Raw genomic sequence first — 62,367 nt, 5'->3', positions numbered from 1 at the left:
ATGACCCGGCAGTCATGTGATCCACTGGGGATCAGAGACTGTTAAAGCTGCTGGGTCTTAGAAGACCCAGATCAGCTCTGTAGTTATAGACGGGAGGCTACATTCCTCTTGTAACTGGAGCTAAATCTATCGGACCCGGTTTCATGGGAAATCAGCCCACACCAAAAAATAAATGCTAATAAAATGTCCCCCAGAAGTCTATTACGAACATATTGGGACACAATGTAAAATTAAATTAAAATAATCATAAAATAATATCACCCCCACATCACAGGTTCCACCTCCACTCCCGGTGACACAATACCAAATAAAAATTACCGTAACATAGAGGGAAAACTATTTAACCCCTTAGAGACACAGCCCAAAAGTGCGTTAAGGGCCAGGCCTCTTTTTTAAAAACTGACATGTGTCACTTTAAATGGCAATAACTTTGAGACGCTTTAACTTACACAAGTGATTCTGAGATTGTTTTTTTGTAACACATTGTACTTCATGTCAGTAGTAAATTTTCGTCGATATGTTTTGTCTTTGATTATGAAAAAATAGGAAATTTGACGAAAATTTGGAAAAAAAATGCAGTTTTCAAACTTTGAAATTGCAAGCCTTTCAAATGGAAAGCCATACTGCCCAATTTTTTTCATAAATATAATTAACCATGTCTCTGATTTATGTAGAAGTCAAATTTTAATCACCTTTTCATTTTTTTCAGATATTATAAGGCAAGTCAAGCAGTACCGTATATACTCGAGTATAAGCCAAATTTTTCAGCACAGTTTTTGTGCTGAAAAAGCCCCCTCGGCTTATACTCGATTCAGCAAAGTGTGTGTGGGGGTCTATGACAAGCCGCAATATTAATGTATAAAATCTCCCATAAAATAATGGGCAAAAAAAAAGGAAGCTTTAAAAAAAAAAATAAAAGTTGTAAATCCCTCCTTTCCCTAGAAAACATACAAAAGTAGGAAATGACTGTGAAACACAAACATATTAGGTATCCCTGTGTCTGACAGTGCCCGGTCTACTGAATATAGGAGATCTGCAGTGCTCCTGTTCGGTCGGGAAGGGGTTAATAGGAGCACTGCAGATACCCTATATTCAGCCCGGCTGAATTTCAAGTGGGGGAAAAAAACCCAGTCCTCAAGCTCAGGGAAGGGGCAGACAGACAACCAAAACACCCCCTCCCCTTCCCCAGCACCCAAAAACTCCGACCAATTTTTGAAATTTTCCAGTAGCTGCTGCATTTCCCCCCCTCAGCCTATACTCGAGTCAATAAGTTTTCCCAGTTTTTTGAGGTAAAATTAGGGGCCTCAGCTTATATTCGGGTCGGCTTATACTCGAATACATACGGTAATTTTCCAGATTTTCAAGAAAATTTCCAAAACACGTTTTTCAAGGGACCAGTTCAGTTCTGAAGGGAACTTGAAAGGCTTCTCTAATAAAAAAAACCCTCATACGTCACCCCATTCTAAAAACTGCACTCCTGAAAGAATACAAAACAGCAGTTAGAAAGTTTCTTAACCCTTATACAGCATTTCATAGCAATTAAAACAAAATGGAGGTCAAATTTCCTTTTTTTAAATTTTTGTCACTAATATATTCATTTAGCCCTAGAATTTACACATTTACTAATGGTTAAAGGAGAAAATGCACCCCACAATTTGTTACGCATTTTCTCCCAACTAAAGAAATGCCCCACTTGTGGCTATAAAGTGATCTATGGGCACGCTATAAGGTCCAGAGCGGAAGGAGCGCTATTGGGATTTTGGAGGGCAAATTTAGCTGGAATCTGTTCCAGGCACCATGTTGCATTTGGAGGGCCCCTGAAGTGCCAGAACAGTAGAAACCCCCCAAAATGACCCCATTTTGGAAACTAGACCCCTCAAGGAATTTATCAAGGGGTATAGTGAGCACTTTTACCCTACAGGTGTTTCACAGATTTTTTTTTTTTACCATTGCGATGTGAAAATGAAAAATTACTTTTTTTTTTTTCCAATAAAACGTCCATTTATCACCAAATTTTTAATTTTTGCAAGTAGAGAATTAAAAACACACCCCAATTTGTTACACAATTTCTCCTGAACACGGCAATACCCCATATGTGGCCATAATCTGCTGTATGGGTACATGGTGGGCTCAGAGCGCTATTTTGGAGGGCTGGTAAAGTTTTCAGGTGCCATGTCACATTTGCCGAGCCCCTAAAGTATCAATACAATGGAAACCCCTCAAAAGTGACCCCATTGTAGAAACTACACCCGTCAAGGAATGTATGAAGGGGTATTATCATTTTGGAGACTAAAAAGCTTCCCAAAAATTAATGTACAAAAAGAAAATTTACATTTTTAAAGAAATATGCCATGCCGCGCCGACGTTAATCTACAGGGGCCGGTCGGGAAGCGGTTAACATCTCTTTACGATCTATAAACCTTATGTTTAAAAATGTTTTTGTTTTGTTTTTTTTAAGACAACTCCTACATTCCTAAGAATCTAGTTTTTTCTTTGTGTGAATTCTCTGATGAGTTTCATAATTTCCTTTCCTTGCAAAGCACTTCCCACATTCTACACATGAATACGGCTTCTCTCCTGTGTGAAGTCTCTCATGTTTAAGAAGTTCCGCGTTCTCCGTAAAACATCTTCCACATTGTGAACACGAAAATGGCTTCTCCCTTGTGTGGGTTCTCTCATGGATAACAAGTTTTGATCTGTGCATAAAAGTTTTTCCACATTCTAAACAGGGAAACGGCTTATCTCCTGTGTGCGTTTTCTGATGTTTATAAAGATTTGATTTATCTAGAAATCTTCTCCCACATTCTAAACACGAAAACGGTTTCTCCCCGGTGTGAATTCTCTCATGTACAGCAAGTCTTGATTTATCGATAAAAGATTTGCCACATTGTGAACATGAGAATGGCTTCTCTCCTGTGTGATTTCTCTGATGATGGTTAAGTTTGTCTTTAGTGACGAAAGATTTCTCACATTCTGGACATTGAAATGGCTTCTCTCCTGTGTGAGTTCTCTCATGTTTAATAAGCATACATTTTATTGAAAAACATTTCCCACATTCTAAACATGTAAATGGCTTCTCTCCTGTGTGAGTTCTCTCGTGTGTGGAAAGATTTGCCTTCGTTGTAAAACATTTCCCGCATTCCGAACACATAAATGGCTTCTCTCCTGTGTGAATTCTCTCATGTATATCTAGAATACATTTTCTTGTAAAAGATTTTCCACATTCTGAACATGAAAACCGATTCTCTTCTGTGTGAATTTTCTCATGTTCAACAAGCTTATATTTCGATGTAAAACCTTTCCCACATTCTGAACAAATAAATGGCTTCTCTCCTGTGTGAATTCTCTCATGTATAACTAGAATACTTTTTCTTGTAACAGATTTTCCACATTCTGAACATGAAAACCGCTTCTTTTCTGTGTGAATTTTCTCATGTGCAAGAAGCTTAGATTTCGATGTAAAACATTTCCCACATTCAGGACAGGAGTTTGGGTTTTTCCTTGTGTGAATTCTTCTGTGTATAGAAAGATGTGAACTTTTTGTAAACTCTTCTCCGCAATCACTACATTGAAACCTATTAACCCCTTTGTGACCTGAGGTTGTGGCAACAATCTCAGATTGGTCAGGAGAAGGTTCCTTGTGATTCGGGGGATTACATGGTAACAGGGGAAAACTAAGGGTCATGAGGTTTTCTATTGAGTGCTCTATGATGTCTTCATCCTCCACTTTTAGTGATAACATCCCATTTTCCTCAAAGTTCTTATTGGAATTTTCTGTTAGGAATAAAATGGATTACAAGATTTTATTTTAAACAAATTAGCCATGAGTGTCAGTGTATAGCATAGCTCTCCTAAATAGGCATAGCAAGGAATGATGGGAAACACTTGACAGTGAAAAGTGTGCAAGTCCTAAAAACACTTACCCATATTGGATGTCACAACTAAGAGGCCAAGAGGTGTAGGTGCACAGCGCCGCAATCATAGTAACCATGATATATAGTGTTACACTTTATGGTTAATTCCATTATAGTAATTATGACATGTAGAGATGAGCGAACACTATTCGAAACAGCCGTTTCGAATAGCACACTCAATTTAATTATTTTACTTTAGATTCTCAATATTCTTGTAGTGTACCCAAAAATTTTTTTTCATGTAAACTCAGAGTAGGGGAGTATAACCTACCCAAAATGGGACATATTAAAATATAGCCTTTATTGGTTCAATTAAAATACCCAAAGGAACAAACAAACAAAAATTTCCCCATTAAAAAAGAAAGGAAAGGAGAATAGACAGAGTAGTGTGTCTCTGAAATTGCTATGTCAATTGGACAGCATTCACAACTAGCAGCTACTAGAGAACCACAGTGAGCAATCTGATTTACTTGTATGGAATCTCACAACACTCCTGCACTTGTGTCCGTATCATTAACACTTGGCTGTTCACTGGTATCCGTGTACTGCTAGGCTAATCCTTGCTTTCTGATAGCCAATTCCTCCTTCTTAACCACTATTGTATTAACCCTTTTCTCATGCTAATAGTGCACTGCTGATAACTTGTTTGTATAGCTGAGTAGGGAGAAGTTTACTTACTCACACCTATCAGGGAATCATTGAACTAACAATAGGGCAAGCTAGACACCTCTTATCTTGTCCATTCTACCACCTCAATCAGTCACCTGACCGGTTTCAATGTCCCTTTACTATTGGACACATCATCAGAGGTGTAATTTCTATTGTTTCTTTCTAACACTGGAGTATGCTTCATATATATTCAGTATAGCCCCCAGCCCTCCAAGGCTTCTCTCATGTATCTCCTGTTCTAGAAGTCTCTACCACAAACTGAATGGACGAACTCGCCTCTTGAAACCAATAAGAGCAATCGGAAAACAACAAATAAAAATAAAAATTATACCAACATATAACAGATCAATGGATGCCACAAACAACACTCATGTGAATGAAGTCCTACAGATACAGTATGTTTGATATATAAGGTAAACATAGGGCTCCAACAGAAGGGAATAAAGCCTACACTGAGGAGCCCCTACATTACATGTCATGGGTATGCAGCGTATATGATGGTATATGTGCTTCAACATGGCCACCAGTGTCCGTAGTATCGCTGGGTGATTAAGACCCAAAATTATGATTATTTGAACATTTTACCTTGATTACAATTACTGAATAATTATTTTTGGACACTCCTGTTTTCACATGCCTCGCCCCCTATTTATATACCATGCCTCTGAATTTTGGTTTCGGTTACTCACTTATCAGCAGTCCTGATGGGATAGTGTCCAGTGAGTGACATATACTTTAGCCCATGTGAAACAGATTGGCATTGATGTAAAATAATTCAGATAATGAATGTGAATAAGTTGATATCCATTAATTAAGTTGACTTTTATTTCAGTTATTATGCCTGTGCAACAAAAAATATATTTCTTCTCACCTCCAGATATAAGCGGCTGGTAGTTTTCCATCATGGCCTCCTTGTACAGATCCTTGTGTCCTTCTAAATACTCCCACTCCTCCATGGAGAAATAGACAGTGACATCCTGACACCTTATAGGAACCTGACAACACAATGATATACAGTCATCCCCCAGACCCCTCCATAGTGTTGCTGTATAACGTCCCAGCATTCCCAGCAGCGCTCACCTCTCCAGTCAGCAGCTCAGTGATCTTGTTGGTCCGTTCTAGGATCTTCTGCTCCTGTATCGGTGAGTGTGGGGGAGGGTCTGTGATGGGGCTGTGGCTCCTGCTCCGTCCTCCTGACTCATGGATATGGCTGCTGGGAGTCACACACTCACCCGATGTCTTCTTCACTATTGTGTAATCCTGTGTATGGTGAGAGACACTTACCACCTACCACTTGCTGGAATCACGTTATTGTTACTCTCTGGCCTATGAAGCGCTGCTAGCCTTTTCCCTATGGTCGTTATAGCGAGAGACTTCTAGAACTTTATAGAAATATAGAAAGTTTACCTCTCCGGTCAGCAGGTAGATGATCTCCAAAGTGAAGTTTAATATTCTTTGGGTAATCTCATTCCAGTCCTTGTCCATCCCTGGAAGGTCATTCAGGATATCAGTGTCAGAAAACTGGATCCAATAGAGACTTCTAAAACTACTGACACCATTATAAGAACTTCTAAGTCATAGAGGACAACTCACACAGGATATGTGAGAAATGGGTTATAAGTGAGAGCCCCACCTCTAGAACCCATAACTATGTGGAGAATGTGATGGGGCCCTGCTGCCACCTACAGGCTGATTCTGAACAGAGTGGTGGCCATGAATGTGCACGTTACTTCGATATGACTAAGGTGTATGGAATAGCAGTGGAGGTGACAATGTAGTCCTGACTCATGATAAACTGACACATGGCTGATAATGGGGATGTATCAGTGCACTTTACCACCTGCATTAGACATGGTACACACCATATAACCAGTGTTTTATACTGACAGTATAAGTGCTTCAACATGGCCACCAGTACCAACCTGTGCCCATAGTAATGTACAACAAGTTATATATCTCTTCTTACCATGTGATGTAAGCGGCTGGTAGTTTTCCATCATGGCCTCCTTGTACAGATCCTTGTGTCCTTCTAAATACTCCCACTCCTCCAAGGAGAAATAGACAGTGACATCCTGACACCTTATAGGAACCTGACAACACAATGATACGGTCATCCCCCGACCCCTCCATGGTGTTACTGTATAACATCCCAGCATTCCCAGCAGCGCTCACCTCTCCAGTCAGCAGCTCAGTGATCTTGTTGGTCAGTTCTAGGATCTTCTTGTGGCTCCTGCTCCGTCCTCCTGACTCATGGACATGGCTGCTCGGAGTCCTACAATCACCCGATGTCTTCTTCACCGCTGTGTATTCCTGTGTATGGAGAGAGGGAGAGACAAATTTAGGGAAACCAATATCGTGATCCTGTTGTATAGAGCTCTAGTGAGACAACATTTGGAATCATGGGGTCATTTCTGTAGACATCACCTAAAGTGTCTTTGACAAGTCATTGTGACAAGTACCAGGAGAAGATCCCTCTAGGAGTCATTTACTTTCGATTGATATTGATACTGGAAGGTGTCCACTGTTCAGGATCTTTGGCAGCGTCCGCCATTTACTTAGACTCCATCCTCTTGTAGATATTGTGTCTGTCACTATTTGATGAGTCCATTAAGATAAAATAATCCTTTAATAGTCTCACAGTGGGGAAATTTCAGCATGTTACAGCAGCCTAGTAATACAGATACAGGATAATACACAGTAATATATTACAGACGTAGACACACATGTGCTGAGAAGAGAAGATATACTAGGAGTCCATAGCAGCTAAGGATCAGAATAATAATAAATAATAATACATTTTATTTATATAGTGCCAACATATTCCGCAGCACTGTACAATTTATAGGGTTCAGATACAGACATACATAACAAAGAACGTCATTTCACACAATGGGACTGAGGGCCCTGCTCAAAAGAGCTTACAATCTATGAGGTAGAGGGGGTGACACAAGAGGTAGCAGGGGCGGCATTGCTTATACAGTGTTCAGACAATTTTGTGCATTAGGAATTGTGATAGGCTTGTCTGATAAGATGCGTCTTTAGTTTGCGTTTGAAACTGTAGAAGTTGGGAGTTAATCTTATTGTCCGGGGTAGAGCATTCCAGAGAAGTGGTGCAGCTCGGGAGAAGTCTTGTATACGAGCGTGGGAGGTTCTGATAATAGAGGATGTAAGTGTTAGATCATTGAGTGAGCGGAGAACACGGGTTGGGCGGTAGACAAGAGATGAGGGAAGAAATGTAGGGAGGTGCGGCTTTATGGATCAGAAGAGAAAGAAGGAAGACTTCATAGTCATAATCATTAGTTCTCTGTGCGGAGTGATCTTCACTTGGTCTGATGTAGATTATGCAGCCTGGTCGCGGTTGGAAGGAAGGACTTGCGATAGCTCCTTCTCACACTTGGGGTGAAGCAGACGGTCACTTACAGTGCTGCCAAGTCCCATCAGGGTCCCATACATGGTGTGGGATTTGTTCTCCCGCATGGAGGTCACCACGGACAGTGTCCTTCTGTCACCCACCACCTGTACTGGGTCCATGGGGCTCCCCAGGACAGAGCTGGCCCTTCTGATCAGCCTGTCAAGTCTATTTCTGTCCCTGGTTGATATACTGCTCCCCCAGCAGGCCACACCGAAAAAGATGACTGAAGCAACCACAGAGTTGAAGAAGGCCCTAAGAAGTGTCCCCTGGACTCTGAAGGCCCTCAGCCTCCTGAGCAGGTAGAGTCTGCTGTGGCCCTTTCTGTGCAGCGCCTCCAGGTGATCAGCCCAGTCTAGTTTATTATTGAGGAGTACGCCCAGATACTTATAGGTCCTGACTATCTCAATATATGTTCCTTGGATCTCCACCGGGGTCGGAGCACTTCTCCGTTTACTAAAGTCCACCACCATCTCCTTGGTCTTCCCAGCATTAATCCTGAGCTGGTTCTGCTGGCACCATTCAACAAAATCCCGGTTTAAGTCTCTGTATTCCCTATCGTCGCCATCAGTGATAAGGCTGACTATAGCAGAGTCATCGGAGTACTTCTGTAAATAACAGCTGGATGAGTTGTGCCTAAAGTCAGCAGTGTACAGTGTGAAGAGAAATGGGGCAAGAGCTGGACCTTGTGGTGCCCCCGTACTACAGATCACAGTGTCAGAAACACCGTCCTGGGCTCTCACATACTGAGGGCGGTTTGTCAGGCAGTCTAGGATCCAGTAGGACAGGTGATGGTCCACTCCACCAAGGTTCAGCTTCTCCCTCAGTAGCCCTGGCTGAATGGTGTTGAACGCACTGGAGAAATCAAAGAACATTATTCTCACAGTGTTCCCGGGTTTCTCCAGGTGAGAGAGAGCTCTATGAAGATGGCGTCATCTACCCCAATGCCTGGCCTGGCAAACTGGAGGGGGTCCAGAGCGGAGCTCACTAGGGGGCGTAGGTGTGTCAACACCAGTCTCTCTAGGACCTTCATCAGGTGGGATGTCAGTGCTACAGGTCGGTAGTCATTGTAGCCCATCGGGTTGGGTTTCTTTGAGACTAGTACCACGCAAGATGTTTTCCACAGTTGTACCACCTACAACTTGGTAGAATCAGGTTGATGCTGCTCTCCTGCCTATTCTACTTACAAAATTTATCTCTATACAGCCAATAGCACAAGTAACCAAAATCTTGTGTAGTGCAATCACTTCTCTTTATTCCATATATATATTACAGACACAACTATCACAGACATCTAAAAACCATTAAAAACCTGTATTTATTTTCATAGTAATCAATCACTTTTATGTGAATTAGAGGCGCTTTACTGCTTCTGTCTGACCATGACGGACATTTAGTATGGAGTCGCAAACACTGGTTTGACCTACACCTCCAGGCCACACTCCGCCCACCTGACTCTTCTTCCTGGATGGCCCTTTCCTTCTCATTACAACGCTCCTACTTGTCTATTCTGGATTTTCCCTTCGTTGTGTTTCTTGGTAAATATTACAGAGAATATATATACAGAAATATAGAAAGTTTACCTCTCCGGTCAGCAGGTAGATGATCTCCAAGGTGAAGTTTAATATTCTTTTGTTAATTTTCCTCCAGTCCTTGTCCATCCTGGAGAATGTGAGAAAACTGGATCCACTTGAGGCTTCTAGTATGGCCGGTAACTGTACAAGAGGCTGTAAATCCTAGAAAGGACAACATATACAGGATATGCCATAAATGTCTTATAAAAGGGGGTCCCACCTCTTGAACCCATATCGGTCTGAAGAAGGGGGGGTCCTCTGCTGCCCCGACCAGGCAGATTATGAATAGAGAGGTAGCCATGTATGTGTGTGGCTTTCTATATTCACTTTTATACGAGTAATGTACAGGATAACAGCGGAGCTGACAATGAAGTCTTGACATATTAGACACTGTACACACTATATAACCAGTGTTTGATGTGAAATTTGTACATAAACCACTTCTATAGACTTTATACATGGGGCGGTGCACTCCTGACCCTGCACTCTCCTTCTTATTAAAAATTACGGCTAAGGCCCCACGTTGCGGAAACGCAGCTTTTTTGGTTGCAGATTATGTTGCGATTTTTTGAGCCAAAGCCAAGAAGGAATGGGAAGTATATAGGAGGGTCTTACACTTCTCGCTTCTTCTCAATCCACTCCTGACTTTGCCTCAAAAAAACGCAATAAAACCTGCAACAAAAAAAGCTGCGTTTCTGCAACGTGAGGCCTTACCCTTAAGGATTATCTTATTAAAAAATGTTTCAGATTTTTTTTTTTGGCTTGGTTTTTTTTCTTAACCACTTCCGGACCGCCCATAGATTATATACGTCCAGGAAGTGGTTGCCTAGTTCTGACAGGACGTACCTGTACGTCCAGTCAGAACACAGCAGCTGCACGGAGATCGTTCAGCTGCTTTCAATGGGAGCCGGCTGTGACTTCAGACGGAGCTCCCAGAGAGAAGACAGGGCAGATTTATTACCTCCCCTGCTTTCTTGATCGCTGTGTATACAGCGCTCAATGAGCGCTGTATACACAGCTATGGACACTGCCATAATTCAGCCGCCCTCTGACCCGGCGGACACGTGATCCACTGGGAGTAGAGTCTTGCAAAAGCTGCTGGGTCCTACAGGACCCCAGATCAGCTCAGTAAGCTGTATATACAGCATGCAGGAGGCTGGATTTCTCCTGCAACTGGGGTTAAATGTATAGGAGAAATCAGCCTCCAATACAAAAAAATAAGCGATCAGATGTCCCCAAAGGTCTCTTATCACCTTATGGGGACACAATCTGGAAAAAAAAAAAAAAAAAAAAAAAAAAAAAGGTAAATAAAATAATAATAAATAAATAATACGTTAATATAACGGCGTTATTAACCCCTTCCCGACATGCGCCGTAATAGTACGGCGCGTGTCGGGTCTGTAACCATGGCGACCGCCCGGCCGCCATAGCCGCCGGGTGTCTACTGCTTTAAGCAGTAGACAACCGGCTCTAATGCCTCCGATCGGTCCCCGGACCGATCGGAGGCATTAACCCCTCCGGCGCTGCTGTCAAAGGCCGGGATTGCCGGCTCCTGGAGCATGCTCCAGGGCTGACGTCATGTTGCCATGACAGCCGGGAGCCTTGTTAAAGGCTCCCAGCCGGTCTGCAAATTCTCTCTTTTGCAGGCTGGTCTATGCAGCCTGCAAAAGAGATGATGATTTTTTGCAATGCATTTTTTTTAGGGGTCAAAATGTAAATAAAACCATATAAATTTGGTATCCCTAGAACCGTACCGAAACACAGAATATAGGGGACATGTCATTTTGGCTGCACAGTGAACGCCGTAAAACCAAAGCCCGTAAGAAAGTCGCAGAAATGCATTTTTTCTTCAAATCCACCCCATTCTGAATTTTTTTTCCTGCATCCCAGTACATTATATAGAATAATTAATGGTAGCATCATGAAGAAAAATTTGTCCCGCAAAAATTAAGACCTCATATGGCTCTGGGAGCGGAGAAATAAAAAAGTTATGGGGTTTAGAAGGAGGGGAGTCAAAAACGAAAAACGAAAATCAAAAAATGCCATCGGCGGGAAGGGGTTAAAGGTTATAGCCCCACCCCCGATGACACCATACAAAATAAAAATTACCGTAACGGAGAGGAAAAACTATATTATAAAGTTTTTCAGTGACACTTTGTGTTACTAAATAAAAAAAATAAAATAAATAAATTGAAAACCAGACACAATTTCCCTTCTATTTTGTTTGTTTTCCTGGATATAAAAAAAATTAAAACACATTTGAAAATAAAGACAACATAAAAATAAAGCCCTATGTGTCCCCGAAAAAAGATGCAAACATTAGTTGACTGAGACATACGAGAAAAATGTTCCAGCCCTCAAAACCGCACATACAAAATAACCCGAAAATGTGTCTGGTCCTGGACCACAAATTGGCCCGGTACTGAAGTGGTTAATAATGTAAAATGAATCCCCTATGTATTACTGAGAAAAAGACTGGAAAATTATGTAAATAATGAAAAAAATCTATATTATAGCCCTCAAAATCACATGTATGAAAAACCCAAAACCGTGTCCGATCCTGAAGTGATTAAAGTCTCCTCCGATCGTCCTCTCCTGCCTGATGTGCCGGTGGTCGGTGGCCTCGGTAGCCATACTGTACAGCGGGCGGCAGCGATGTCAGATCAGGAGCGGAGTATACCGGAGGACACCGGAGGGAAATAATCCCATAGGACACGTCTCATCTCACCACAAGACTTTCTTCTCACTATTTTACCACAATGACACAAATTGTACCACAAACTGCAACAAACCCACAAAATCCTCCCCCATCATCTTACCTTAGGGCTGAGGTCACACAAGGCGTTCTGAGATTTCCTCTGCTGCTGGCTGATAACAGAGAGAACAGCACAACATCAGTGACCACCTGACCAGGACCTTCTCTGTATCTACTACACTGCCATAGCTGAAGGACCTGTGATGATGTCACTGTCATGTGATCGGCAGTGAGGGGGCGGAGCTAAGCTGTGTACAGGATAATTAGTGACTGAAGGACCTGTGGTGATGTCATGTCACATGACCAGTGCAGTGGGCGGAGCTTCACTGTGAGAAGAATAGGTGCTAGGTGACAGAGTCTGTGGTGACGGTGGGCGGAGCTCCTGTTCTAGTTGTTACCTATGGAGGAGAGGGAATGGTGGAGTCAGTTTTTTCTCTTCTCCCTCTATGGGATGAAGCCGACAGAAATGCTGGGAGTTGTAGTTCTCTCTTCATAGTCACCCCATAGATCTGATATCACATGCTGAGTAGGGTTGAGCGATCGGGATCAGAAAAGATTGGATTTCGATCAGGGATTGAGCAAATTTTACGATCAGGATTGGCTGGAAAATGATCGGAGATCGGATTTTAAAATCGATCCAACCCCAATGCTGGGAGTTTTGGTTCTCTCCGACTCCTACGTGTAATGTCCTCTGATAATAATCCATAACAATGACAAACATTTCTCTCACACAAAGGACTCAGATCTCTGTATAAGGCCGTATTCACATCTGCGTTCGGGTTTCTGTTCGGGGAGTCCGCTTGGGGACCCTCCAAATAGAAACCTATAGGCATTAAAGAGCTGTTACCTGGGAAACCTGCCTCTGACACTTTGGAGAGTTCACCCTCATCCTCCCCTTTTCCTGCCACTGCTCCTTTTGTCAGCAGGCCGTGCTGAAGCTCATCAGCTTGGGGGACAGACAGCACACTGCCTCCGAGGTGAGGGATGCCATCCTGGATGAGAGGGCAATGTGGTTTTCGCTGCTGCACCTGGGCCCAGGTATGTTTTCATGTGTGATAATGGCCAGAACCTGGTAGTGGCTCTGGAGCTTGCCAGCCTCCAACACGGTCCATGCGTGGCCCACGTTTTCAAATTAGTGGTGCAACGATCTTTAAAAACGTACCCCAATGTTCTCGATCTAGTGGTGAAAGTGCGGCGCTTGTGCGCCCACTTTGGCAAGTCTACAGTAGCCGCTGCTAGCCTCAATACACTCCAGCAATGCCTACATCTGCCTGAAGCACCGGCTGTTTTTTTGAAGTCACCACACGCTGAAACCCTATATGACCTATGTTGAGCAGGGTGTGTGAGCAGCAAAGACCTTTGATGGAGTTCCAAATCCAAAACCCAAGGGTTCCTCAAAGTCAGCTCCCTCAGTTTCTGAACCATGAGTGCCCATGGCTGGCAGACTTATGTCAAATCCTATCCCATTCTTTCCACTGGACACTTTACAAACTCACTAGAACCTCTATGAAAGTGGATAAATAATTGGAAACCTTCTTTTCTCTACATTAATATGGACAGAAACATAACTTTAAACTGAAAGAAACATTAGCATGCGCTCATTACAATTCCTGATATGACAGCTGCGTTAAGCAGGATGCAGGGTACAACGCAGACCAGGCCCGAGCACCAGGAACAGGTGTTACAATGGCTAGCGGATAATGCTTCCAGCCAGGGTCGGACTGGGGTGTCTAGGGCCCACCAGTGGAATTATTTTTAGGGGCCCACCGCTAGGACCCCTGTAGATGAGTTGTACAGATACAGGATGGCTAAAGGTAATATCAGGAGCCGGCTGCTCACCTGCCATACGATGTGTACCACTGCACTACCTAAACCCACTGCTACATCCTGTATGGCAAGTGAGCAGCGTGGCTCCTAGAATTGTCACCATTACCTGTAGCCGCACTGTAATGAAAAAACTCATCTGCAGAGGTCCTGGCTGTTGTATCATCACAGATGTAATATTGATGGTCTATCCTAAGGACAGGCCATCAGTATTAGAAACATGGATAAATTCTTTAAAGATATTGTCCAGGAATTGGAGCAACTCATGTGCTGGGCGGGAGGTTTAAAATAAAAAAGCATATTCACCTGTCCTCAGCAACCCGTTGTCCTCCGCCAGTGTCCATTCAGTCTCGTGCTGGCACCTTCTTGCTGGGAGTCCTGCACCTCATGTGACCACTAAGACGAATTGGGTACAGAATTTCCAGAAATGAGGTGTTGCCATGAGACCGAACAGACAGAGGCGGAGGACAACAGGGTGCTGGGGACAGGCGAGTGTGTTGTTTGTTTTGTTTTTGCTCTTTGTTTTCTGTGGCTGAGGTGTAATAATGAGGGATGAATCAGCTGTTTGAGTGAATCGTGGCATCTGTGCAAGCGCCGTGACCCCTTCTCTGTTTACATAGTGTCATACATCTCATAGTGGCCATGTCATGTAACTACAGCCTCGTCCTATAAGCGTCTATGTGACAAGGCTGTAATTACACCACACGGTCACTATAAACAGACAGCGTGTGATATACACAGGCACCATGGCCCCCTCATACAGCTGATCAGGGGGTCACTTATCTCTTATTGATGATTTATTCTGAGGATAGATCATCAATATAAATGAACTGGGAAACTCCTTAATCCTAAGGCCCCACGTGGTGTCCTGCAGCAAAAAAGCGCTGTGAGAAAAAACGCGACCATGACGCATCACGTTTCTTCCTGCAGCCCTTTGCACAGAAAGTTTGCAGAGCTTTCCTCTGTGTATTTTCTGCTTCAATTATATTGAAACCGCCAGAATTTCCGTAGGCATGCTGCAATGTCTAACTCTAAAACCAAGACTGCTTTGGAAATTACAGCAAGTATCTTATTTTACCACAAAGTGTGGATGGGGCCTCATGTGGCGAAAACACCACGGGAAAACCCGACAGTTCCTGCAATGTGAATGGGATTCTAGCAAATCCCATCCACACATTGTGGAAAATTATGTGCAGTGAATATGCTGCGATTTCCAAAACCGTTGGGGTTTTGGAAATCGCCAGAATATCAATTATACCTACGAAAACACTGATGGTTTCCCTATAGGTGTAATGGAAGCAGAAAGTGAAAAGTGCTGCGGGAAAAAAACACAATGCGTTGCTGCTGCGTTTTTTCCTGCAGCGCTATTTTGTTGCAGTCTGCAACGTGAGGCCTTAGTCTTAATAAAGCCCAATTAATTGCCCCCTCATAGTATGCTCCTGATTCCCCCTGACAAATACTGCACCCCTAATGACCCCTAATATCAATGACCACCCCCTTATGTTCATAATGCCTCCTAATATAACCTCCCCTTGTATTCGTAATGTCCTCTAATAACCCTTATATAAGTGACCCCCTTATGTCCATAATGCCCCCTCATAATTATAATTTCCCCCTCCCCCTTCCTTGTACTATTAAAATACTCACACCTAAGCTAAAAAAAAGAGTTATACTCACCTACCTGCGATCCTGATGAACGGAGGTTTCCCACTTTACATCCAAGTGCAGGACGTCTGTGTATCAGCACAGTCCTTCTAATTAAAAATAAGGTATATTAATGGCGGTGCCTGGGCCCAGAGCAGCCGCCATTGGTGTAACTAAAGTTTTGTGGGCCTGGGTACAAACTTTTGTCCGCCCCCTATCCCCTTACTAGAGCGAATTCTTGATAGTGCCGGTTATGGGCGCTAAAGCAATATCTCAGATACCTGAAAGACATACAGCTTTAGTACCCACAACTGCAGCTATCAAGAATACGGTGAGAAAGCAGCGCAACGCCCCACATGTAAGCAATACTGGGACAGCATAACGTGCTCCACAGGGGCCCCCAAACAGTATTATGTGCACCACAGTGGCCCCCAAACAGAATTAGGTACTCCATAGTGACCCCCGAACATTATTATGTGCACCACAGGGGCCCCCAAACAGTATTATGTGCTCCATAGTGACCCCCATACAGTATTACGTGCTCCATAGTGACCCCCCAAACAGTATTACGTGCTCCATAGTGACCCCCCAAACAGTATTATGTGCACCACAGAGGCCCCCAAACAGAATTAGGTACTCCATAGTGACCCCCAAACATTATTATGTGCTCCACAGGGGCCCCCAAACAATATTACATGCTCCATAGTGACCCCCATACAGTATTATGTGCTTACCAGTGACCCCCCCCACACACACAGACACAGTATTATATGATCACAGTGCCCATCCCCCCAGAGCCTGAACCCCCCCAATCCCCCCTTCTTGCTCACACAGCCTGCCCCCATGTCTCCCCTCTTGCTCACACAGCCTGCACCTCCATGTCTCCCCTATTACTCACACAGCCTGCCCCCCATGTCTCCCCTATTACTTACACATGCTGTCTCTTCTCTCCTCCATCAGTCTGTTCCCGGCCGATTCATCTTCCAGTGTAACATTACACTGTTCTATACGATCCGTGTAGCACCGCCCACATATGACATCATCACAGGTCCTTCACAGTCTGCAGCACGGAGTCTCTCAATCTTCACACAGTGACTTGCCCGGGTGCTGACACCAGCCCTGGGCAGACGCCTTACCGAATTTCCACTGTCTATTAAAAAAAGGCAGTGGAGGTCCGGTAGGGCCCCATAATGAGGTCTTAACAGTCCAGGCTGGGGCCCACTGGGGGATTCCCCGGTACTCCGGCGGGCCAGTCCGACCCTGCTTCCAGCTGTTTTTCCACCAGCCCATCAGCTACTACCTCCAGTTGTGTTCATACCCAAGAGTCTGCCCCTCCTTCCTCCCAACATGCCCAATCTTCTCACTAGTCATCCCACCCTTGCCCCCTCCCAGGATCTATTTTCGGGTCCATTTATTCCCTCTCTTGAACCATTTCCCAAATCCCAGGAGCTACCAGACGACTTTTTGTGTCCTGATGCCCAAATACTGGAGCATCCACCATTTCCTGCCAAGGCGTTTCTCGACCTCCGTGATGATGACGAGACACAGTTGCCATCAGGGCAAGCTGTGGTCATGTGTGGTTTGCAGTAAAAGGAGAGTGGGCAATTGGAAGAGGAGTTGGTGGACGATCAGTCCACCGACATGCGCAAGGGTGATGTCTAGCGGAGAAAGCAGTGTAGATGGGAGGCAAGCTAAGCAAGAAAAAGGGTGGCCAGAGGCATAGACAAGGGTGAGGTCTAGGGGGGAAAGCAGGAAAAAAGGTGGCTAGAGGCAGAGACATGGACAGGGGTGATGTCTAGGGAGGAAAGCAGTGTAGATGTAGAAGCAAGCGTAGCAGCAAAAAAGGTGGCTAAAGGCAGAGGCATGTCCAGAGACATAGGACAGACACTCATTCCTGTATACTGTCATACAGTATATAGGACCTAATATACGCTGAAGATATCTAGCCTCTGTGTATACAAAAGAAAACATTTGTATACATCACAAAATGCATGAAGCTAGCGCTAAGGGATGTGGACGAGGACGTGCCTGGGGGCTTGAAAATGCAGCTGGGGAGCAAGGTTGTGGTCAATCTACAGCTAGAGACAGGCATGTCCAGAGGCACAGGACAGCTGCTTCATAGAAGCCAGGCCAGAGCCAGCAAGGCCCAAGATTTTCCCTGTACTAGCCACTCGCCCAAATCTCGCCCATGCTGGCCACCTCCCTTGATGTTGTGTAGATTTTGCAGCGTATGCGTGGAGGACAAACTGAGTGCGTTTTGCACAATGTGCAACTCAAAACTAAATAGGGGTCTGAAAAAAGCAACCTGAGCACCTCAGCCATGCGCCGTCATTTGTAAGGCAAGCACTGGGCTCCGTGGGAGAGAGCAAATGCAGAACAATCGTTGTCCTCAGTGACGCCAGAGCTGGTACTACAGTCCAGACCACCAGCCTGGACACCTCCACATCTGCCTCTGACACTTTGGGGAGTTCACCCTCATCTGCCCCTTTTCCTGCCTCTGCTCCTTTTGCCTGCACCATCATGCGCCTCTTCCCAGCAACTCCCCATCTCCCAGGCATTTCATTGCAGGCAGAAGTACAGCGCAACCCACCCACATACCCAAGCCTTCAACGGCCTCCTCTCAAAACTGCTGGCCCTGGAGATGTTGGCGTTTATGCTAGTGGAGACTCAGGCCTTCCATTACCTGATGGCAGCTGCGGCACCTCGCTATGCTGCCCCTAGCAGTCACTAATTTTCTTGGTGTTCCATCCCCGATTTGCGACAGCACGTGTCCCATAACATTAGTTGGGCCCTGTGTTCTGAGCTGTGCTCTAAGGTGCAGTTGACCACTGATGCATGAACAAGCGCATGCGGACAGGGACGCTACATCTCACTCACGGCACGCTGGGTGAATGTAGTCAAGGCTGTGACCCTCTCACAAATCCTCCACCGTAACATCGACCCCCAGCTGCGAGCTCGAAACGCTTCAGCACTGGCGTGGGCAGATGTCAGCAGGACGTGCTGAAGCTCATCGGCTTGGCCGACAGAAAACACACTTCCCTCAAGGTTAGGGATGCCATCCTCGATGCGACGGCAATCTGGTCTTCCCCGCTTCCCCCGGGGCCCAGTCAGGTTTGCTTATGTGATAATGGCCGGAACGTGGTAGCAGATCTGCAGCTTGCCAGACTCAAACACGGTCTACATATGGCTTAAGTTTTTAACTTGTTGGTGGAAAGGTACTTTGAAACCTACACCATTGTGCCTGATATACTGGTGAAAGTGCGGCCATTTTCGTAAGTGAAAAGTAGCCTCTGTTAGGCTGAAAACATTCAGAGAACACTCCTGTCATCTTCACACCGTTGGCTGATGGAGGAAGATGAGGGGGATGAAGTGGCATTTGATGTCACTGTCCCACACGAGGCTTGAGGGGAAGTTCAGTGCATCCCATTGCTTCAGCACAGATGGTGTGAAGGGGAGAGGAAAATGGAAGAAATAGAGAGTGACCCTTCCAGTTTGGGGCAGCGAAGTCACGCCAAGTAACACTCTGGCACACATGGCTGACTTCATGTTGGGTTGCTTTTCAAGAGACAAAGGCATAGCTCACATCTTTGAGAGCAAACAATACTGGATTTTTGCAATCCTCGACCCCCGGTATAAGAAAAAATCTTGTCCTTTGTTCTGGTAGGGGAGAGTAAAAATCGCATGATTGCAACTGGTGTAGAATACGATGGAAATGTTTCAGTAAACCCTCGCTGGCGGCAGAGAGGAGATTTCCTCCAAGAGGCTAACAACTGCCATCCGGTCCACAACCACCAGGGGAACACTCTCCAAGGTCTGGGACACATTAATGCCCCCCCTGGCCAAACTACCGCCACTGAGGGGCCTAGTGTCATCAGGATGGAAAAGTATAGGCGCATGTTGCGTGAGTACCTGGCCAACCACAACCCTGTCCTCTCCGATCCCTCTGTGCCTTACACGTATTGGGTGTAGAAATTGGACCTGTGGCCGTTGGGGTGAGTGGAGGATTCCCCCAGCTGAGGTTTGGGTGAGTTTGGCGAGGGGGTGCAACTACGCCCTGCAGTTAGCCTTTTTGGTGGCATAGAGTGTACACAATGAACCCCAACTGTCACTTGCTGAGCCACTCTTCTACTTGTAACTGCATGATAGAACCTGCGTGTCTGTGCTCTCTTGAGTTATAGATTGGGGCCCCTGCATTTTAAGTTTATGCCCCATTCAGCTTCAGCCCATAAACAGAGATGTTATTTTGTGCCCATGAGTGCCAATTCAGCCATGCCACCCCCAGGATTAATTCTCTTACCCCCCTTTTGGAGTTGTCACTTGCCCCAGCAGCGTATAGGGTCAGGCCCACCATTCAGCTTCAGCCCATAAACAGAGATGTTATTTTATATTTAGCTCAGACCTGGGCAAAGCACGGCCCCCGGGCCATATCCGGCCCTCTGACTGATTCAGACCGGCCCACACAGCGTGTCTAGGGAGGCGTGTCTTAGTGCCAGTAGGATAGTGCAAGAAGATGGAGACATGTGGTGTGTGTCATAAGGTACTGAAAGGGGAATGTGAGATGCAGGGTGGAGAATGTGTGTGTCTCTGTCTATATGTGTCTGTGTGTATCTATATGTGTCTTTCTATATGTGTCCGTCTGTATGTGTGTGTCTATATGTGTCTGTCTGTCTGTGTATATGTGTCTGTACGTCTGTGTGTGTGTCTCAGCAATCTAGGAGCAGAGATGGAAGGGGAATGTTATACTAGGGCAGAGATGGCAGATGGAGAGGGGGGACATGAAACTGGGGGAGAGATGGGGTGGGGACATGAAACGGAGGGGGGACATGAAACTGGGGGTAGATGAAGAGGGCACTTAAACTGAGGGGACATTAAACTGGGGACAACTGGAGGCGGCATTAAACTGTGGAGGAAGTTTGAGGGGGACCTGTCTGCCTCTAGTTGCCCCCAGTTTAATGTCACCCTCCAGCTACCCCTACGGTTTAATGTCTGCTTCCAGCTTCCCGATTTTAATGTCCCCTTCTAGTTGCCCCAGTTTCATGTTCAGCTCCAGCTGTCAATTTATTGCCCCCCTTCAACTACCCCCACTGTTTAATGTCCCCCTCCAGCTGCTCCAGTTTCATGTCCCCTCTAGTTTCCCCCAGTTTAAACTGGGGAACCAGGAGAGGGGCTTAATACTGTGGGGCAGTTGGAATGGAACATTATAATGTGGGGGCATATAATATACGCGTGACTGTAGGAGGATTATACTTTGTGGGGGCACATGGAAAGATGATTGGGAATGGGCGGAGTCAATGTAGAAGCGGGTGGAGCTAAATTTGCCTCCAGTTTCATGTCCCCTCTAGTTTCCCCCAGTTTAAACTGGGGAACCAGGAGAGGGGCTTAATACTGTGGGGCAGTTGGAATGGAACATTATAATGTGGGGGCATATAATATACGCGTGACTGTAGGAGGATTATACTTTGTGGGGGCACATGGAAAGATGATTGGGAATGGGCGGAGTCAATGTAGAAGCGGGTGGAGCTAAATTTGCCTTGGCGCGGCCCTTTAGCATAGTTTCAATTTCTTATGCGGCCCCATTGGAAAATTAATTGCCCACCCCTGATTTAACTGTATACCACTTTTATTTGGGAGCGGAATGCAACCAGGAAAGCTGGATTCAGCATCTATTTTGCTGTATTTCACTTGTTTGGGAGTGGAATACAACCAGGAAAGCTGGAATCAGCGTATATATACTATACACAGATTTGCTGTATACCACTTAGGTTTTTTGGGGGGTATACACAGAGGAATGCTGGATTGAGCGTATATGGACTCCTCTCCCTGCAGTATAGCTCTGAAAAGAGCTTTTGTTGTTCTTCAGATTTCCTGCCTAGCAGAAGCTAATCCCTCTCTAGCCCTCAGCAGATCTCTGTCCCTATCTCTCTCCAAGCCGCAAATGAGACAAAGATGGCAGCCAGTATTCTTATGAATCGGAGGTCACCTGATTTTGGCAACCAATGGCTTTTTCCTATTTTTTTTTCAATGCCTACGTTGTTGTAGTTCTTGTCCCCTGCACAGTGATTGATGCAGAAAAAGCGCCAGGGAAAGTGGGAGGGGATACAAATTTTTACTGTGTTTGCCACGTGGTATTCGATTGGAATCGAATTGCCTCATATTCGATTGAATACCTATTTGATCGAACTCTGTTCACTCATCTCTATTTATTAACATCCCTGCCTTCCTGATGACTATATACACAATGCTCAATGAGCACTGCATACACAGCTATGGGAGCTGCCATGATGCGGCTCCCCTATGACCCGGCAGTCATGTGATCCACTGGGGATCAGAGACTGTTAAACTGCTGGGTCTTAGAAGACCCAAATCAGCTCTGCAGTTATACACGGGAGGCTACATTCCTCCTGTAACTGGAGCTAAATCTATCGGACCCGGTTTCATGGTAAATCAGCCCACACCAAAAAATAAATACTAATAAAATGTCCCCCAAAAGTCTATTATGACCGTATTGGGACACAATGTAAAATTAAATTAAAATAATTATATATTATAAAATAATATCACCCCCACATCACAGGTTCTAGCTCCGCTCCCGATGACACAATATCAAATAAAAATTACCGTAACAGAGAGGGAAAACTATTTAACCCCTTAGACACAGCCCAAAAGTGCGTTAAGGACCAGGCCTCTTTTTTCAAAACTGACATGTGTCAATAACATGTGGCAATAACTTTGAGACGCTTTAATTACACAAGTGATTCTGAGATTGTTTTTTCATAACACATTGTACTTCATGTCAGTAGTAAATTTTCGTCGATATGTTTTGTCTTTGATTATGAAAAAATAGGAAATTTGACGAAAATTTGGAAAAAAAATGCAGTTTTCAAACTTTGAAATTGCAAGCCTTTCAAATGGAAAGCCATGCTACCCACATTTTTTCATAAATATAATTAATAGAGATGAGCGAACACTGTTCGGAACAGCCGTTCTGAACAGCACGCTCCCATAGAAATGAATGGAAGCGGCCGGCATGCGGGGGGTAAAGCGACCGGCCGCCGGCAAAGTGTACATGCTAGGTGCTTCCATTCATTTCTATGGGAGCGTGCTGTTCGGATCGGCTGATCCGAACAGTGTTCGCTCATCTCTAATAATTTAACATGTCTCTGATTTATGTAGAAGTCAAATTTTAATCACCCTTTCATTTTTTTCAGATAATATAAGGCAAGTCAAGCAGTACCTTATATGCTCAAGCATAAGCCAAATTTTTCAGCACAGTTTTTGTGCTAAAAAAGCCCCCCTCAGCTTATACTCGATTCAGCAAAGTGGGGGGTGGGAGTCTATGACTAGCCGCAATATTAATGTATAAAATCTCCCATGAAATAGTGGGCAAAAAAAAGAAGCTTTAAAAAAAATTAAAGTTGTAAATCCCTCCTTTCCCTAGAATACATACAAAAATAGAAAATGACTGTGAGACACAAACACATTAGGTATCCCTGTGTCTGAGAGTGCCCGGTCTACTGAATATAGGGGATCTGCAGTGCTCCTGTTCTGTGGGGAAGGGGTTAATAGGAGCCCTGCAGATACCCTATATTCAGCCCGGCAGAATTCCAAGTGGGGGAAAAAAAACCCCAGTCCTCAAGCTCAGGGAAGGGGCAGACAGACAACCAAAACACCCCCTCCCCTTTCCCAGCACCTACTGCACCCAAAAACTCCGACCATTTTAATTTTTGAAAGTTTCCAGTAGCTGCTGCATCCCCCCCCCCCCTCCGGTTTATACTCGAATCGATAAGTTTTCCTTGATTTTTGTGGTAAAATTAGGGGCCTCGGCTTATATTCGGGCCGGCTTATACTCGAATATATACAGTAATTTTCAAAGAAAATTTCCAAAACACGTTTTTCAAGGGACCAGTTCAGTTCTGAAGGGAACTTGAAAGGCCTCTCTAATAAAAACCCTCATAAGTCACCCCATTCTAAAAACTGCACTCCTGAAAGAATACAAAACAGAAGTTAGAAAGTTTCTTAACCCTTTCAGCATTTCACAGCAATTAAAACAAAATGGAGGTCAAATTTCCTTTTTTAAAATTTTTGTCACTAATATATTCATTTAGCCCTAGAATTTACACATTTACTAATGGTTAAAGGAGAAAATGCACCCCACAATTTGTTACGCATTTTCTTCCAACTACAGAAATGCCCCACTTGTGGCTATAAAGTGATCTATGGGCACGCTATAAGGTCCAGAGCGGAAGGGAGCGCTATTGGGATTTTGGAGGGAAAATTTAGCTGGAATCTGTTCCAGGCACCATGTTGCATTTGGAGGGCCCCTGAAGTGCCAGAACAGTAGAAACCCCCCAAAATGACCCCATTTTGGAAACTAGACCCCTAAAGGAATTTATCAAGGGGTATAGTGAGCACTTTTACCCTACAGGTGTTTCACAGATTTTTTTTTACTACTGAGATGTGAAAATGAAAAATTACTTTTTTTTTTCCAATAAAACGTCCATTTATCACCAAATTTTTAATTTTTGCACGTAAAGAATTAAAAATGCACCCCAATTTGTTACACAATTTCTCCTGAACACGGAAATACCCCATATGTGGCCATAATTTGCTATATGGGTACATGGTGGGCTCAGAGCGCTATTTGGATTTTGGAGGGCTGGTAAAGTTTTCAGGTGCCATGTCACATTTGCTGAGCCCCTAAAGTATCAATGCAATGGAAACCCCTCAAAAGTGACCCCATTGTAGAAACTACACCCGTCAATGAATGTATGAAGGGGTATTATCATTTTGAGACTAAAATGCTTCCCAAAAATTAATGTACAAAAAGAAAATTTACATTTTTAAAGAAATATGCCATGTCGGTGCCCAATACGTTGCACCCACTTTGTGTTGTTAGAGACCTGCACTCCTAAAACTATTAAGGGGCCATCCCGAATAGAAAGAAGTTATATATGTAGGTGTACACTGCTGCTTGGGCACACAGCAGGGCTCAGAAGGGAAGGAGCAGTGGGCTTTTTAGCTTTTGGTGTACAGATTTGGAGGGGTTTCCTGACGCCATGTTGTTTTTGCAGAGCCCTGGAGGTGACAGTAATTTGGAATTCCCCAACAAGTGACCCCATTTTGTAGGGGAAATTTTAGATTCTCTACAAATGTGACATGGTGTCCAAAAACCAACAATCTAAATCAGCTGTCCAAAAGCACATATCGCTCCTTCCTTTCTGCGCCCTGCTGTGTACCCAAGCAGCAGTTTATGCCCACAGGTATGACACTGGTGTACCCAGGATAACGTACTTAAAGGAGTATTCCCATCTACATAAACCATGTCAGGTTTGTAGAGCCTCTAAAGTACCAGTAAAGTGGAATCCCTTAGAGAATGACCCCATTTTAAAAACTGCACCAAAGAACTTATTAGGGGGTGTATCGGGCAATAGTATCCTAAACGTGATTGCACAGCGGATGGTGAATAGTAGATATGTAAGCTTTGCGGACTACATTGGGAACACCAAATTTCCTACTATATCCTCAGTAGCTACTATATTTGAGGGGAGGGGGGGGGATCACTCAGGGGGGCAGTTCTGGTTTATTTTCCGTCGTAAGCTCTAAATCTGGTTTGTACCCCAATATTCGCTCGCACAGCTTATACATTCCCTTCCTGCCGCAGCCAGCTGTGTTCTTATGATTTGGTGATTTTTTTGTCTTCACATTGTACAAGCTATAATTTTTTTTTATTTTTCTGCTGATGTGGCTGCATGAGGGCTTGATGTTTGCGGTATGAGATGTATTTTTTATAACATTTTTGGGTGTTTTTAACATATTGATTTTATTAACTCTTTCTTGGTGAATTAAAAAAAATCCCTATCAATTCTGGTATTGTGTTTTGCCTTTAAATTTTTTTTCTGCAAGGCGTATAGCATAAGTAACATGTGACCTTTATTGTGCGGGTCGGTACGATTACGGCGATACCTCATTTATATTGTTTTTTATGTTTTACTAGTTTTGCAGAACAAAAAATCCATTTGGGGACGTAAATCAATTACTTCTGCATCACCAACTTCTGGGAGGTGTAACATTTTTAGTTTTCGGTTGACAGAATTGGTTTATGGCTTATTTTTTGCGGGACAACCTGTGCTTTGTATTGGTGCTGTTTTGGGGGTTGACTTTTTGATCACTTTTTATAGCATATTTTTAAAGGTGAGATGGCAAAAAAACATTACTTATGCCGAGTTTGTTTTTTTTTCCGGTATTCACTGTGTAGGTTAAATATTGTTTCAGTTTTATTGTACAGGTTGTGACGGACGCGTTGATACCAAATATGTATTGTTTTTATTAATATTTTGTTTTTTTTATTATATCATTAATTTTATATAAGAAAAGGGAATTTTGGGGGTTTTATAACTATATAAAAAAATTTTACACACTTTATTTTTTTTTAACTTTTTATTTACATTTCTAATTTGTCCTATAAGGACACTAGAACTGGCGATCAGAGGGGATCGCTGGCTCTATGCTATAGACTGCAATACAGTGTATTGCAGTCTATGGAGGAAGCCAGCCGATACAGACTTATCGGCTGGCTTCCTCAATACTTGGTAGGATCAACCAGGTACTGGGGGCTCTTAGTAGCCTGGGGTCACTGGTCAGACCTCAGGCTGCAGAAGATACTTATGGGCACCCCCAGATCTCGCCGCGGGGGTGCCCAGGGGGCACTTTATCTTTTCTAAGCCCATTGGATACGGCGGTGATGTTAAAACCTCCGCTCGGAGACCAGTTCTGAGCGGAGTACTTCGAACACAGTGTTAGCTATAAGATATAGCTAACACTTGCTTCCGATGCCGCCCGCAGAATCATCTAACCTGCGGGCGGCATCGCATGTCAGGGAAAGTTTGTTACTGCAACAAACTTTCCCTGACATGGCCGCTACATGATCGGGACCTGAATCTATCAGGTCCTGATCATGTCTCCGTGGACCCCAGCAGCTATTAGCACTGGGTCCACGGAGCTCCCGACCCTCGGGGAGACCCGATCCTCATTTTACAAGGGGCCGTTAATTAACGTCGGCGCGGCACAGAGCCCAAGCTGCACCAACGTTAATCTACAGGGGCCGGTTGGGAAGCGGTTAACATCTCTTTACGATCTATAAACCTGATGTTTAAAAATCTTTTTTTTTTTTTTTTAAAGACAATTCCTACATTCCTAAGAATCTAGTTTTTTCTTTGTGTGAATTCTCTGATGAGTTTCATAATTTCCTTTCCTTGCAAAGCACTTCCCACATTCTACACATGAATATGGCTTCTCTCCCGTGTGAAGTCTCTCATATTTAAGAAGTTTTGCGTTCTCAGTAAAACATCTTCCACATTCTGATCACGAAAATGGCTTCTCCCTTGTGTGGGTTCTCTCATGGATGACAAGCCTAGATCTCCGTATAAAAGTTTTTCCACATTCTAAACAGGGAAATGGCCTATCTCCTGTGTGCGTTTTCTGATGTCTAGAAAGATTTGATTTATCTCGAAATCTTCTCCCACATTCTAAACACGAAAACGGTTTCTCCCCGGTGTGAATTCTCTCATGTAAAACAAGTTTTGATTTCTCTATAAAAGATTTGCCACATTGTGAACATGAGAATGGCTTCTCTCCTGTGTGAGTTCTCTGATGTTTAACAAGATCTAATTTAGTTTTAAAACATTTCCCACATTCTGAGCACAAAAATGGTTTCTCTCCTGTGTGAGTTCTCTCGTGTGTGGAAAGAGTTGTCTTCGTTGTAAAACATTTCCCGCATTCTGAACACATAAATGGCTTCTCTCCTGTGTGAATTCTCTCATGTATATCTAGAATACATTTTCTTGTAAAAGATTTTCCACATTCTGAACATGAAAACCGATTCTCTTCCGTGTGAATTTTCTCATGTTCAACAAGCTTATATTTCGATGTAAAACATTTCCCACATTCTGAACAAATAAATGGCTTCTCTCCTGTGTGAATTCTCTCATGTATAACTAGAATACTTTTTCTTGTAACAGATTTTCCACATTCTGAACATGAAAACCGCTTCTTTTCTGTGTGAATTTTCTCATGTGCAAGAAGGTTAGATTTCGATGTAAAACATTTCCCACATTCAGGACAGGAGTTTGGGTTTTTCCTTGTGTGAATTCTTCTGTGTATAGAAAGATGTGAACTTTTTGTAAACTCTTCTCCGCAATCACTACATTGAAACCTATTAACCCCTTTGTGACCTGAGGTTGTGGTAACAATCTCAGATTGGTCAGGAGAAGGTTCCTTGTGATTCGGGGGATTACATGGTTCCAGGGGAAAACTAAGGGTCATGAGGTTTTCTATTGAATGCTCTATGATGTCTTCATTTTCCACTTTTAGTGATAACATCGAATTGTCCTCAAAGTTCTTATTGGAATTTTCTGTTAGGAATAAAATGGATTACAAGATTTTATTTTAAACAAATTAGCCATGAGTGTCAGTGTATAGCATAGCTCTCCTAAATAGGCATAGCAAGGAATGATGGAAAACACTTGACAGTGAAAAGTGTGCAAGTCCTAAAAACACTTACCCATATTGGATGTCACAACTAAGAGGCCAAGAGGTGTAGGTGCACAGCGCCGCAATCATAGTAACCATGATACAGTCCTATGAAAAAGTTTGGGCACCCCTATTAATCTTAATCATTTTTAGTTCTAAATATTTTGGTGTTTGCAACAGCCATTTCAGTTTGATATATCTAATAACTGATGGACACAGTAATATTTCAGGATTGAAATGAGGTTTATTGTACTAACAGAAAATGCGCAATATGCATTAAACCAAAATTTGACCGGTGCAAAAATATGGGCACCTCAACAGAAAAGTGACATTAATATTTAGTACATCCTCCTTTTGCAAAGATAACAGCCTCTAGTCGCTTCCTGTAGCTTTTAATCAGTTCCTGGATCCTGGATGAAGGTATTTTGGACCATTTCTTTCTACAAAACCATTCAAGTTCAGGTAAGTTTGATGGTCGCCGAGCATGGACAGCCCGCTCTCAAATGATCTGAAAACAAAGATTGTTCAACATAGTTGTTCAGGGGAAGGATACAAAACGTTGTCTCAGAGATTTAACCTGTCAGTTTCCACTGTGAGGAACATAGTAAGGAAATGGAAGACCACAGGGACAGCTCTTGTTAAGCCCAGAAGTGGCAGGCCAAGAAAAATATCAGAAAGGCAGAGAAGAAGAATGGTGAGAACAGTCAAGGACAATCCACAGACCACCTCCAAAGAGCTGCAGCATCATCTTGCTGCAGATGGTGTCACTGTGCATCGGTCAACTATACAGCGCACTTTGCACAAATAGAAGCTGTATGGGAGAGTGATGAGAAAGAAGCCGTTTCTGCACGTACGCCACAAATAGAGTTGCCTGAGGTATGAAAAAGCACATTTGGACAAGGCAGCTTCATTTTGGAAACAAAAATTGAGTTGTTTGGTTATAAAAAAAGGCGTTATGCATGGTGTCCAAAAAGAAACAGCATTCCAAGAAAAACACATGCTACCCACTGTAAAATTTGGTGGAGGTTCCATCATGCTTTGGGGCTGTGTGGCCAATGTCGGCATCGGGAATCTTGTTAAAGTTGAGGGTCGCATGGATTCCACTCAGTATCAGCAGATTCTTGAGAATAATGTTCAAGAATCAGTGACGAAGTTGAAGTTACGCCGGGGATGGATATTTCAGCAAGACAATGATCCAAAACACTGCTCCAAATCCTCAGGCATTCATGCAGAGGAACAAGTACAATGTTCTGGAATGGCCATCCCAGTCCCCAGACCTGAATATCATTGAACATCTGTGGGATGATTGGAAGCGGGCTGTCCATGCTCGGCGACCATCTAACTTAACTGAACTTGAATTGTTTGTCCAAAATACCTTTATCCAGGATCCAGGAACTGATTAAAAGCTACAGGAAGCGACTAGAGGCTGTTATCTTTGCAAAAGGAGGATCTACTAAATATTAATGTCACTTTTCTGTTGAGGTGCCCATACTTTTGCACCGGTCAAATTTTGGTTTAATGCATATTGCACATTCTCTGTTAGTACAATAAACCTCATTTCAATCCTGAAATATTACTGTGTCCATCAGTTATTAGATATATCAAACTGAAATGGCTGCTGCAAACACCAAAATATTTAGAACTAAAAATGATTAAGATTAATAGGGGTGCCCAAACTTTTTCATAGGACTGTATATATTGTTACACTTTATGGTTAATTACATTATAGTAATTATGACATGTAGAGATGAACGAACAATATTCGAAACAGCCGTTTAAAATAGCATGCTCTCATAGAAATGAATGGACTTAGCCGGCACGCGGGGGGTTAAGTGGCCGGCCGCCGGCAAAGTCGGGATGCCGGCAGCTTCCATTCTTTTCTATGGGAGCGTGCTATTTGAAACGGCTGTTTCGAATAGTGTTTGCTCATCTCTAATGACATGTAATATTTCACTGAGTTGATCTCAGGACTTTGCATTACAAACTTGCTTTTTTTGCACCAGCAGTATGTATTGTGCAAGCTTGAGCTATACCTCAGCTCCCATAAGGTCCGCCCATGGTTAACCCTTGTGTGATCTTACATTACTCTTTCAGTCATACCTTAGCTTGTGTAAGGTCCCTCGGAAACCGGGTCTCGGCTGTACATTACAGCAGAGAACCGGTTGCTATGTCGACCACTCTGCAGTAGATGGCCGCCATTAGCTTTACAGACCCGGCATCCACTGTAATAGAACGGCGGATGCCCGGGAGGGTTTTAGCTGCCAAGGCCCGCAGCATTACCACACTCCTACCGCTGCAGGAAACCAGCAGCAGCAGAAGCGTGGCGATGCTGCTATTCCACTCCTCCGCCCCCCTTATAGACCACATTCGGACTATAAGACGCACCCTCATTTTCCTTCCAAACTTGGGGGAAAAAAGTGCGTCTTATAGTCCGAAAAATACGGTACTCCTCAGTCTCCAAGACTTCTCTCATGTATCTCATGTTCTAGAAGTCTCTACCACAAACTGAATGGACGAACTCGCCCCTTGAAACCAATAAGAGCAATCAGAAAACCCCAAATAAAAATTAAATAAAAAAAAAAATACCAACATATAACAGATCAATGGATGCCACAAACAACACTCATGTGAATGAAGTCCTACAGATATGTTTGATATACACTCCCCGGCCACTTTATTAGGTACACCTGTCCAACTGCTCGTTAACACTTAATTTCTAATCAGCCAATCACATGGCGGCAACTCAGTGCATTTAGGCATGTAGACATGGTCAAGACAATCTCCTGCAGTTCAAACCGAGCATCAGTATGGGGAAGAAAGGTGATTTGAGTGCCTTTGAACGTGGCATGGTTGTTGGTGCCAGAAGGGCTGGTCTGAGTATTTCAGAAACTGCTGATCTACTGGGATTTTCACGCACAACCATCTCTAGGGTTTACAGAGAATGGTCCGAAAAAGAAAAAACATCCAGTGAGCGGCAGTTCTGTGGGCAGAAATGCGTTGTTGATGCCAGAGGTCAGAGGAGAATGGCCAGACTGGTTCGAGCTGATAGAAAGGCAACAGTGACTCAAATAGCCACCCGTTACAACCAAGGTAGCCAGAAGAGCATCTCTGAACGCACAGTACGTCGAACTTTGAGGCAGATGGGCTACAGCAGCAGAAGACCACACCGGGTGCCACTCCTTTCAGCTAAGAACAGGAAACTGAGGCTACAATTTGCACAAGCTCATCGAAATTGGACAATTGAAGATTGGAAAAACGTTGCCTGGTCTGATGAGTCTCGATTTCTGCTGCGACATTCGGATGGTAGGGTCAGAATTTGGCGTCAACAACATGAAAGCATGGATCCATCCTGCCTTGTATCAACGGTTCAGGCTGGTGGTGGTGGTGTCATGGTGTGGGGAATATTTTCTTGGCACTCTTTGGGCCCCTTGGTACCAATTGAGCATCGTTGCAACGCCAAAGCCTACCTGAGTATTGTTGCTGACCATGTCCATCCCTTTATGACCACAATGTCCCCAACATCTGATGGCTACTTTCAGCAGGATAATGCAATGCCATGTCATAAAGCTGGAAACATCTCAGACTGGTTTCTTGAACATGACAATGAGTTCACTGTACTCCAATGGCCTCCACAGTCACCAGATCTCAATCCAATAGAGGAGCATCTTTGGGATGTGGTGGAACGGGAGATTCGCATCATGGATGTGCAGCCGACAAATCTGCGGCAACTGTGTGATGCCATCATGTCAATATGGACCAAAATCTCTGAGGAATGCTTCCAGCACCTTGTTGATTCTATGCCACGAAGAATTGAGGCAGTTCTGAAGGCAAAAAGGGGTTCAACCTGTTACTAGCATGGTGTACCTAATAAAGTGGCCGGTGAGTGTATATAAGGTAAACATAGGGCTCCAACCAGAAGGGAATAAAGCCTACACTGAGGAGCGCCTACATTACATGTCATGGGTATGCAGTGTATATGATGGTACATGTGCTTCAACATGGCCACCAGTGTCCGTAGTATCGCTGGGTGATTAACATTTTACCTTGATTACAATTACTGAATAATTATTTTTGGACACTCCTGTTTTCACATGCCTTGCCCCCTATTTATATACCGTGCCTCTGAATTTTGGTTTCGGTTACTCACTTATCAGCAGTCCTGATGGGATAGTGTCCAGTGAGTGACATATACTTTAGCCCATGTGAAACAGGTTGGCATTGATGTAAAATAATTCAGATAATCAATGTGAATAAGTTCATATCCATTAATTAAGCTGACTTTTATTTCAGTTTTTATGCCTGTGCAACAAAAAATATATTTCTTCTCACCTCCAGATATAAGCGGCTGGTAGTTTTCCATCATGGCCTCCTTGTACAGATCCTTGTGTCCTTCTAAATACTCCCACTCCTCCATGGAGAAATAGACAGTGACATCCTGACACCTTATAGGAACCTGACAACACAATGATACGGTCATCCCCCGACCCCTCCATGGTGTTACTGTATAACGTCCCAGCATTCCCAGCAGCGCTCACCTCTCCAGTCAGCAGCTCAGTGATCTTGTTGGTCCGTTCTAGGATCTTCTGCTCCTGTATCGGTGAGTGCGGGGGAGGGTCTGTGATGGGGCTGTGGCTCCTGCTCCGTCCTCCTGACTCATGGACATGGCTGCTGGGAGTCACACAGTCACCCGATGTCTTCTTCACTATTGTGTAATCCTGTGTATGGTGAGAGACACTTACCACCTACCACTTGCTGGAATCACGTCATTGTTACTCTCTGGCCTATGAAGCACTGCTAGCTTTTTCCCTATGGTCGTTATCACGAGAGACTTCTAGAACTTTATAGAGATATAGAAAGTTTACCTCTCCGGTCAGCAGGTAGATGATCTCCAAGGTGAAGTTTAATATTCTTTGGGTAATCTCATTCCAGTCCTTGTCCATCCCTGGAAGGTCATTCAGGATAAGAGTGTCAGAAAACTGGATCCAATAGAGACTTCTAAAACTACTGACACCATTATAAGAACTTCTAAGTCATAGAGGACAACTCACACAGGATATGTGAGAAATGGGTTATAAGTGAGAGCCCCACCTCTAGAACCCATAACTATGTGGAGAATGTGATGGGGCCCTGCTGCCACCTACAGGCTGATTATGAACAGAGAGGTGGCCATGAATGTGCACGTTACTTCTATATGACTAAGGTGTATGGAATAGCAGTGGAGGTGACAATGTAGTCCTGACTCATGATAAACTGACACATGGCTGATAATGGGGATGTATCAGTGCACTTTACCACCTGCATTAGACATGGTACACACCATATAACCAGTGTTTTATACTGACAGTATAAGTGCTTCAACATGGCCACCAGTACCAACCTGTGCCCATAGTAATGTACAACAAGTTATATATCTCTTCTTACCTTGTGATGTAAGCGGCTGGTAGTTTTCCATCATGGCCTCCTTGTACAGGTCCTTGTGTCCTTCTAAATACTCCCACTCCTCCATGGAGAAATAGACAGTGACATCCTGACACCTTATAGGAACCTGACAACACAATGATACGGTCATCCCCCGACCCCTCCATGGTGTTACTGTATAACATCCCAGCATTCCCAGCAGCGCTCACCTCTCCAGTCAGCAACTCAGTGATCTTGTTGGTCAGTTCTAGGATCTTGTGGCTCCTTCTCCGTCCTCCTGACTCATGGACATGGCTGCTCGGAGTCCTACAATCACTCGATGTCTTCTTCACCGCTGTGTATTCCTGTGTATGGAGAGAGGGAGAGACAAATTTAGGGAAACCAATATCGCGATCCTGTTGTATAGAGCTCTAGTGAGACCACATTTGGAATCCTGGGGTCATTTCTGTAGACATCACCTAAAGTGTCTTTGACAAGTCTTTGTGATAAGTACCAGGAGATGATCCCTCTAGGAGTCATTCACTTTCGATTGATATTGATTCCACCATTTACGTAGACTCCATCCTCTTGTAGATATTGTGTCTGTCACTATTTGATGAGTCCATTAAGATAAGATAATCCTTTAATAGTCTCACAGTGGGGAAATTTCAGCATGTTACAGCAGCATAGTAATACAGATACAGGATAATACACAGTAATATATTACAGACGTAGACACACATATGCTGAGAAGAGAAGATATACTAGGAGTCCATAGAAGCTAAGGAACAGGAGAAGAAAGAAGGAAGACTTCATAGTCATAATCATTAGTTCTCTGTGCGGAGTGTCTTCGCTTGGTCTGATGTAGATTATACAGCCTGGTCGCGGTTGGAAGGAAGGACTTCCGATAGCGCTCCTTCTCACACTTGGGGTGAAGCAGACGGTCACTTACAGTGCTGCCAAGTCCCATCAGGGTCCAATACATGGGGTGGGATTTGTTCTCCCGCATGGAGGTCACCACAGATAGTATCCTTCTGTCACCCACCACCTGTACTGGGTCCATGGGGCTCCCCAGGACAGAGCTGGCCCTTCTGATCAGCCTGTCAAGTCTATTTCTGTCCCTGGTTGATATACTGCTCCCCCAGCAGGGCCACACCGAAAAAGATGGCTGAAGCAACCACAGAGTTGAAGAAGGCTCTAAGAAGTGGCCCCTGGACTCCGAAGGCCCTCAGCCTCCTGAGCAGGTAGAGTCTGCTGTGGCCCTTTCTGTGCAGCGCCTCCAGGTGATCAGCCCAGTCTAGTTTATTATTGAGGAGCACGCCCAGATACTTATAGGTCCTGACTATCTCAATATATGTTCCTTGGATCTCCACCGGGGTCGGAGCACTTCTCCGTTTACTAAAGTCCACCACCATCTCCTTGGTCTTCCCAGCATTAATCCTGAGCTGGTTCTGCTGGCACCATTCAACAAAATCCCGGTTTAAGTCTCTGTATTCCCTATCGTCGCCATCAGTGATAAGGCCGACTATAGCAGAGTCATCGGAGTACTTCTGTAAATAACAGCTGGATGAGTTGTGCCTAAAGTCAGCAGTGTACAGTGTGAAGAAAAATGGGGCAAGAACTGTACCTTGTGGTGCCCCCGTACTACAGATCCGTGTCAGACACACAGTCCCGGGCTCTCACATACTGAGGGCGGTTTGTCAGGTAGTCTAGGATCCAGTTGGACAGGTGATGGTCCACTCCACCAAGGTTCAGCTTCTCCCTCAGTAGCTCTGGCTGAATGGTGTTGAACGCACTGGAGAAGTCAAAGAACATTATTCTCACAGTGTTCCCGGGTTTCTCCAGGTGAGAGAGAGCTCTATGAAGAAGGTGGATGATGGCGTCATCTACCCCAATGCCTGGCCGATAGGCAAACTGGAGGGGGTCCAGAGCGGATCTCACTAGGGGGCGTAGGTGTGTCAACACCAGTCTCTCTAGGACCTTCATCAGGTGGGATGTCAGTGCTACAGGTCGGTAGTCATTGTAGCCCATTGGGTTGGGTTTCTTTGAGACTAGTACCATTCAAGATGTTTTCCACAGTTGTACCACCTACAACTTGGTAGAATCAGGTTGATGCTGCTCTCCTGCCTATTCTACTTACAAAATTTATCTCTATACAGCCAATAGCACAAGTAACCAAAATCTTGTGTAGTGCAATCACTTCTCTTTATTCCATATATATATTACAGACACAACTATCACAGACATCTAAAAACCATTAAAACCTGTATTTATTTTCATAGTAATCAATCACTTTTTTTTGTGAATTAGAGGCGCTTTACTGCTTTAGTCTGACCATGATGGACATTTAGTATGGAGTCGGAAACACTGGTTTGACCTACACCTCTAGGCCACACTCCGCCCACCTGACTCTTCTTCCTGGATGGCCCTTTCCTTCTCATTACAACGCTCCTACTTGTCTATTCTGGATTTTCCCTTCGTTGTGTTTCTTGGTAAATATTACAATACAGAAATATAGAAATTTTACCTCTCCGGTCAGCATGTAGATGATCTCCAAGGTGAAGTTTAATATTCTTCTGGTAATTTTCCTCCAGTCCTTGTCCATCCTGGAGAATGTGAGAAAACTGGATCCACTTGAGGCTTCTAGTACGGCCGGTAACTGTACAAGAGGCTGTAAATGCTAGAGAGGACAACATACACAGGATATACCATAAATGTCTTATAAAAGGGGTTCCCACCTCTTGAACCCATATCGGTCTGAAGAAGGGGGTCCTCTGCTGCCCCGACCAGGCAGATTATGAATAGAGAGGTAGCCATGTATGTGTGTGGCTTTCTATATTCACTTTTATACGAGTAATGTACAGGATAACAGCAGAGCTGACAACGAAGTCCTGACTTATGACAACCTGACACGTGGCTGATACTGGAGAGACATTGGTGCACTAGCGGACATATTAGACCCTGTACACACTATATAACCAGTGTTTGATGTGAAATTTGTACATAAACCACTTCTATAGACTTTATACATGGGGCGGTGCACTCCTGACCCTGCACTCTCCTTCTTTTTAAAAATCCTTATTAAGGCCAAGTCCCCACGTTGCGGAAACGCAGCTTTTTTGGCTGCAGACTTTGTTGCGTTTTTTTGAGCCAAAGCCAAGAATGGCTACAAAAGGAATGGGAAGTATATAGGAGGGTCTTACACTTCTCCCTTCTTCTCAATCCACTCCTGGCTTTGTCTCAAAAAAACGCAATAAAATCTGCAACAAAAAAAGCTGCGTTTCTGCAACGTGAGGCCTTACACTTACGGATTATCTTATCTTATTAAAAAATGTTTCAGATTTTTTTTTAATATTTTTGTGTTTTTTCCTTAATAATGTAAAATGAATCCCCTATGTATCACCGAGAAAAGACTTGAAAATTATGTAAATAATGAAAATATATCATAGCACTCAAAATCACATGTATGAAAAAAAACAAAACTGTGTCCGATCCTCCTAATTACATCCTGGAGAATAGATTTGCATATTTTTTACTCCGATCCTGAAGTGATTAAAGTCTCCTCCGATCGTCCTCTCCTGCCTGATGTGCCGGTGGTCGGTGGCCTCGGTAGCCATACTGTACAGCGGGCAGCAGCGATGTCAGATCAGGAGCGGAGTATACCGGAGGACACCGGAGGGAAATAATCCCATAGGACATGTCTCATCTCACCACAAGACTTTACCACAATGACACAAATTGTACCACAAACTGCAACGAAACCCACAAAATCCTCCCCCATCATCTTACCTTAGGGCTGAGGTCACACAAGGCGTTCTGAGATTTCCTCTGCTGCTGGCTGATAACAGAGAGAACAGCACAACATCAGTGACCACCTGACCAGGACCTGCTCTGTATCTACTGCACTGCCATAGCTGAAGGACCTGTGATGATGTCACCGTCATGTGATCAGCAGTGAGGGGGCGGAGCTCAGCTGTGTACAGTATAATTAGTGACTAAAGGACCTGTGGTGATGTCACGTCACATGACCAGTGCAGTGGGCGGAGCTTCGCTGTGAGGAGAATAGGTGCTAGGTGACGGAGTCTGTGGTGACGGTGGGCGGAGCTCCTGTTCTAGTTGTTACCTATGGAGGAGAGGGAATGGTGGAGTCAGTTTTTTCTCTTCTCCCTCTATGGGATGAAGCCGACAGAAATGCTGGGAGTTGTAGTTCTCTCTTCATAGTCACCCCATAGATCTGATATCACATAGTAGCATCTTAGACATGCTGAGTAGGGTTGAGCGATCGGGATTAGAAAAGATTGGATTCCAATGGGTGATTGAGCAAATTTCATGATTGGGATTGGCCGGAAAATGATCGTAGATCGGATTTTAAAATCGATCCTGAAATCTCAAGATACGCTGAATATATCTAGCCTCTGTGCATACATAAGAAAACATCTGTATACATCACAAAATGCGTAAAGCTAGCGCTAAGGGATGTGGACGATGATGTGCCCGGGGGCTTGGAAATGCAGCTGGGGAGCAAGGTTGTGGTCAAGCTACAGCTAAAGGCATGACCAGAGGCACAGGACAGCTGCTTCATAGAACCTAGGCCAGAGCCAGCAAGGCCCAAGATTTTCCCTGTACTAGCTACTCGCCCAAATCTCGCCCATGTTGGCCACCTCCCTTGATGTTGTGTAGATTTTGCAGCGTATGCGTGGAGGACAAACTGAGTGCGTTTTGCACAATGTGCAACTCAAAACTAAATAGGGGTCTGAAAAAAGCAACCTGAGCACCTCAGCCATGCGCCGTCATTTGTAAGGCAAGCACTGGGCTCCGTGGGAGAGAGCAAATGCAGAACAATCGTTGTCCTCAGTGACGCCAGAGCTGGTACTACAGTCCAGACCACCAGCCTGGACACCTCCACATCTGCCTCTGACACTTTAGGGAGTTCACCCTCATCTGCCCCTTTTCCTGCCTCTGCTCCTTTTACCGGCACCATCATGCGCCTCTTCCCAGCAACTCCCCATCTCCCAGGCATTTCATTGCAGGCAAAAGTACAGCGCAACCCACCCACATGCCCAAGCCTTCAACGGCCTCAACTCAAATCTGCTGGCCCTGTAGATGTTGGCGTTTATGCTAGTGGAGACTGAGGCCTTCCATTACCTGATGGCAGCTGTGGCACCTCGCTATGCTGCCCCTAGCCATCACTAATTCTCTTGGTGTTCAGTCCCCGACTTGTGACAGCACGTGTCCCATAACATTAGTCGGGCCCTGTGTTCTGAGCTTTGCTCTAAGGTGCAATTGACCACCGACACATGGACAAGCACATGCGGACAGGGACGCTACATCTCACTCTCAGCACGTTGGGTGAATGTAGTCAAGGCTGTGACCCTCTCACAAATCCTCCTCCACCGTAACATCGACCCTCTGCTGCAAGCTGGAAACGCTGCAGCACTGGCGTGGGGAGACGTCAGCAGGACGTGCTGAAGCTCATCAGCTTGGCTGACAGAAAACACACTTCCCTCAAGGTTAGGGATGCCATCCTCGATGCGATGGCAATGTGGTCTTTCCCGCTGCACCTGGGCCCAGGCATGTTTGCTTATGTGATAATGGCCGAAACGTGGTAGCAGATCTGGAGCTTGCCAGACTCAAACATGGTCCACACATGGCCCACGTTTTTAACTTGTTGGTGGAAAGGTACTTTGAAACTTACACCATTGTGCCTGATATACTGGTGAAAGTGCGGCCATTTACGTAAGTGAAAAGTAGCCTCTGCTAGGCTGAAAACATTCAGAGCACACTCCTGTCATCTTCACACCATTGGCTGATGGAGGAAGACGAGGGGGATGAAGTGGCATTTGATGTCACTGCCCCACACGAGGCTTGAGGGGAAGTTCAGTGCATCCCATTGCTTCAGCACAGATGGTGTGAAGGGGAGAGGAAAATGGAAGAAATAGAGAGTGACCCTTCCAGTTTGGGGCAGCGAAGTCATGCCAAGTAACACACTGGCACACATGGCTGACGATGTTGGGTTGCTTTTCAAGAGACAAAGGCATAGTTCACATCTTTGAGAGCAAACAATACTGGATTTTTACAATCCTCAACCCCCGGTATCTCGTCCTTTGTTCTGGTAGGGGTGAGGAAAAATCGCATAAATGATTGCAACTGGTGCAGAATATGATGGAAATGTTTCTGTAAACCCTCGCTGGCGGCAGAGAGGAGATTACCTCCAAGAGGCTAACAACTGCCATCCGGTTCACAACCACCAGGGGAACACTCCAAGGTCTGGGACACGTTAATGCCCCCACCCTGGCCAAACTACCGCCACGAGGGGCCTAGTGTCATCAGGATGGAAAAGTATAGGCACATGTTGCGTGAGTACCTGGCCAGCCACAGCCCTGTCCTCTCCGATCCCTCTGTGCCTTACACGTATTGGGTGTAGAAGTTGGACCTGTGGCCCCTGGGGTGAGTGGAGGATTCCCCCAGCTGAGGTTTGAGTGAGTTTGGCGAGGGGGTGCAACTACGCCCCGCAGTTAGCCTTTTTGGTGGCATAGAGTGTACACAATGAACCCCAACTGTCACTTGCTGAGCCACTCTTCCACTTGTAACTGCATAATAGAACCTGTGTGTCTGTTCACTTGAGTTAGAGATAGATTGGGGCCCCTGCATTTTAAGTTTATGCCCCATTCAGCTTCAGCCCATAAACAGAGATGTTATTTTGTGCCCATGAGTGCCAATTCAGCCATGCCACCCCCAGGATTAATTCTCTTACCCCCCTTTTGGAGTTGTCACTTGCCCCAGCAGCATATACAGTGTCAGGCCCACCATTCAGCTTCAGCCCATAAACGGAGATGTTATTTTATATTTAGCTTAGACCTGGGCAAAGCACGGCCCCTAAGCCATATCCGACCCTCTGACTGATTCAGACCGGCCCGCACAGCGTGTCTAGGGAGGCGTGTCTTAGTGCCGGCAGGACAGTGCAAGAAGATGGAGACATGTGGTGTGTGTCATAAGGTACTGAAATGGGAATGTGAGATGCAGGGTGGAGAGTGTGTGTCTATATGTGTCTGTCTGTGTCGGTTTGTACATCTGTGTGTGTGTGTCTCAGAATCTAGGGGCAGAGATGGAAGGGGAATGTTATACTAGAGCAGAGATGGAAGATGGAGGAGGGGACATGAAACTGAGGGAGAGATGGCGGGGGGACATGAAACTGAGGCAGAAATGGAGGGGGGACATGAAACTGGGGGTAGATAAAGAGGGCACTTAAACTGAGGGGACATTAAAATGGGGACAACTGGAGGGGGCATCAAACTGTGGAGGAAGCTGGAGGAGGACCTGTCTGCCTCTAGTTGCCCCCAGTTTAATGTCACCCTCCATCTACCCCAATTTTAATGTTCCCCTCCAGCTGCTCCAGTTTCATGCCCCCTCTAGTTTCACATAGTTTAAACTGGGGCACCAGGAGAGGGGATTAATACTGTGGGGCAGTTGGAAGGGAACATTATAATGTGGGGACATATAATGTACGGGTGACTGTAGGAGGGTTATACTTTGTGGCAGCACATGGAAAGATGATTGGGAATGGGCGGAGTCAGTGTAGAAGTGGGTGGAGTTAAGTTTGCCATGGCACGGCCCTCTAGCATAGTTTCAATTTCTTATGCGGCCCCATTGGAAAATTAATTGCCCACCCCTGATTTAACTGTATACCACTTTCATTTGGGAGTGGAATACAACCAGGAAAGCAGGATTCATTGTATATATACTATACACAGATTTGCTGAATACCACTTAGGTTTTGGGGCGGGGTATACACCAAGGAAAGCTGGATTGAGCGTACATGGACTCCTCTCCCTGCAGTATAGCTCTGAAAAGAGCTGTTGTTGTTCTTCACATTTCCTGCCTAGCAAAAGTGATTCTGAGATTGTTTTTTCGTAACACATTGTACTTTATGTCAGTAGTAAATTTTCGTCAATATGTTTTGTCTTTGATTATGAAAAAATAGGAAATTTGACGAAAGTTTGGAAAAAAAAATGCAGTTTTCAAACTTTGAAATTGCAAGCCTTTCAAATGGAAAGCCATACTACCCAATTTTTTTCATAAATATAATTAACCATGTCTCTGGTTTATGTAGAAGTCAAATTTTAATCACCTTTTCATTTTTTTCAGATATAAGGCAAGTCAAGCAGTACAGTTTATATACTCGAGTATAAGCCACATTTTTCAGCACAGTTTTTGTGCTGAAAAAGCCCCCCCATGGCTTATACTCGATTTAGCAAAGTGGGGGGTGGGGGGGTCTATGACCAACCGCAATATTAATGTATAAGATCTCCCATAAAATAGTGGGCAAAAAAAAAGCTTTAAAAAAAATGAAAGTTCTAAATCCCTCCTTTCCCTAGAATACATACAAAAGTAGAAAATGACTGTGACACACATACACATTAGGAATCCCTGTGTCTGACAGTGCCCGGTCTACTGAATATAGGGGATCTGCAGTGCTCCTGTTCCGTCGGGAAGGGGTCAATAGGAGCACTGCAGACACCCTATATTCAGCCAGGCTGAATTCCAAGTGGGGGAAAAAAAAAAACCAGTCCTCAAGCTCAGGGAAGGGGTAGACAGACAACCAAAACACCCCCTCCCCTTTCCCAGCACCTACTGCACCCAAAAACTCTGACCATTTAAATTTTTGAAATTTTCCAGTAGCTGCTGCATTTCCCCCCCGCGGCTTATACTTGAGTCAATGATTTTTCCCAGTTTTTTTGTGGTAAAATTAGGGGCCTTGGCTTATATTTGGGTCGGCTTATACTCGAATATATACGGTAATTTTCCAAATTTTCAAGAAAAACACGTTTTTCAAGGGACCAGTTCAGTTCTGAAGGGAACTTGAAAGGCCTCTCTAATAAAAACCCTCATAAGTCACCACATTCTAAAAACTGCACTCCTGAAAGAATACAAAACAGCAGTTAGAAAGTTTCTTAACCCTTTCAGCATTTCACAGCAATTAAAACAAAATGGAGGTCAAATTTACATTTTTCGTCACTAATATATTCATTTAGCCCTAGAATTTACACATTTACTAATGGTTAAAGGAGAAAATGCACCCCACAATTTGTTACGCATTTTCTCCCAACTACAGAAATGCCCCACTTGTGGCTATAAAGTGATGAATGGGTACGCTATAAGGTCCAGAGCGGAAGGGAGCGCTATTGGGATTTTGGAGGGCAAATTTAGCTGGAATCTGTTCCAGGCACCATGTTGCATTTGGAGGGCCCCTGAAGTGCCCTGAAATGAACCCATTTTGGAAACTAGATCCCTCAAGGAATTTATCAAGGGGTATAGTGAGCACTTTTACCCTACAGGTGTTTCACAGATTTTTTTTTCCATTGAGATGTGAAAATGAAAAATTACTTTTTTTTCCCAATAAAACGTCCAAATTAAAGAAGTAAAGAATTAAAAACACACCCCAATTTGTTACACAATTTCTCCTGAACACGGCAATACCCCATATGTGGCCATAATCTGCTGTATGGGTACATGGTGGGCTCAGAGCGCTATTTGGATTTTGGAGGGCTGGTAAAGTTTTCAGGTGCCGTGTCACATTTGCAGAGCCCCTAAAGTATCAATACAATGGAAACCCCTCAAAAGTGACCCCATTGTAAAAACTACACCCGTCAAGGAATGTATGAAGGGGTATTATCATTTTGAGACTAAAATGCTTCCCAAAAATTAACCAAATTGCCTACTATGTCCCAGGAGCTCCTATGATTGGGGGAGTCACTTTGGGGGTCACTTCTGGTGTCTGTTCCCTCATAAGCTGTAAATCTGGGGTGTTCCCTGATATTTGCTCGCACAGTTTATATATTCTCTTCCTACCGCAGTCAGTCGTGTTCTAATGATTTGGCGATTTGGGTTTTTTTTGTCCTCACATTGCTAGATACTATATTTTCTTTATTTTTCTGGTGATGTGGCCATATAAGGGCTTGTTTGTGGGATGAGACGAATTTTGTAATGACACCATAGTTGGGTGCCTACAACTTATTGAATACATTTTATTAACTCTTTCTTGCTGGATTTTAAAAAAAAATATAAAAAATTCTGGCATTGCATTTCACCTTTTAATTTTGCGCCATGCCGCGTACAGTATAAGCAACATGTGACCTTTACTCTGTGGGTCGGTACGATTACGGCGATTCCTCATTTATATTATTTTTTAATGCGATACTAATTCTGCAGAACAAAAACCCATTTGGGGACATAAATCAGTGATTTTTGCATTGCCATCTTCTGAGAGGCGTGGCATTTTTATTTTTCGGTTGACAGTATTGGTTGGGGGCTTATTTTTGCGGGACAAACTGTGCTTTTTATTGGTTCTGTTGTGGGGCTTTACATGATGTAGTATTACTTCATGGTACGCTAAGTACCTAGCACCGATGAATTAATAATACGTCATGGGTCGTTAAGGGTTAAAAAAGTTTTTACAAGCACATTTATTTATTTTTTTGCTATTAAAAAACAAAGCGGGAAAAATAGACACCTGTTTCCATCGTTGTTGGTTTACATTTTACTGGTCTGGTCCTGAACAAGAGGAATTGGCTCGATATTGAAGTGGTTAAAGGGAGTCAGTCAGCAGGAAAATCAGTATCAGACTAATGGCGGTACTTTTTAGGGCGACTCCTACAGTTCCCTATCTGCTTTGCAGCTTTATTGGGCCTTCTGAAACAGATTGTCCTGCTGACACACTCCCTTTAATATGCTTCACCTTGGTGACAGACTCCCTTTAACATCTCTTTACGATCTATAAACCTGATGTTTAAAAATCTTTTTTTTTTTTAAAGACAATTCCTACATTCCTAAGAATCTAGTTTTTTCTTTGTGTGAATTCTCTGATGAGCTTCATAATTTCCTTTCTTTGCAAAGCACTTCCCACATTCTACACATGAATACGGCTTCTCTCCCGTGTGAAGTCTCTCATGTTTAAGAAGTTTCGCGTTCTCAGTAAAACATCTTCCACATTCCGAACACGAAAATGGCTTCTCCCTTGTGTGGGTTCTCTCATGGATAACAAGCTTTGATCTCTGTATAAAAGTTTTTCCACATTTTAAACAGGGAAACGGCTTATCTCCTGTGTGCGTTTTCTGATGTTTAGAAAGATTTGATTTATCTAGAAATCTTCTCCCACATTCTAAACACGAAAACGGTTTCTCCCCGGTGTGAATTCTCTCATGTAAAGCAAGTTTTGATTTCTCGATAAAAGATTTGCCACATTGTGAACATGAGAATAGCTTCTCTCCTGTGTGATTTCTCTGATGTTTAACAAGATTTAATTTACTTTTAAAACATTTCCCACATTCTAAGCACAAAAATGGTTTCTCTCCTGTGTGAATGCTTTCGTGTCTAGCCAGCTTATATTTCCCGGCAAAACATTTTCCACACTGCGAACATGAGAATAGCTCCTCTCCTGTGTGAATTCTCTGATGATGGTTAAGTTGGTCTTTAGTGATGAAAGATTTCTCACATTCTGGACATTGAAACGGCCTCTCTCCTGTGTGAGTTCTCTCATGTTTAATAAGCTTACATTTTACTGCAAAACATTTCCCACATTCTAAACATGTAAATGGCTTCTCTCCTGTGTGAGTTCTCTCGTGTCTGGAAAGATTTGTCTTCGTTGTAAAACATTTCCCGCATTCCGAACACATAAATGGCTTCTCTCCTGTGTGAATTCTCTCATGTATATCTAGAATACATTTTCTTGTAAAAGATTTTCCACATTCTGAACATGAAAACCGATTCTCTTCTGTGTGAATTTTCTCATGTTCAACAAGCTTAGATTTCGATGTAAAACCTTTCCCACATTCCGAACAAATAAATGGCTTCTCTCCTGTGTGAATTCTCTCATGTATAACTAGAATACTTTTTCTTGTAAAAGATTTTCCACATTCTGAACATGAAAACCGCTTCTTTTCTGTGTGAATTTTCTCATGTGCAAGAAGCTTAGATTTCGATGTAAAACATTTCCCACATTCAGGACAGGAGTTTGGGTTTTTCCTTGTGTGAATTCTTCTGTGTATAGAAAGATGTGAACTTTTTGTAAACTCTTCTCCGCAATCACTACATTGAAACCTATTAACCCCTTTGTGACCCGAGGTTGTGGTAATCTCAGATTGGTGAGGAGAAGGTTCCTTGTGATTCGGGGGATTACACGGTTCCAGGGGAAAACTAAGGGTCATGAGGTTTTCTATTGAATGCTCTATGATGTCTTCATCTTCCACTTTTAGTGATAACATCGAATTGTCCTCAAAGTACTTATTGGAATTTTCTGTTAGGAATAAAATGGATTACAAGATTTTATTTTAAACAAATTAGCCATGAGTGTCAGTGTATAGCATAGCTCTCCTAAATAGGCATACCAAGGAATGATGGGAAACACTTGACAGTGAAAAGTGTGCAAGTCCTAAAAACACTTACCCATATTGGGTGTCACAACTAAGAGGCCAAGAGGTGTAGGTGCACAGCGCCGCAATCATAGTAACCATGATATATATTGTTACACTTTATGGTTAATTCCATTAAAGAAATTATGACATGTAGTGATGAGCGAACAATATTCGAAACAGCCGTTTCAAATAGCATGCTCCCATAGAAATGAATGGACGTAGCCGGAACGTGGGGGGGTTAAGCGGCCGGCCGCCGGCACAGTCTGCATGCCGGCAGCTTCCATTCATTTCTATGGGAGCGTGCTATTTGAAACGGCTGTTTCGAATAGTGTTTGCTCATCTCTAATGACATGTAATATTTCACTGAGTTGATCTCAGGACTTTGCATTACAAACTTGCTTTTTTTGCACCAGCAGTATGTATTGTGCAAGCTTGAGCTATACCTCAGCTCCCATAAGGTCCGCCCATGGTTAACCCTTGTGTGATTTTACATTACTCTCTCAGTCATACCTTAGCTTGTGTAAGGTCCCTCGGAAACCGGGTCTCGGCTTTACATTACAGCAGAGACCCGGTTGCCATTTTGACCGCTCTGCAGTAGATGGCCGCCATTAGCTTTACAGACCCGGCATCCACTGTAATAGAACGGCGGATGCCCGGGAGGGTTTTAGCTACCAAGACCCGCAGCATCGCCACACTCCTGCCGCTGCAGGAAACCAGCAGCGGCAGAAGCGTGGTGATGCTGCTATTCCGCTCCTCCGCCCCCCTTATAGACCACATTCGGACTGTAAGACGCACCCTCATTGACGCACCCTCCCAAACTTGGGGGAAAAAAGTGCGTCTTATAGTTCGAAAAATACGGTACTCCTCAGTCTCCAAGGCTTCTCTCATGTGTCTCACCACAAACTGAATGGACGAAGTCGCCCCTTGAAACCAATAAGAGCAATCTGAAAACCCCAAATAAAAATTAAATAAATAAAAATTATACCAACATATAACAGATCAATGGATGCCACAAACAACACTCATGTGAATGAAGTCCTACAGATATGTTTGATATATATAAGGTAAACATAGGGCTCCAACCAGAAGGGAATAAAGCCTACACTGAGGAGCGCCTACATTACATGTCATGGGTATGCAGCGTATATGATGGTATATGTGCTTCAACATGGCCACCAGTGTCCGTAGTATCGCTGGGTGATTAAAACCCAAAATTATGATTATTTGAACATTTTACCTTGATTACAATTACTGAATAATTATTTTTGGACACTCCTGTTTTCACATGCCTCGCCCCCTATTTATATACCATGCCTCTGAATTTTGGTTTCGGTTACTCACTTATCAGCAGTCCTGATGGGATAGTGTCCAGTGAGTGACATATACTTTAGCCCATGTGAAACAGGTTGGCATTGATGTAAAATAATTCAGATAATCAATGTGAATAAGTTCATATCCATTAATTAAGCTGACTTTTATTTCAGTTATTATGCCTGTGCAACAAAAAATATATTTCTTCTCACCTCCAGATATAAGCGGCTGGTAGTTTTCCATCATGGCCTCCTTGTACAGATCCTTGTGTCCTTCTAAATACTCCCACTCCTCCATGGAGAAATAGACAGTGACATCCTGACACCTTATAGGAACCTGACAACACAATGATACGGTCATCCCCCAGACCCCTCCATGGTGTTGCTGTATAACGTCCCAGCATTCCCAGCAGCGCTCACCTCTCCAGTCAGCAGCTCAGTGATCTTGTTGGTCCGTTCTAGGATCTTCTGCTCCTGTATCGGTGAGTGTGGGGGAGGGTCTGTGATGGGGCTGTGGCTCCTGCTCCGTCCTCCTGACTCATGGATATGGCTGCTGGGAGTCACACAGTCACCTGATATCTTCTTCACTATTGTGTATTCCTGTGTATGGTGAGAGACACTTACCACCTACCACTTGCTGGAATCACGTCATTGTTACTCTCTGGCCTATGAAGCACTGCTAGCTTTTTCCCTATGGTCGTTATAGCGAGAGACTTCTAGAACTTTATAGAGATATAGAAAGTTTACCTCTCCGGTCAGCAGGTAGATGATCTCCAAAGTGAAGTTTAATATTCTTTGGGTAATCTCATTCCAGTCCTTGTCCATCCCTGGAAGGTCATTCAGGATAAGAGTGTCAGAAAACTGGATCCAATAGAGACTTCTAAAACTACTGACACCATTATAAGAACTTCTAAGTCATAGAGGACAACTCACACAGGATATGTGAGAAATGGGTTATAAGTGAGAGCCCCACCTCTAGAACCCATAACTATGTGGAGAATGTGATGAGGCCCTGCTGCCACCTACAGGCTGATTATGAACAGAGAGGTGGCCATGAATGTGCACGTTACTTCTATATGACTAAGGTGTATGGAATAGCAGTGGAGGTGACAATGTAGTCCTGACTCATGATAAACTGACACATGGCTGATAATGGGGATGTATCAGTGCACTTTACCACCTGCATTAGACCTGGTACACACCATATAACCAGTGTTTTATACTGACAGTTTATTGCCATTAGTATAAGTGCTTCAACATGGCCACCAGTACCAACCTGTGCCCATAGTAATGTACAACAAGTTATAGTGTTGGCCAAAAGTATTGGCACCCCTGCAATTCTGTCAGATAATACTCAGTTTCTTCCAGTAAATGATTGCAATCACAAATTCTTTGGTATTATTATCTTCATTTAATTTGTCTTCAATGGAAAACCACAAAAAGAATTGTCAAAAAGCCAAATTGGATATAATTCCACAGCAAACATAAAAAGGGGGTGGACAAAAGTATTGGCACTGTTTGAAAAATCATGTGATGCTTCTCTAATCTGTGCAATTAACAGCACCTGTTACTTACCTGAGGCACCTAACAGGTGGTGGCAATAACTAAATCACACTCGCAGCCAGTTGAAATGGATTAAAGTTGACTCATCCTCTGTCCTGTGTCCTTGTGTGTATCACATTGAGCATGGAGAAAAGAAAGAAGACCAAAGAACTGTCTGAGGACTTGAGAAGCAAAATTGCGAGGAAGCATGAGCAATCTCAAGGCTACAAGTCCATCTCCAAAGACCTGAATGTTCCTGTGTCTACTGTGCGCAGTGTCATCAAGAAGTTTAAAGCCCATGGCACTGTGGCTAACCTCCCTAGATGTGGAAGGAAAAGAAAAATTGACGAGAGATTTCAACGCAAGATTGTGCAGATGGTGGATAAAGAACCTCGACTAACATCCAAACAAGTTCAAGCTGCCCTGCAGTCCGAGGGTACAGCAGTGTCACCCCGTACTATCCGTCGGTGTCTGAATGAAAAGGGACTGTATGGTAGGAGACCCAGAGAAAAAAGCCAGGCTGGAGTTTGACAAAACTTACCTGAGAAAGCCAAAAACATTTTGGAAGAATGCTCTCTGGTCAGATGAGACAAAAGTAGGAAAAGGCATCAACATAGAGTTTACAGGGGAAAAAAAGGGGCCTTCAAAGAAAAGAAGACGCCCCCTACAGTCAGACATGGCGGAGGGTCCCTGATGTTTTGGGGTTGCTTTGCTGCCTCTGGCACTGGACTGCTTGACCGTGTGCATGGCATTATGAAGTCTGAAGACGACCAACACATTGTGCAGCATAATGTAGGGCCCAGTGTGAGAAAGCTGGGTCTCCCTCAGAGGTCATGGGTCTTCCAGCAGGACAATGACCCCAAAACACACTTCAGGTCAGCACTAGAAAATGGTGGTGAGAGAAAGCCCTGGAGACTTATAAAGTGGCAGCAATGAGTCCAGCCCTGAATCCCATAGAACACCTCTGGAGAGATCTCTTGATGGCAGTTTGGAGAAGGCCCCCTTCACATCTCAGGGGGGACCTGGAGCAGTTTGCCAAAGAAGAATGGTCTAAAATTGCAGCAGAGCATTGTAAGAAACTCATTGATGGTTACCGGAAGCGGTTGTGCGCAGTTATTGTGTCTAAAGGTTGTGCTACCAAGTATTAGGCTGAGGGGGCCAATACTTTTGTCCGGCCCATTTTTGGAGTCTTGTGTAAAATGATCAATGATTTGACTTTTTTTTCATTCTCTTTTGTGTTTTTTCCTTGCAAGCAAAATAAATGAAGATATTACCAAAGAGTTTGTGCTTGTAATCATTTTCTGGAAGAACACGAGTATTATCTGACAGAATTGCAGGGGTGCCAATACTTTTGGCCAACACTGTATATATCTTTTCTTACCTTGTGATGTAAGCGGCTGGTAGTTTTCCATCATGATGTCTTTGTACAGATCCTTGTGTCCTTCTAAATACTCCCACTCCTCCATGGAGAAATAGACAGTGACGTCCTGACACCTTATAGGAACCTGACAACACAATGATACGGTCATCCCCCGACCCCTCCACGGTGTTACTGTATAACGTCCCAGCATTCCCAGCAGCGCTCACCTCTCCAGTCAGCAGTTCAGTGATCTTGTTGGTCAGTTCTAGGATCTTCTTGTGGCTCCTGCTCCGTCCTCCTGACTCATGGACATGGCTGCTCGGAGTCCTACAATCACCCGATGTCTTCTTCACCGCTGTGTATTCCTGTGTATGGAGAGAGGGAGAGACAAATTTAGGGAAACCAATATCGTGATCCCGTTGTATAGAGCTCTAGTGAGACCACATTTGGAATCCTGGGGTTTTTTCTGTAGACATCACCTAAAGTGTCTTTGACAAGTCCTTGTGACAAGTACCAGGAGAAGATCCCTCTATGAGTCATTTACTTTCGATTGATATTGGTACTAGTGTCCACTGTTCAGGATCTTTGGCAGCGTCCGCCATTTACATAGACTCCATCCTCTTGTAGATATTGTGTCTGTCACTATTTGATGAGTCCATTACCACCTACAACTTGGTAGGATCAGGTTGATGCTGCTCTCCTGCCTATTCTACTTACAAAATTTATCACAAGAGACTTCTAGAACTTTCTCTATACAGCCAATAGCACAAGTAACCAAAATCTTGTGTAGTGAAATCACTTCTTCCATATATATTAGACACAACTATCACAGACCTCTAAAAACCATTAAAAACTGTATTTTAGAGATGAGCGAACAGTAAAATATTCGATATTCGTTTTGAATAGCCGCTCAATATTCGACTATTCGAACGAATATTGAACCCCATTATAGTCTATGAGGAAAAATGCTTCGTTTCAGGGGATCCCAACATTCGACTCAGGAGGGTCACCAAGTCCACTATGACACCCCAGGAAATGATGCCAACGCCCTGGAATGCAACTGGGACAGCAGGGGAAGCATGTCTGGGGGCATCTAACATGCCCAAGTCACTGTATTACGTCGGGATCCCTGTCAGCTCCTGACCAGATAGAGCCCCAAAGAGCTGGGTGAGTAACATTCTCCCCTAAATAAAGGTAATCACTAGCTAACCCTGCCTGTACATCTATCCCTGTCCCAGTCACATAGTTCACAGTCTCAAATTAATCGAATGTTAAATCCAACATTTGTCTAAAATGGAGGTTACCTGATTTTGGCCGCCAATTCCTTTTTCCGATTGTTTTCGATGCCTCCGTTGTCGTAGTTCCTGTCCCACCTCCCCTGCACAGTTATTGGTGCAAAAAAAGCACCAGGGAAGGTGGGAGTGGATATGAATTTTTACAGCGTTTGCCTCATGGTATTTGATTGGAATCGAATACCTCAAACGACCTGATATTCGATCAAATCTGTATTCGATCGAACGGTGTTCGCTCATCTCTACTGTATTTATTTTCATAGTAATCAATCACTTTTTTGTGAATTAGAGGCGCTTTACTGCTTCTGTCTGACCATGACAGACGTTTAGTATGGAGTCAGAAACACTGGTTTGACCTACACCTCCAGGCCACACTCTGCCCACCTGACTCTTATTCCTGGCCGGCCCTTTTCTTCTCATTACAACGCTGTTGATTGGTAAATCAAAATGATTTATTTGGTAAATAATACAATACAGAAATATAGAAAGTTTACCTCTCCGGTCAGCAGGTAGATGATCTCCAAGGTGAAGTTTAATATTCTTTTGTTAATTTTCCTCCAGTCCTTGTCCATCCTGGAGAATGTGAGAAAACTGGATCCACTTGAGGCTTCTAGTACGGCCGGTAACTGTACAAGAGGCTGTAAATCCTAGAGAGGACAACATACATCTTAGCTTAAGATGGCGCCACATTGAGTGGCTGCCTCGATACAGAGCTCCAACCTTTATCTTTTCTTTTCACTCTTTTTGTCTGTATCTTCAAGAATCCTCTAACCAAGCAAACTAGCACTATGAATTAGCAACTATAAATCGAATGGAAGACCCTGTGGAGTATTTTTTTCCCTTTTGTTTCTATTGTTAAAGCATGGACAAGACTCAAGACCTCGTTCTTCTACTCCAGCACTCCTCCGCACCCCGCTGGCTTCTGATTCTTCTCAGCAGGATGCATCCGTGGTGTCCCGCCACTCCAAACGTCCTAAGCTGTCCGATATCTGGCAGCTCCTTCACACCATGCGTACTAAAAGTGACCTTGACGGGCTGGTTCGCAGGGTTGAGGAGAGACAGGACAGGATTTTCTCTGAGTTCAAATCCGACCTTCAATCTTTGTCTGAGAAAGTTGCCGTACAGCAGCAAAATACCGCCTCCATTGATCACCGCCTGGCGGCTGTTGAACGTGCTTTGTCCACTCAGCAGGAATTTAACCGGCATGTCTTGCTCCAAGTAGACGACCAAGAAAATAGGGGCCGCTGGAATAACATTAAGCTGCGTGGCATCCCTGACACTGTCCCTACTGCTGAGTTGCGTTCTGTTGCTTCCCTCGTCTTCAACACCGTGCTAGCCCGCCCGATTGACACGGAAATAAACGTTGACAGAGTGCACCGAGTTCTTGGAGCCCGACGGGCTGCCTCCACTGAACCTCGTGATGTCCTCTGCAGAGTGCAAGAGAAGGGAGAAGGAGAAGGGAGAAGGAGAAGGAAGAGATCCTTCAGGCGGCTTGGCGACATGGTCCGGTCCCCTTCATGGATGGCCAGGTGTCTCTACTCCCTGACGTCTCCCGCCGTACTCTGGCCATGAGACGGCTCCTGAAACCGGCTTTGCAGAGGATTTTGGACTCGGGTGGTACATATAGATGGGGTCATCCCTTCCACCTGCAGGTTCTTAGAAATGGTGCGGTATTTGTTCTACACTCCCCCGATCAAGTGGCTCAGTTGGCGCAGTTCCTGGACTTGCCTGATTTATCCCTCCCGGACTGGCTTGAGTACCTGCTGCCACCTCCTTCGCCCTTCCTCTCCGTCGTGCAGTCAGCACCAGGCGGAGGGCTCCTTGTCTGTCTCCAAGTGATGATCCTTGTTCTTGAAGTTTTCTCTTCCTGTAGTGGCTGAGCTTTGCTTTCTGTGCCTTATATTTTTATAGTCTCGGTTGTCATTTTGTTCTTTTGCCTGGTGATCTCCTTTCTGAAAGTTTTCTCTGCCCTGGTGGTGGGCGTCGCATGGCTTGGCTGCGTGCCGCCCCCCTCCGGTGTGTTACGCCCCCCCCGATTTCTCTCTTTGATGGGCTGGGGTGCCCCGCGGCCTGTGGTCCCTCGCCCTTAGTATCATGTCCTTGCGAGGACGACTTGGTTGTTTGTCCTGGTCCTCCCCCCCTTTTCCTCTATGGGTCCGCTGGCCGTGGTACATCTCTTGGTCCTTTGGGGTTTTTCGTTTATGGTTCTGGCCCCCACCATTGTTGATCGTTTGTTTTTTTTGGTTGTGCGGGTTGGGGAATGGGTAGCTTCGGGCTTCTGAACTACCTCTCCCCCACTGTTAGTTAGGCTTGGCAGCTCCCGGAGTACATACTGCGGTGTGACTCTGCGACCTGCTTTAGTGGGTGCTCCTCACTGTTTATTGTATTCCGCTCCTGGATTAGCGGGTTGTGGTTCCATTGTATTATCTGTTTACTTGTTTTCCTGTCTGTGTTTCCTTTTCCCTTTTCCTCCCCCCATACAGGGCCCCAGACACTTGCCATGGATTCCCTTATCTTTTCATCCATCAACGCCAATGGTCTCAATACCTCAGAGAAACGGTCCTCCCTGCTTCGCCTGCTCTGGGGTAAGAGGACTCTTGTTGCTTTTGTTCAGGAAACCCATTTCCGTGAGGGCGCTACCCCATCTCTTTCTTCACACAGATTTCCCGACGCCTATCACAGTTGTTACACGGAGTCCAAGTCCAGGGGAGTGAGCATACTCATTAGTCGCTCTGTTCCCTGGAAGTTTGTCTCTTCCTCTACGGACGGCTCGGGGAGATTCCTCTTTGTTAAGGGGGAGCTGGCTGGCTCGCTTTTTACCTTGGCCAATGTCTATCTTCCCAATACTGGTCAAGCCAGGGCCTTAGAAGGTATCTTGGCTTCCCTCGCGGACTTTGCTGAAGGTACCTTGATTTTGGGAGGTGACTTTAATGTGACACTTGATCCGTCCCTGGATGTCTCCAGAGGAGTCTCGCACCTTTCGGGGAGCGTCCTGCGTCAGATTCAGCATTTATTTTACTCTCATCAATTAATCGATGTGTGGCGCCTGCTCAATCCAGACGGCAAGGACTATACTTTCTACTCTCACTCCTGTGATGTTTACTCTAGGTTAGATTATTTCTTTCTGAGACATGCTGACGTCCCGTTGCTGAAAGGTTCTTCGATAGATGCCATCACCTTTGCTGACCACGCGATGGTCCATGCTGTGCTGGCCTCCCCAGTTTCCAGACCTCGTTCCTGGCAGTGGCGCCTTAATGAGTCGCTACTCCAGGATTTACCCACTGTCCTTGACCCTGGATAATTACTTCAGGGAGAACGACACAGCTGATGTGTCCCCGCTGACCCTTTGGTCTGTGCATAAATGTGTGGTGCGGGGAGTGTTCGTACAGCATGGGACCAGGGTTAAAAAGGAACGGTCTAGGGAAGTTGCTTCTCTGATAGCGGATGTGGTTTCGTTGGAACAGGTGCATAAGCGCTTGCATGACCCCAGTACTCAGGCGGCTCTTGTTTTAGCGCGTAAAAGGCTTCGGGATCGACTTGACATCCGTACTAAACCCCTCCTGGCCAGGGGCCATAGGCATTTCTATGAATTCGGAAACAAATGTAGTCGTACGCTTGCGAGATCTCTCAGAGAGCAGAAGTCCTGAAACTATGTCCCTTCGGTTACTGACTTCGTAGGGAGGCGTCTGACTGACCCTCACCTCATCGCCGAAGAGTTTGCCCGCTTTTATAGGGACCTATACAACCTCCCCTCTCCTTCTCCCGGGTCGGATGCTCCTTCGTTACGCCTCGCAATACATCGAGGAGTCTGGTCTTCCCCGGTTACCTACCGAGGCCCTTGACCTTCCCATTACCACTGAAGAGGTTGCCTTGGCCTCCTATTACAAGAAATACTCCTCAGTACTACTGATCCTGTTAGTCCGTGCCCTCAATTCTCTGACCGCAGGGATGCCACTGCCCCCGGATTTTACCCGTGCTCACATTGTGGTTATTCATAAGGAGGGGAAGGATTCGGCTCTATGTGCTAGCTATCGGCCCATCTCCCTTCTTAATGTCGATTTGAAAATATTTTCCAAGATTCTGGCAACAAGGTTAGCGTCGTATCTTCCCGCCCTGGTGCATGCCGATCAGGTAGGCTTCATTCCCACTCGTGAGGCTAGAGACAATACCGTGAAGGTAACTAACGCTATCCATTACGCCCACGCTCACACCCTTCCTCTATGCCTCCTGTCTACTGATGCGGAGAAGGCGTTTAACAGGATAGGATGGCCTTTTATGTTCGCGGTCTTGGATCATATTGGCCTGGGTCCCTCCATGCGCTCATGGATTTCCATGCTTTATTCCAATCCCTCGGCCTCCACGAGAGTGAATGGGGTGCTGTCGACCCCCTTTCAGATTAGGAACGGCACGCGCCAGGGGTGCCCCCTCTCCCCCTTGATTTTTGTTCTGACCTTAGAGCCCCTGCTCCGACGGATTAGAGACAACTTGGCGGTAGACGGTTTGCGGGTGGGTGGCAGTCACTTGAAGATTGCAGCCTATGCGGACGACCTCTTGTTTCTCTTGCAGGAAACGACCACCTCTCTCCCAGCCTTGATGTCCGAGCTCCAGCTGTTTCATGATTTGGCTAATTTTAAAATCAATTTTCAGAAATCGGAGGCTCTGAACATGTCACTCTCCACGGAGGTCCAATCCTCTTTGGAGTCGTCCATTCCTTTTCAGTGGTCGAGCTCGTCCATCAAGTACCTGGGGGTCTGGATATCCGGAGACCTCGGGTCTTTATATGCCAAAAATCACCTCCCCCTCCTGCGGGTCATTCGGGCAGACTTGAAGCATTGATCGAGAGGCACGTTTACCTGGTTTGGGCGCTGCGCTATTTATAAAATGAATATCATACCACGTCTATTGTACCTGTTCCAAACTTTGCCAATCCATGTACCCCCATCCTTCTTCAAACTCTTATACAGTGACCTGATCAATTTCATTTGGCAGGGCAAACGTTCGAAGTTAGCCCGTTCCATCCTCACGTTGCCCAAGCACTGCGGCGGATTGGGTCTGCTAGACCCTCGTAGGTATTATGAAGCCTCCATGCTCCAGCGAGTCTTAGACTGGTGCCGCCACTCCCACTTCAAGCAGTGGGTCTCCTTTGAACATGCCTTTTTTGGCACGCCGGTGCGCTTGCTCCCCTGGCTGGACTCCTTGTGCCCTCCTTCCTTGCGATCCGACCCCACCATTGCTCCTACCCTCCGGGTTTGTAGGTCACTCTTTCCTAAAGGACATCTATCCCCCTCTCCCTCTCCTCTGTTCCCTGTCCTGGGAAATCCGTCCTTCCCGGCCGGTCTTTCTCCTGGTCCGTTAAGACAGTGGCGATCCGCGGGACGTGATAGGGCAATTCATTTTCGATCTGCGGGTTCTTGGCACTCTCAACAGGATCTCTTTTCGGAGCCAGATCTCCCCCCACTGGGCCCGTGGCGAGCTTTTCAACTTACCCATTTTCTTTCCTCTTTGCCTGACCCCTCGGGCTTTGATAGGCCCCTTATGAAATTTGAGACGGCCTGTTCAGGCTCGGGCCTACTCCGACATTCTTTCTCTGACTTATTTACTCCTGATCTCCCCTTCACCAGACTATAGGCCTCCCTTTCTTGCTAAATGGGAGGTGGACTTGAATCTGACCTTCTCGGATGACCAGTGTGCCAGGATCCTTGAGTTCACCCACAAGTGCTCAGTAGCCAGGAAATATCAGGAAGCGGGCTATAAACTTTTGACCCATTGGTATCTCGTCCCCTCTAGGCTGCACAAGATTTTTCCTTCCTCCTCCCTGGTTTGCTGGCACTGTGGCCTGGAGGAGGGGACTCTTTTGCATGTGTTCTGGGACTGTGCTGCACTCAAGAACTTCTGGACTGGAGTCCATAGAGTTCTGTGTCAGGTCTTCCATTCCTCTCTACCTTTTTCCCCAGCCTTCTTTTTGCTCCACTTGTCGGACCTTCCTCTGCACTCCTACCGCAAATTTTCCCTGCGTCATATGCTCATCGCGGCCAGAGCCTGTATCCCGGCCCTTTGGAAGTCTTCCACCCCCCCCTCCCTCCGTCACTGGGTTCATAAAGTGGAGGACATCCAGATTATGGAGGACCTCACGGCCTCTCTCAGGGACGCTCACACGGCCTCTCTCAGGGACGCTCACACGGCCTCTCTCAGGGACGCTCACACGGCCTCTCTCAGGGACGCTCACACAGCCTACATGGACGCCTGGATGCCCTGGCTACTTTTTCAGGGGACTCAGTCTTCTTCCCCTCTCCCCTTCTTTCCCTCTCTTGCAGATGTCTGCTGTTATTGAATTGCCTTGTTTTGTTTAATGGTTTATATTTTATTTCTTTGTTTCCTCAGTTTTTTATGACATACTCATGTATTTGTTGGTGGTGGGCGGGGCTGGTGCCTCTGACCTCACCCTGCCTCCATGTTGTACTTGTTATTGTTTTTCTTTAAATAAAGAATTAAAAAAAAAAAAAAAAGACTCAAGACCTCAAATTTCCTGTGTGCACATGTGCCTGTTACCATCCCCCCACGAGCTAAGGACAGCATGGACACCATAAGGCAGATAAAGCTGGAGGAGAAACCTGCATGGAAGTGTGGACGACTTCTTTCAAGGAGATGATTTTTGGAGTCTATTGCTGATATATGAAGATGCTACAGCTGACTGGTATTTCTTTGTTTTACTGTGAACACGTGGGACTGTGTTACAGCCTGGGAACCTACCATCACCCACCTACCTCATGAGTTTATGGAAGCTTGGTAAGAGAGCAGCACCCTGTCTACCTGGATGGCTTCAGACTTCTTTGGGCAGTAGGACACAGTGGTAAGAAGAAAGGAGGAGGGCTTGTGATGAAGGACATTTGGGGCATTTTTTGTGGTTATTGGACTATAGTGCTGATACAAGATACCGAACTATCAGCTGTGAGTAGGAGATCTCACTACCTACCAAAGGAACTGCCACATGTTATCATGTTAGCTGCATATGTCCCCCACCTCTGCAAAAAAAACCCCTTTCTGCCTGTTATATCTACATGCTGTGACCCCTCCTTGTGTCCTCCAACCACGGTTGTATTATTAACATCACTCCGCAAAGAGAAGTAAATGATCCTGCAGTGTGTCTGTGTTTCTTTCTTTTTTAGTTGCTATGATTCCTAGGATTTCTCTATCTGCCATGAGCTTGTATGTGTTTCTCTCGTTATATACTACTGTACCATCTATGAAACTGTATCACTGAAACTTCCCCATTGTGGGACTATTAAAGGATTATCTTATCCGTTATCTCTTATACACAGGATATGCCATAAATGTCTTATAAAAGGGGGTCCCACCTCTTGAACCCATATCGGTCTGAAGAAGGGGGGTCCTCTGCTGCCCCGACCAGGCAGATTATGAATAGAGAGGTAGCCATGTATGTGTGTGGCTTTCTATATTCACTTTTATACGAGTAATGTACAGGATAACAGCGGAGCTGACAACCTGACGCGTGGCTGAGACTGGAGAGACATTGGTGCACTAGCGGACATATTAGACACTGTACACACTATATAACCAGTGTTTGATGTGAAATTTGTACATAAACCACTTCTATAGACTTTATACATGGGGCGGTGCACTCCTGACCCTGCACTCTCCTTTTTAAAAATCCTTATTAAGGCTAAGGCCCCACGTTGCAGAAACGCAGCTTTTTTTGGTTGCAGATTTTGTTGCAGTTTTTTGAGCCAAAGCCAAGAATGGCTACAAAAGGAATGGGAAATATATAGGAGGGTCTTACACTTCTCCCTTCTTCTTAATCCACGGCTGGCTTTGCCTCAAAAAAAGGCAATAAAATCTGCAACAAAAAAAGCTGCGTTTCTGCAACGTGAGGCCTTACCCTTAAGGATTATCTTTAAAAAAGTAAAAAAAGTTTGATTTTTTAAATTTTTTTTTGTGTATTTTTTTCTTAATAATGTAAAATGAATTCCCTATGTATCACCGAGAAAAAGACGTGAGAATTATGTAAATAATGAAAAAAAAAAAAAAATCTATATTATAGCCCTGAAAATCACATGTATGAAAAAAAACCCCAAAACTGTGTCCGATCCTGAAGTGATTAAAGTCTCCTCCGATCGTCCTCTCCTGTCTGATGTGCCGGTGGTCGGTGGCCTCGGTAGCCATACTGTACAGCGGGCAGCAGCGATGTCAGATCAGGAGCGGAGTATACCGGAGGACACCGGAGGGAAATAATCCCATAGGACATGTCTCATCTCACCACAAGACTTTACCACAATGACACAAATTGTACCACAAACTGCAACAAACCCACAAAATCCTCCCCCATCATCTTACCTTAGGGCTGAGGTCACACAAGGCGTTCTGTGACGTTTCCCTCTGCTGCTGGCTGATAACAGAGAGAACAGCACAACATCAGTGACCACCTGACCAGGACCTGCTCTGTATCTACTGCACTGCCATAGCTGAAGGACCTGTGATGATGTCACCGTCATGTGATCAGCAGTGAGGGGGCGGAGCTCAGCTGTGTACAGTATAATTAGTGACTAAAGGACCTGTGGTGATGTCACGTCACATGACCAGTGCAGTGGGCGGAGCTTCGCTGTGAGGAGAATAGGTGTTAGGTGACGGAGTCTGTGGTGACGGTGGGCGGAGCTCCTGTTCTAGTTGTTTCCTATGGAGGAGAGGGAATGGTGGAGTCAGTTTTTTCTCTTCTCCCTCTATCGGATGAAGCCGACAGAAATGCTGGGAGTTGTAGTTCTCTCTTCCGATATCACATCGTAACATCTTGCTGGGAGTTCTGGTTCTCTCCGACTCCTCCTTGTAATGTCCTCTGATAAGAATCCATAACAATGACAAACATTTCTCTCACACAAAGGACTCAGATTTCTGTGTAAGGCCGTATTCACATCTGCGTTCCGGTTTCTGTTCGGGGAGTTTGTGTGGCGACCCCTCGAATGGAAACCTATACACGTCAAAAAGCTGTTACAAGGGAAACCTGCGGACCCCATAGACCAGCGTTTCCCAAACTGCTCTGTGGAGCATCAAGTGCTCCGCGATATGGTGATAATAAATGGTTAACAATAAAATATTGATAAATGTGAAGGGTTTCAAAATTAAAATACGGGTTCACATGCACTGCTAATATTCTACCGGCACGGCAATACTGTATGGCGAATATATAAAGCCCGCGAATGAATGCTTCACGGTCGGACAGCACTTCCAAACTGGTCTCAGACCTCCCTTTCTGCTTAACCCCTTCCCAACATGCGCCGTAATAGTACGGCGCATGTCGGGTCTGTAACTATGGCGACCGCCCGGGAGCCGGGCGGCCGCCATAGCCGCCGGGTGTCTAGTGCTTTAAGCAGTAGACAACTGGCTCTCATGCCTCCGATCGGTCCCCGGACCGATCGGAGGCATTAACCCCTCCGGCGCCGCGGTCAAAGGCGCCGGAGGCGCCATTTTGCCCAGGATCGCCGGCTCCTGGAGCATGCTCCAGGGCTGACGTCATGTTGCCATGACAGCCGGGAGCCTTTACAAGGCTCCCAGACTTGTCTGCAAATTGTCTCTTTTGCAGGCTGGTCTATGCAGCCTGCAAAAGAGAGGATGATTTTTTGCAATGCATTAGCATTGTAATGCATTGCATTAGTGATCAGACCCCCTGGGGTTCAACACCCCTAGGCGGTCTAATAAATGCAAAAAAAAAAAATAAAAAAAAAAATATAAAAAGTATTAAAAGTTCAAATCACCCCCCTTTCCCTAGAACACATATAAAAGTAGTTAAAAACTGTGAAACACATACATGTTAGGTATCCCTGCGTCCAAAATCGCCCGTTCTACAAATCTATAAAAATATTTTTCCTGTTCGGTAAACGCCGTAGCGGGAAAAATAGTCAAAAGTGCCAAACCACCATTTTTTCACTGTTTTGATTCTGATAAAAATTTGAATAAAAAGTGATCAAAGCAATAACATTTCCCAAAAATGGTAGAACTAAAAAGTACACCCGGCCCCGCGAAAAAAAGACGCCCTATGCATCCCCGTAAACTTACGTATAAAAAAGTTACGGCCGTCAGAATATGGCGACTTTTAGAAAAAAAATTTTTTAACACAGTTTTGGATTTTTTTTTAAGGGGTCAAAATGTAAATAAAACCATATAAATTTGGTATCCCTGGAACCGTACCGAAACACAGAATACAGGGGACATGTCATTTTGGCTGCACAGTGAACACCGTAAAACCAAAGCCCGTAAGAAAGTCGCAGAAATGCATTTTTTCTTCAAATCCCATTCTGAATTTTTTTCCAGCTTCCCAGTACATTATATAGAATAATTAATGGTGGCATCATCAAGAAAAATTTGTCCCGCAAAAATTAACACCTCATATGGCTCTGGGAGCGGAGAAATAAAAAAGTTATGGGGTTTAGAAGGAGGGGGGTCAAAAACGAAAATCAAAAAATGCCATCGGCGGGAAGGGGTTAAAGGGATTCTACCACTAAATGCTTTAGACATCGGAATAGCCTTTAGAAAGGCTATTCGTCTCTTATCTTTAGACGTGGTCTCCGCCGTGCCGTTCCTTAGAAATACCGGTTTTTACATGTAGGCTAATGAGTTCTCCGTAGCAATGAGCACTCAAACGGCGATGGGGGCGTCCCCACTGCTGACCAAGAACAGGCTCCAGTGACGCCTTCTTCTTCAGCTGCATCCTCCCCTTCTCTGTCGTCTTC

General features: G+C 44.8%; 1 protein-coding gene across 1 annotated transcript; it reads right to left on the bottom strand.

Moving 5' to 3' along the window:
- Positions 1-2,406: 2,406 nt before the first annotated feature.
- LOC142196951 (uncharacterized) lies at positions 2,407-50,592 on the bottom strand. The gene is given in 10 exon segments (XM_075266925.1): positions 2,407-3,587; positions 27,005-28,185; positions 36,242-36,394; positions 37,504-37,552; positions 44,545-46,006; positions 47,648-47,771; positions 47,855-48,034; positions 48,182-48,261; positions 50,358-50,481; positions 50,564-50,592. Coding segments are annotated over 9 exon segments (4,428 nt in total). The 5' UTR covers positions 50,443-50,481; positions 50,564-50,592; the 3' UTR covers positions 2,407-2,473.
- Positions 50,593-62,367: the final 11,775 nt, after the last annotated feature.

This window comes from Leptodactylus fuscus, chromosome 3, assembly GCF_031893055.1.
Source record: "Leptodactylus fuscus isolate aLepFus1 chromosome 3, aLepFus1.hap2, whole genome shotgun sequence".
Taxonomy (NCBI): domain Eukaryota; kingdom Metazoa; phylum Chordata; class Amphibia; order Anura; family Leptodactylidae; genus Leptodactylus; species Leptodactylus fuscus.
Note: the sequence above shows the minus strand (reverse complement) of the source record. Positions and strands in the feature narration are given on the sequence as shown.